A 69,637-nucleotide genomic window follows, 5' to 3' on the forward strand; every position below is an offset into this window, starting at 1 on the left:
TTTTTTTTTCCTTTTTTTTTTTTCAGGAATCCGAGCCGGCCCAGGCCGGGTTTAAGGCCGGGTTTATGGCGGTCAAATTCAAGGCTGGGGCCCGGCAGGAAGCGCCCAAATCCCCGCCTTAAGCCCGGCTTTAAACTCGAAACCCGCCTTCAAACGCCAAGCCCGGCTTTAAAACCCCCAAGCCCGGCTTTAAAATCCACAAACGCGGCTTTAAAACCTCCAAGCCAGGCTTTAAAACCTCCAAGCCAGGCTTTAAAATAGAAAAACCCGGCTTTAAAATCCCCGAACCCGGCCTTAAAATTCCGAACCCGCCTTTAAACCCCAAAGCTCGGCTTTAAAACACAAAATCCGCCCTTCAAACCCCAAATCTCCTCTTTACACCCCAAAAAGCCCCTTGAAAAATTTCAATTCGCCTTTAAACCCACAAACCCGGCTTTAAAATCCCCGAACACGGTTTAAACCCCCAAAACTCAAATTAAATTCCGAACACGGCCTTTAAAACCCCGAAATCCGGATTTATGACCCTGAACCCGACCTTAAATCTCAAAGCCGCCTTTAAATCCCAAAACCCGACTTTAAACCCAAAAGCCGAACTTTAAAACCGCAGGTTCCCGTCCTAAACCCGGCTTTAAAACCCTTAAACTGGGCCTTAAACCCCAAACCCGGCCTTAAACCCCAAATCTGCCTTAAACCCCAAACCCGGCCTTAAACCCCAAACCCGCCTTAAACCCCAAACCCTCCTTTAAAACCCCGAAATCCGGATTTATGACCCCAAACCTCGGCTTTAAAACCCGGCCTTACCCCCAAAGCCAGGCCCAGGCCCGGTTTTAATTCCCTTTCCCTCCTAAAGCTCAACCTCCCAAAGGCCACACTCATTTATTTTTGTTTGTTTTTATTGGGTTTTTTTTGGGGTTTTTTGGAATTTTTGTGGTTTCAGGATTTTAGGACGGGCTCAAATCCCCCCCTCAGCGCCACAAGCCGCGCTCAGCGCTGTCCGGGAGGTCCCAAAATCCCCAAATTGGATTTTAATTCCTTTTTTCCTCTTTCAGGGGGGAAAGATCCCGAGCAGGGAATTCCGGGCCCTCCAAAAATCGAAATTACTCCATAAAAAATCCCCAAAGATCGTTAGTCCCCAGCTCGGGATTAATATCGCCCCATAAAACCGCGCCTAAAGCGGCGCTGACACTTTAATTAAAAGTTTCGTCCCAAAACGCCATAAAAAATAAAATAAAATAATATAAAAAAGCGGATTAAGAGCAGGGAAAAATCCCGGATTTCTGCTCGGAGCCGCGGGGTTTTATTTTGTTTTATTTTGTTTTATTTGGGTTTTATTCCAGTTTTATTCGGGTTTTATTCTAGTTTTATTTTGGTTTATTTTGGGTTTTTATTTGGGTTTTATTAGGGATTTATTTGGGTTTTATTCGGGTTTTATTGGGGTTTTATTCGGGTTTAATTTTGTTTTATTTTGAGTTTTATTCCGGTTTTATTTGGGTTTTATTCGGATTTTATTCAAGTTTTATTTTGTATTATTTGGGTTTTATTTGGGTTTTATTCGGGTTTTATTGGGGTTTTATTCGGGTTTAATTTTGTTTTATTTTGGGTTTTATTCCAGTTTTATTTGGGTTTTATTCGGATTTCATTCAAGTTTTATTTTGTATTATTTGGGTTTTATTTGGTTATTTTTTTCCGGGTTTTATTTGGTCTTTATTTTGATTTTATTTGAGTTTTATTTGGACGTTTATTGGGATATTTCAGGGGGATTAAAAACGCCTCGTCCGCGCTTCCGGGAATGTTTATTTGGATTTTCTGCCCGCCCCGATTTTAAAAGGAATTTTGGATTTTATGGGATCGGGGAGGACAAAGGCGAAGGAGAAGGGAGCGGAAATCCCGGAATCAACGGGGACGGAGCCCGAGAACCCCCAAAGGAACCAAAAATTCCCGGGAAAATTAAAAATCGGATTTGGGCAGCGCCGAAATTCCGGGAGTTTTGTTCCCAGCCCCGGGAGTTTTATTCCCTCGGGAAATTCGGGTTTTTTTCGCTCTTTTCTCCCCAAAAATCAGGTTTTTTTCTCAATTTTCCCCTTGCATGTCGGGATATTTTTCTTTTCCCAGGCAGGATTTTCCCCATTTTTCCCATTTTTCCAGGAATTCGAAAACTCCTGGGAACAAAACCAACTCCGAGAGGGGGCAGTGGAATTATCGGATTTGTTTTTTGGGGTGAAATTCGGGTGTTTTGGGGAGAAATTCCGATTATTTGGGGGTGAAATTTCCGTTATTTGGAGAGAAAATCCGATTATTTGGGTTGGATTTGGAGCTTTTTGTCCATTTTTTATCTCATCGAGGCTTTTCCGGCTCCCGAAATTCCCTTTTCCCCCCTTTTTTCCCTTTCCCCCCCCTTTTTTCCCCCAAATTTCCTGCTGGATTCGGGACAAATCCCTCGGAATTTTTCTCCTCCCTCCCCCTTTTATCGGGAATTTTCACCTCACCCCAAACAAATCCCAGTTCCGGTTAAATTCCACTTTTTTTAAAATTAAAAAACTCAACATTCACTTATTTTTATTCCATTCACAATCGAGGCGAAGATTCCTGACGAACGTCCTGGAGGTAAAAAAGGAAGGGAATAAAATAAAATAAAATAGAAAAAATAAAATAAAATAAAATAGAAGAAAATAAAAATAGAATAGAAGAAAATAGAAGACAATAATGTAGAAGAAAATAGAATGAAATAAATGAAATATAAAATAAAATAAAATAAAATAAAATAAAATAAAATAAAATAAAATAAAATAAAATAAATAAAAATAAAAATAAAATAAATAGACTTTTCCATCCGGGTAAAATTCCCGAATTATTTCCTGAAAGTTTTTTTCCCCCTTTTACATTAAATAAATTTATATTAAATTCGGGCTCCCCCATTCGCGACCGCCCTCCAAAATTTCGATTTTTTGGGATAAATTCCAGCGGGGCGGGTTCCAGGCGCGAGACAAACGACTTTAATCAGAATTCTCCTTTTTCCCTTTTTTTAATTTCCTTTTTTGTGAATAATTCAGGACTGGCCGCGCATTGATTGACAATAAAACCGCGCATGAAAAATTCAACAGCGGGGAAATGAAATTATTCAGGGAGGGTTCGGGGTTGGATCGGATTCCCGAATTTTCCTGAAAAAAAAGGGAATTCTGCAGCGAAATTAATTCCAAATTCGCTTTGTGATTCATTCTAAACCCCACTCAAAAATTAATTCAAAAATTAATTCAAAAATTAATTCAAAAATCCATTCAAATATTCATTTAAAAATAATCTTAAAATAATTAAAAAATATAAATTAAAAATTAATTTAAACCTTCATTTATTTATTCATTCCAAAACTAATTCAAAAATCCACTCCAAAACTCATTCCAAAAGTCATTTATTAATTCATTTTTTAATTGTATTCATTTATTTATTCATTTATCAATTCATTCATTAATTCATTTATTAATAATTTAAAAATTTATTAAACTCGGGCCTGCTCCGCGTTCAAATTCGGGAAACTCCGCGCGCTGCCGAACCGGAATTAATTTGGATTTTTTTCCATAAAAAGCCACGTGGCCGAGCAGTAATTAGCGTTTGTTCGGGGCTCATTAATTACCGCTAATTCCCGAACTGGAGCCTTCCCCGAATTTCCGATTATTGGGGAAAATTCCCCCGAAAATCCCGAATTTTGGCGGAGCTTTTCCTGTGATGGGGATGATTAATCGGGATGATCGGAGTAATTAAAATATTGATTAAAAATCGGATTTTGGAGCTTCTCTGGCGCTCGGTGCGGATCCGAAACCTGCGGGAGGGGAGAGAAAAGGAGAAAAAAAGGGAAAATGTGAAAAATGGAGAGAAAAAGGAAAAAAAGGGACAAAAGGGAGTGGGGAAAGGGGAAAGGGAAAAAAAGGGGGGAAAAAGGAAAAAAGGGATGGGGAAAAAGGAGAGGAAGAAAAGAGGGAGGAGAAAAAAAAAAAGAAGAAAAAAGGGAAGGAAAAAGAAAAAATGAGAGGAAAATTGAAGGAATAAAAAGGAAGGGAAAGAGGAGAAGGAAAAAAGAAAAGGAGAAATGGGGAGGGAAAAAGAAAAAACCAAAAAGATAAAAACAAAAATAAAAATAAATAGAAAAAAGTGAGGGAAAGGATAAAAAGGAGCAGGAAAGGAGAGAAGGAAAAAAGGAAGAAAATGAAGAAGGGGAGGAAAGAAAAAAAAAGTGAAAAGAGGAAAAGAAAAAAGGGGAAGAGAGAAAAAAATGAAAGAAAAAGAAAGAGAAGAGAGGGAGAGAAATTAGAAAAAAAAGCAAGAAAGAGGAACAGGGGAAAAAAAACCAAGGAAAAAAAGGAAAAGAAAAAGAGAGAAGGAGAGAAAGGAGAAGAAAAGGAGCGAGAAAAGAGGGAAAGGTAAAAGCCAAGGAAATAATTGGGGGGAAAAAGAAAAAGAGATAAAAGAGGGAGAGAAAGGGAAAAGTAAATGAGTGAGAAAGGAAGAAAGAGAAAAAAAATGGGAGAAAAAGAAAAAGAGCGAGAAGAGGCAGAGAGGGAAAGAAAAAATAGAGAAGGGAAAGGAGGAAAAATGAGAAGAAAAAGAGCGAGAAGAGAGGAAAAGGAAAAGTAAAAGAGCGAGAAAAGAGGGAAAGGGAAAAAAATTAAAATGGGCAGGAAGGAGAGAGAAGAGGCAGAGAAAAGAACAAAAAAAGGGGAAAGAGAAAAAAACAATAAAAATGGGAAGAAAAAGAAAAAGAGCGAGAAGAGAGGAAAAAGGAAAAGAGAGAGAAAAGGAGGAAAAATATTTTTAAAAAAATTGAAAAGGGGCAGAAGGGAGCGAGAAGCGGCACCGGAGCAACGGGGGGGACCCGAGCGACCCCCCAAGATTTGGGGGCGGCCCCGAGGGGGGGAGGGGAGGGGGGGGGGAGGGGAGGGGGAGCCCCCGGAGCTGCGCGGGATTTTCAGTCCCGGCTCAAGCTCCGGGCTCAAGGCCGCTCTTACCCAAGCGCGGCCGCCCCTCCTGCGGCGAGCGGAATAAATAAATCGCGATTTCGCTCGGGATCACGTGCGGAGCTCCAGCGACTCAGGCCTGGCTCGCGTCATCCTCGCCTCCCAAATCTGGATTTTTTTTTTTTCCCTCCCCACCCCTCGCCGCTTTTTTATTTTTTTTTTCCTTCACCCCCCGGTTTAAAAAAAAAAAAAAAAAAAGAAAAAAAAAGAAAAAAAAAAAAAAGATAAAAAAAAATCCCCGAAGCCCGAGCAGCAGCGGCGCGTTGCTATAAAAAACAAAACCCCCCAAAACCCCAAAGCCGCGATGTTTAACTCGGTGAATCTGGGCAACTTCTGCTCGCAGGCGCGCAAGGAGCGCGGGGCCGGCGGCGACTTCGGCGAGCGCGGGGGCAACCTGTACCTGCCCAGCTGCCCGTACTACGTGCCCGAGTTCCCCCCGGTGCTGCCCGCTCGCCAAATCTCCTACCCCTACTCGCCCGGGCTGCCCCGCGAGGTGGCCCCGTACGCGCTGGAGCCCGCGGGCAAGTGGCGCGGCAATTACGCGGGGTGCTGCGCGGCCGAGGAGCTGCTGCACCCCGAGGTGCTGCTGAAGAACGAGGGGTTCCACCACCACCATCATCATCCTCAGAGCCAGCACCATCCTCCTCCTCCTCCTCCTCCCCCTCCTCCTCCTCCTCCTCCTCCTCCTCCTCCGCCTCCCTCCGCGCCCGCGCCGCCGCCCGCGGGGTTTTACAAAAATTCCGTCCTGCCCCAGGGCTTCGAGAGGTTCTTCGAGAGCTCCGCGCTAAGCGCGGCTCAGGGAGCGCGAGCCCAGCACGGGAAAGGCGCGGAGGGCGACGAGGAGGAGGAGGAGGAGGAGGAAGAAAACAACAACCCCGGCTCGGGCCCCGCGGCCGCGGGCAAGGAGAGCTCCAGGAGCGCCGCTGCGAGTAGGTAGAGCCGGGCTTAGCGCGGGACTAGCGCGGGATTAACGCGGGACAGCCGGGGTTAAGGGGAGCGAGGACTGGGTTTGATGCGGAAAGAGCCGGGTTTAGCGGGGGGCAGGAAAGCCGGGTTTGAGCGAGGGAGAGCCGGGTTTAACGGGGTTAGGAGGGAGGGTTTGAGAGAGGGAGAGCCGGGTTTAACCGGGTTAGGAGGGAGGGTTTGAGGCGAGAAAAGCCGGGTTTAACGCCAGGGAGATCCGGGTTCAAGGTGATGGAGAGTCGGGTTTAACCGGGTTAGGAGGGAGGGTTTGAGGCGAGAAAAGCCGGGTTTAACGCGAGGGAGATCCGGGTTCAAGGTGATGGAGAGCCGGGTTTAACGGGGTTAGGAGCGAGGGTTTGAGCGAGGGAGAGCCGGGTTTAACGGGGTTAGGAGGGAGGGTTTGATGCGAGAAAAGCCGGGTTTAACCGGGTTAGGAGCGAGGGTTTGAGCGAGGGAGAGCCGGGTTTAACGCCAGGGAGATCCGGGTTCAAGGTGATGGAGAGCCGGGTTTAACGCGGGGGGGGAAAGGCGAGTTTAAGGCAAAGAAAGCCGGGTTTAAGGCGAGATTTAAGGCGAGAAGAGCCGCGGTAACGCGGGGTAGAAAAGCCGGGTTAACGCGAGGGAAAGCCGAGTTTAACGCGGGGTAGAAAAGCCGGGTTAAGGCGAGGGAAAGCCGAGTTTAACGCGGGGTAGGAAAGCCGGGTTTCAGGCGAGGGCAGCCGAGTTTAAGGCGAGGGAGATCTGGGTTTTGCCGAGCTGAGCCGCGCTTTTTTTATGTGCAGTTTTATAAGGCGCTGCCGCGGTTTTATTGGGAAGCTCCGAAGCGATTTCTCCTTTCTGCTTTTTTTTTTTTTTTTTTTTTTTACGATGGCGGGACAGGCAGGAAAAAAGAAAAAAAAAAAAAAAGAAAGAGCAGCGGCGTGAGAACAAAAAAAAACCCAAATAAAATAAAATGTAAAGGGGAGAGGTTAAACGCTGGGAGAACACAAAAAAAAAAAAAAAAAAAAAAAGGGAATAAAACGGGGAACGGAAAAATGAATCCGGGATGGAGAGGAAAAAATAAATCGGGAATGGAAACGGAAAAGTAAATCGGGGATGGAGAAGGAAGAATAAATCGGGAATGGAGATGGAAAAATTAAAAAAAAATCGGGGATGGAGAAGGAGAAATAAAAATAAATCGGGAATGGAGAAGGAAACAGAAATCGGGGATGGAGATGGAAAAAAATTCGGGAGATGGAAAAATGAAAATAAATCGGGAATGGAAAAATGAAAATAAGTCGGGAATGGAGAAGGAAAAATTAAAAATAAATCGGGGATGGAGAAGGAAAAGACGGAAAAGCCTCGCGCGTCTCCCTCGCTCCCTCCGAGTGAGAAATTTGGAAAGCGCGGTGACAAAAATGGATTTTGATCGTGTTTGATCGTGTTTGATCGTGTTTGATCGTGTTTGATCGTGTTTGATCTCCTTTGATCGGCTCTGATCGCCTTTGATCGCCTTTGATCCTGAACTTCCAGGCGGGTTTAAGGCTCGGCCTGAGCGGGGCTGGCTCAGAGCGCGCCCGGGCTCTCCCCAGACCTTTTTTAAATTAATTTCGAATTAAAACTCTGCCGCGGGCCGGGAGTGGCGAGGCTCGGGGAGGAATCGCCGCGACTGGGGAAAAAAAGAGAAAAATTCCTGAATTTTCCTCCCTTCCCCAGCTGGGTTTGGGCAGGAGAGAATTTCCTGCCTTGGAAGCGCCGAAAAGGGGAATTCTAAAATTTATTTTATTTTATTTTATTTTATTTTATTTTATTTTATTTTATTTTATTTTATTTTATTTTATTTTATTTTATTTTATTTTATTTTATTTTATTTCATTTCATTTCATTTCATTTCATTTCATTTCATTTCATTTCATTTCTTAGTTTATTATACCTTATTTTATCTTATTGTATTTTACCTTATTTTATCTTAATTTCTCTTATTTTATTTTATCTTATTTTATCTTATTTTGATTTTACTTTAGAAAAAAGATATTTAATTGTATTTAATTCTCTTTTATTTTTTAGTTTTTTATTTATTTTATTTCCCCTCCCGCCGGCGCCGAATCCCGGGGAATTGGGGCCGGTTCTGGGCCGGATTTTGGGATTTGTTGCTGGATTTACTTTTTTGGGATTTGTTTTTTGGGGTTTCTTTTTTGAGGTTTGGTTTTTTGGGGCGATTTTTTGGGGGGATTTGTTCTTTTGGGTTTCTTTTTTAGTTTTTTTTTGTCTCGCGATCCCCCCCTCCCGAATTCCGCTCCCCTCGCGTGTGTGGCGAGGGCTGGACTTAATCAAAACCTCGTGCGGAGCCGAATCTCTGCTGCCTTTAATCCCGGCCTAAGCCGCGCTGATAGCGGCTCTGCCTTTGATCCCCCGCTGCCTTAAACCGCGCTTAAACCCCCCCAAACCCGGCAAAGCCCCAAATCCGCTTTGAACCGAGCTTAAACCCACCCAAACCCCAAAATCCGCTCTAAACCCCGCTTAAACTCCCCCCAAACCCCAAAATCTGCTTTAAACCCCGCTTAAACCCACCCCAAACCCCAAAATCCTCTGCTTTAAACCCCGCTTAAACCCGCCCCGAACCCCAAATCCTCTGCCTTAAACCCCGCTTAAACCCGCCCCGAACCCCAAATCCTCTGCCTTAAACCCCGCTTAAACCCGCCCCGAACCCCAAATCCTCGGCCTTAAACCCCGCTTAAACCCGCCCCAAACCCCAAAATCCACTTTAAACCCCGCTTAAACCCGCCCCAAACCCCAAAATCCACTTTAAACCCCGCTCAAAGTCGGAATCCCGAATCGCCGCCGCTCCCACCAAGAGGGTTTGTGCTGATTTTGGGTTTTTGTTCATTTTTGGGTTTTTGTTCATTTTTGGGGAATTGTTTCTTTCAGGAGATTTATTAATATTGGCGATATTTATTAAATTTTGGGGTTATTTATTAATTTTTTGGGGTGTTTCTTCCTTTTTGGGGCGTTGTTTCCTTCGAGATCTTTATTAATTTTGGGATATTTATTATTTTTTGGGGTATTGATTAATTTTGAGGGGATTTGTTGCTTTTAGGGGATTTGTTCTTTTTGGGGTTAACGATCTCTTGTGGGGTTATTTATTCTTTATTCCTCTTAGGATTATTAATTTTTTTTGGTTCTTCATTCCTTTTTGGGATTATTTATTGCAATTATTTGTTGTAATTATTTGTCGCAATTTTTTTGTTGTAATCATTTATTGAAATAATTTATTGGAATTATTTACTGGAATTATTTATTGGAATTATTTATTGGAATTCTGAGGTCAATTACTCCTTTCAGGACATTAATTCCTTTTGGCATCAATTATTCCTTTTGGAGTTAATTATTCCTTTTGGGGTGTTTAATTCCTTTCGGGGAATTTATTCCTATTGGTGTTTAATTATTCCTTTCGGGATATTTATCATTTTCGGGGTTTTCGATCCCTTTGGGGGTGTTTATTCCTATCGGGGGTTAATTGTTCCTTTTGGGGTGTTTATCCTTTTTGGGACATTTAACATTTTTGGGGAATTTACCCTTTTTTAGGCCATTTACCTTTTTTTGGGGAATTTATCCCTTTTTGTTTAACCCTCCCTTTTGGGGTATTTATCCCTTTTTAGGACATTTACCATTTTTGGGGAATTTACCGTTTTCTAGGCCATTTAACCCTTTTTTTGGAATTTATCCCTTTCTGTTTAACCCTCCCTTTTTGGGGTATTTTTCCTTTTTTGGGGACATTTCCCCTTTTTGGGACATTTCCCCTTTCCACCCCCATCCTTTTCCCCTTCCCCAAACCCCAAATTTTCTCCCCTAAATCCGATTTTTTCCCTTTTCCAGCTGCCCCCAGCATCCCGAAGAAGCTCTACCCTGCCCCAGACCCCAATCCCAAATCCCCCAAACCCCCTAAATCCCATTTTTTAATATTTTCCAACCGCCCCCAGAACTCAGAAGAAGCTCTGTCCCTACTCCAAACCCCCTAAATCCCATTTTTTTCCCCCCTAAATCCCATTTTTTCCCCCTTAATCCCATTATTTTTATATTCCAGACCCCCCCCGCACTCGGAAGAAGCGCTGCCCCTATCCCAAATCACAATCACAAATACCCTAAATAGGATTTTAACCCCCTAAATCCCATTTTTTTAAATTTTCCAGATCCCCCCCGGACGCGGAAGAAGCGCTGCCCCTATTCCAAACCCCAATCACAAATACCCTAAATAGGATTTTAACCCCCTAAACCCCAATTTTTTTCCCCAAATCCCATTTTTTCCCCCTAAATCCCATTATTTTTATATTCCAGATCCCCCCCGGACGCGGAAGAAGCGCTGCCCCTACCCCAAATCACAAACACAAACACACTAAATAGGATTTTAACCCCCTAAATCCCATTTTTTCCCCCTAAATCCCATTTTTTCCCCCTAAATCCCATTTTTTTTATATTCCAGACCCCCCCCGGACGCGGAAGAAGCGCTGCCCCTACTCCAAGTTCCAGATCCGGGAGCTGGAGCGCGAATTCTTTTTCAACGTTTACATCAACAAGGAGAAGCGGCTGCAGCTCTCGCGGCTGCTCAACCTCAGCGACCGCCAGGTGAAAATCTGGTTCCAGAACCGGCGCATGAAGGAGAAGAAGCTGAGCCGGGACCGCCTGCAGTTCTTCTCGGGGAACCCCCTCTTGTGAGCCCCAAAATAACCCAAAATAATCTCAAAATAATCTCAAAATCCGTCTGAAATCCGCCCGGGACCGCCTGCAGTTCTTCTCGGGGAACCCCCTCTTGTGAACCCCAAAATAACCCCAAAATAATCCCAAAATAATCTCAAAATAACCCCAAAATCCACCCGGGACCGCCTGCAGTTCTTCTCGGGGAACCCCTTGTTGTGAACCCCGAAATCCCCGAAAACAACCCGAAAATAACCCCAAAATCAACCCAGAATCCCGCCGGGACCGCCTGCAGTTCTTCTCGGGGAACCCCCTCTTGTGAACCCCGAAATTTAACCCAAAATAATCTCAAAATCAACCCAAAAATCCCCCCAAAATCGGCTCCAGTTCTTCTCGGGGAACCCGCTCTTGTGAACCCCAAAATAATCCCAAAATTAACCCAAAATAATCTCAAAATAATCTCAGAATCAACCCAAAATCCGCCCGGGACCGCCTGCAGTTCTTCTCGGGGAACCCCTCTTGTGAACCCCGAAATCCCCGAAAATAACCCCAAAATAATCTCAAAATAATCTCAAAATAGCCCCAAAATCAACCCAAAAACCCCCCCAAAATCGGCTCCAGTTCTTCTCGGGGAATCCCTTATTGTGAACCCCGAAATAATCCCAAAATAATCTCAAAATCAACCCCAAAATAACCCAAAATCCGCACGGGACCGCCTGCAGATCTTATCGGGGAACCCCCTCTTGTGAACCCCAAAATAATCCCAAAATAATCCCAAAATAACCCCAAAATCAACCCAAAAATCCCCCCAAGATCGGCTCCAGTTCTTCTCGGGGAACCCCCTCTTGTGAACCTCAAATCCCCGAAAATTACCCCAAAATAATCTCAAAATAATCTCAAAATCAACCCAAAATCCACCCGGGACCGCCGGCAGTTCTTCTCGGGGAACCCCCTCTTGTGAACCCCAAAATAACCCCAAAATAACCCCGAAATAACCCAAAAATCTCCCCAAAATCGACTCCAGTCCTTCTCGGGGAACCCCTTGTTGTGAACCCCAAAATCCCCGAAAATTGCCCCAAAATAATCTCAAAATAACCCCGGGACCGCCTGCAGTTCTTGTCGGGGAACCCGCTCCTGTGAACCCCAAAATAATCCCCAAATAACCCCAAAATAACCCCAAAATCCCCCCCCAAATAGGCTCCAGTTCTTCTCGGGGAACCCCCTCTTGTGAACCCCAAAATAGCCCCAAAATCAACCCCAAAATCCTCCCAAGATCGGGGAAACCCCTTGTTGTGAACCCCGAAATCCCCGAAAATAACTCCAAAATAACCCCAAATAACCCCAAAATAACCCCAAAATAACCCCAAAATAACCCCAAAATAACCCCAAAATAACCCCAAAATAACCCCAAAATAACCCCAAATAACCCCGGGGCCGCCTGCAGTTCTTCTCGGGAACCCGCTCTTGTGAGCTCCGAAATAACCCCAAAATACCCAAAAATCCCCCCAAAATCAACCCCAAAATCCCCCCAAAATCGACCCCAGTTCTTCTCCTGGAGACCCCTCTTGTGAACCCCAAAATCCCCCAAAATAATCCCAAAATACCCCAAAATAATCCCAAAATAACCCCCAAATATCCCCAAAATCCCCCCAAAATCAACCCAAAAATCCCCCAAATTCGGCTCCACTTCTGGGGGATCCCCCCCTGTGACCCCAAATCCCCGAACCCCAAATCCCCCCGAGGGGCGGCCTCGAGGTTGAAGAATTTTGAAATTTTTTTGTTGTTTTTTTAGGGATTTTTGGCTTTTTTTTTCCTATTGGGTTTTCCCTTATTTTTCTTTTTTTTTTCCTTCTTTTCTCTTATTTTTCTCCTATTTTTTTCTCTTTTTCTCTTATTTTTCTCTTATTTTCTCTTTTTTTTTTTCGTATTTTTTCTCCTAGTTTTCTCCTAATTTTGTCTTATTTTCTCCTTTTTTTCTTCTTTTCTTCTTCTTTCCTTCTTCTTTTCTTTCTATTTTCTTTCTTATTTTTTCCTAATTTTTCCTAATTTTTCCTTATTTTCTTATTATTTTTTCTTATTTTTTCTTATTTTTTTTCTTATTTTATTCCTTATTTTTTATTATATTTTTCTTTTTTCTTTTGCTGTTATTTTAATTAATTTTGCTTTTTTTCCCCCTCATTTTCACAATTTTCTTTCTTTTTTTTCCCCCCTTTTATTTTATATCATTTTAAAATTATTTTTTCTTCCCCTCCCCGCAACTTTTAAGGACTTGAACTCTGTGGATTTTAATTTAATTTTTTTTCCCTTTTTGATTTTTCTTTTCACCCCCCGGACATCTCGTGATCCCTTTTATATATATATTAATATTATATTATGATAATGTTATTATTATTATTTTAATTTTTTATTCCCATTCAGGGAACGCCCCGCAGCTTTCGACCCCAAAAACCAAAATTTGGGGCCGCCCACAGCCCTAAAAATGAGAATTTCCACCTCAAAATCCCCAATATCTGAATGTGTAAAAATGAGAATTTCCACCCAAAAATCCCAAATATTTGAATGTGTAAAATTCCAGTTCCGGAGCTGGGATTTGGGGCAAAAAAAATCCAATTTCTGTCTGTACGGATTTGTTTTCTATTCCGGTTTATTTGGATTTTTTTTTTCTTTTGGTCGGGAAAATGGAGGCGAAGAAGAAAAAAAGAAGAAAAAAAAAATCCGGAAAAAGTGAAAATAATGTGGGAAAAAAGGTGAAAAATAATGTGAAAAAACCTGGAAAAAAGTGAAAAATAATGTGAAAAAAGTAAAAAATAAGGAGGAAGAAAAACTGGAAAAATGTGAATAATAATGTGAAAAAACACTGGAAAACGGTGAAAAATAATGGGAAAAAACGCTGGAAAAAGGTGAACAATACTGGGAAAAAAAACCTGGAAAAAGGCGAAAAATAATGCGGAAAAAAATCCGGAAAATGGAGAAAAACGATGGGAAAAAAAATTCTGAAAACGGTGAAAAATAACGCGAAAAAAACCTGGAAAAATGTGAATAATGCCGGAAAAAAAACCAGAAAAAATTAAAAATAATGCGGAAAAAAATGGGGAAAAAAAACCCAGAAAAAGGTGAAAAAACTGCAAAAAAATAAAACAAAAAAATAAAGAAAAAAGGGAATTCTCGGTGTGGAATAAAAATCTCGGCAGGCCCGGCTGGCGTCGCTTTCTGGGGTTTATGGGATTTGGGTTTTTATGGGATTTGGGTTTTTTATGGGGATTTTATGGGATTTGGGATTTTTTATGGGATTCGGGGTTTTTGGGGTTTTTATGGGTTTGGGGTTTTTAGGGGGTTTGGGATTTTTAGGGGGTTTGGGGGATTTTTTAATGGGATTTTTAAAATTATTATTATTTTTATGGCTTTTGGGGCTTTTGGGGTTTTTATGGGTTTGGGATTTTTATGGGGTTTGGGGGATTTTTTAATGGGATTTTTAAAAATTATTATTATTTTTATGGGTTTTGGGGTTTTTATGGGTTTGGGGTTTTTATGGGGTTTGGGGTTTTTTTATGAAGTTTTGGGTTTTTTGGTTTTTTTTGGGTTTTTTTTTTGGGTTTTTTTTGTTTTTTTTTGTTTTTTTGGGGGGTTTTTTTTGGGGGTTTTTTTTGGGGTTTATTTTGTTTTTTGGGGTTTTTTTGGGGGTTTTTTTGGATTTTTTTTGAGGTTTTTTTGGGGTTTTTTTGAGGTTTATTTGTGGGTTTTTTTTTTTTTTTCGCTCCTTTAAAGGCTCCTCGCGGTCGCTGCGGCTTCTCCGAGAGGGGGAAAAAAAACCGGAGAAAATCGGGAATTTCCTGGGAAATCCGGCCCCAAAATCGCGGGGATTCGGCCCGAAATCGCTGGGAATTCAACCCCAAAATCACCGAAATTTAACCCCAAAATCACCGGAATTTAACCCCAAAATCCCCGAGAACTGAACCCAAAATCGCGGGGATTGACCCCAAATTTCCGGTATTGTTTTCTATTTTAAAATATTTATTTTATTGTATTTTTGTTCTGTATTTATTTTATTTTATTTTATTTTATTTTATTTTATTTTATTTTATTTTAATTTAATTTAATTTAATTTAATTTTATTTTATTTTATTTTATTTTATTTTATTTTATTTTATTTTATTTTATTTTATTTTATTTTACTTTATTTCTAAAATTTTAAATATATTCACTTGTAGTTAATTTGTATTTTTCTTTGTTTTTTCTGTTCTTATTCTTATTCTTATTCTTATTCTTATTCTTATTCTTATTCTTATTCTTATTCTTATTCTTATTTTTTATTCTTATTCTTATTTTCATTCTTATTTTATTCCTGTTTTCATTCTTATTTTATTCCTATTTTATTCTTATTTAATTTTTATTCTTCTTATTTTTTTTCTTATTTCAATTATTATAATTTCTTATCCTTTTTTTTGTTCTTATTCTTACTTTTATTCTTATTTCAATTTCATTTTTATTTCTAATTTTGACCCTTCCCAGCATCTCACCCTTTAAAAAAAAAAAACAAAACCCCGAAACGGCCCCAAAATTGGCGGAAATTCGGGATTCGGGTCAAGGATGAAACCGCAACGGCAAAGTCAAGGAAAAGTCAAGGAAAAGTCAAGGAAAAGTCAAGGAAAAGTCAAGGAAAAGTCAAGGAAAAGTCAAGGAAAAGTCAAGGAAAAGTCAAGTTTTGGGGAGGAAAAGTCAAGTTTTGGGGGAGGAAAACAAGTTCAACTCCCAGAGCACAAAGGGAAATTTTTTCGCTTTTTTTTGTTGTTTAATTTGATTTATTTTATTGTTTAATTTGATTTTTTTGTTGTTTTATTTGATTTATTTTATTGTTTAATTTGATTTTTTGGTTGTTTTGTTTGAATTTTTGTAGTTTTATTTGGGGTTTTTTATTGTTTTATTTGATTTATTTTATTGTTTAATTTGATTTTTTTGTTGTTTTGTTTGAATTTTTCGTAGTTTTATTTGGGTTTTTTTGTTGTTTTATTTGATTTTTTATTTTGAGGACAAAAGAGCGCCTCGGGTTTGGTGTAAAAAATTCCAATTCCGGGGTTTTATGGGGTCGGGGGGATAAAAGGGGAGGAAAAGCCCAGAAAAAATCCCGACAGAAATCCCGACAAAAATCCCGACAAAAATCCCGACAAAAATCCCGACAGAAATCCCGACAAAAATCCCGACAAAAAGCGATTATCGCGATTATCGCGCTCCCGGCAAATTCCCAGCGCGGCCGCGGAACGAGGAGAAAACAACAAAAAAAATCCAAATACACAAAAAAAAACCCACAAAAAAATTAAAAATAAATAAAATCCTTCGGTGGTGCCTCGGGTTTATGGGATGGAAAAAACGAGAATAAAAAAACAAAAAAATTCCGCGTCCCACGCAATTAAATAGTAATTAAATTGTAATTAAATTGTAATTAAATCGCAATTAAATCCAAATTAAATCCAAATTAAACCCGGGCGGGAGCTCCGAGGGATCGACCCGGGATGGTTCTGATTAAAAGAAATTTTATTTTATTTTTAAAATTTCTGTTTATTTTTATTTCTTGTATTTCCCTTTATTTCTCTTTATTTATATTTTTCTTTTTATTTATGGTATTTCTCTTTATGTATTTTACTTTTTTTTTTTTAATTTTTTATCTTTATTTAGTTTATTTATTTTTATTTCTCTTTATTTCTCTTCATGTATTTTATTTTTATTTATTTATTTTATTTCTATTTATTTTTCTTTAATTCTCTTTGTCTGTTTTCTCTTTATTTTCCTTGATTTTCCTTTATTTATCTTCTAATTTTTTTCTTAATTTTTCTTTCCTTAATTTCTCTTTATTTCTAGTTTTTCCTTTTAATTTTCCTCCTTTTTCTTCCTTTTCCTTTATTTATCTTTTCTAATCTCAATTTTTCTTTATTTCTCTTCATTCCTCTTCATTTATTTTTATTTTTCTTTGTTTTTTCCAATTCCGTTTGGGCCCAAAAGCTGAAAAAATTAATTTTTTGAGGGATAAAAATAAAAAAAAAATAAAAATAAAAGCGGAGACGGGAGGAGGGGAAAAAAAGCCAAAAAAGGCCCGAAAATGCACAAAACAAAATCAAGGTTTAAAAGGTTTAAAAAAGAGATGAAAAAAATTAAAAAGCCGGGAAAAGAAATGAAAATTGAAAGAGAAAAGGCGATGAGAAGCAAAAATAAATAAATTTAAAAGCCAAGAAAAATCAAAATAATGCAAAGAAAGAACAAAAAAAATAACCGAAAAGGCAAAAAAAATCACTAAAAAAAATTTAAATTAAACCCCCGAAAAAAGCCCCAAAAGAGTCAAAAAAGGAGAAAAAATGGAAAAAAAATGAGAAAAAAGAACAAAGCAAAAAAGCCACAAAAAAAATCAAAATAAACTCCAAAAAACCAAAATAAAAAGAACCAAAAAAGGGAAATATTCACAAAAAAAATTCAAAATAAGCCCCAAAAAATCCAAAATAAATCCCCAAACCCCAAACCCGATTTATTTTTTATTTTCTGTTTTGTTCGGGGCTTTAATTCCGGGCCCAGGCGGACAAAGCTCGGTCTAGACACCCTCATTAAACCCTAAAAAAGCGAATTTCTGTCCCAGACCCGTCCGGCAGCGCCGCCGCTTCCGCCCCGAACACAAAAAAAAACCAACACAAAAAACACCAAAAAAATTCCATTTTTGTCACCATTTTTTCCATTTTTTCCTCATTTTTCTTCTGTTTTTTTCACCATTTTTTTTAACCTATTTAAAAATATTTTTATATTTTTAATATTTTTCCGTTCTCCCTTTTTTAAGGGGTTTTAAATTTATTTTTTTACGGTTTTTGTGTGTTTTTTTTTTTTTTTTTTTCCCAGGCAGTAAAAGCGAATTTATGGCGGGGAGAGGGAAAAACAACCCGAGGTTGGGGAAATGTCCCAAAATAACCAAAAAAGTAAAAAAAAACCCTAAAAAAAGGCAAAAAATAAATTTAAAAAAGGAAATTTTGGGTGGGGAGGAACAAAAATCGTAAGGCGGAAAAAAAAACCAAAAAAATGATGAAAAAAATTCAAAATATTTTCTATTTTTTGTCCCGATCGCGGCGGTTTTGGGGGGAAAAATTCGGATTTTGGGTCTTTGAACTTCGGGAGAGTCAAGGGCGGGACTTGAACCCCGGGGCGGGTTCGGGGTTGGGGGAATTTTGGTTTTTTTGGGGTTTTTTTTGTCTTTTTTGGGTTTTTTTGAGCCTGAAGTCGGCCTTGGTTCCTGGGGGAAAATTCCGATTTTATGGCAAAGTTTTACAAGAGAAATAAATTAATTTCTTGTGTTTATTGGGGGGTTTTATTTTTCTTTTATTCAATTTATTTTTAAAATTTTATTTTTAAAATTTTATTTTTATTTTCATTTTCATTTTTATTTTTATTTTTATTTTTATTTTTATTTTTATTTTTATTTTTATTTTTATTTTTATTTTTATTTTTATTTTTATTTCTATTTCTATTTCTATTTCTATTTTTATTTCTATTTCTATTTTTATTTCTATTTTCTTTTTTTTTTTTAATTTTTATTTCCCAAACCCCGCGATTGGAAAATTGGAAAATTCCGATTTTTGCTGCATTTCTGCCCATCCGACAAATAAAAAAAAAAAGGCGTTGAAAGTTTTGCCTTTTTTTATTCTTCCTTTTTATTTTATTTTATTTTATTTTATTTTATTTGGCGTCGCTGTTTTTGTTCTCCGGGTCATAAATCTGAATTATTTCCGGCGCTGGGAAAAATAAAATAAAATAAAATAAAACAAATTTAAGGCGCTCGTTAAACGAGAGGAACAAGTTCCTAAAAAGGGGAAATAAAAAAGGATTTGGGTCGTAAAAATGGGAATAAAACGGGGGGGAAATGGGAATAAAAATGGGAATAAAACGGGGGGAAATGGGAATAAAAATGGGAATAAAACGGGGGAAAATGGGAATAAAAATGGGAATAAAAATGGGAATAAAAATGGGAAATTTGGGGGGAAATGAGGATTTAATGGGATTGTTAAAGGTGGGGAAAAAATGAGATTTTGGGGGTTAAAAATCGGGATAAAAATGCGAAAAAAATAGGGATTTATTTGGGTTATTTAAGGCACACAAATGCCTCCAAGAGGGGGATTTAAAAAAAGGAAATTTGGCATCAAAAAATCGGAATAAAAATGGGAAATTTGGGGGAAAATCGCGGATTTATTTGGATTATTTAAAGCCACACAAAAAATTCCTGGAGGGGAAAAAAATGGAAATTTGCCATAAAAATAAACAGAATAAAAAAGGGAAATTTTGGGGAAAAAAAACCCCAAGAAACTCCCCCGAAATTGGGAAAAAAAATCCGAAATTGCCTCAAAATTCTCCTGCAATTCCTGGGGGGGAGGAAGGGAAAATTCAGATTTTTGTTCAGAATTTAGAGACCAAAAACCGCCCGAAATTGGCCCCAAAAAATCTCAGGAAGGGAAAAATTCGCATTTTTCTGATTTTTCACCCAAATCCGCCTGAACTGCCCCAAAATTCCCCGAGGGGAGGAGAAAGGGGGGAAAAAAATCAGATTTTTTTCTCTTTTTTTAGCCCCCAAACCGCCCCGAATCGCCCCAAAATTGGGAAATTGGAAAATCCCAAACTTTGATTTTCTGGGTACGGAAATTCCCGGGAAATTCGGGGATTTTCCCGCGCGATTTTTGGGTTTTTTTTTGGGATTTATTCTCCCCTCGGGGATCCCAATTAAACGGATGAATTTTAATTATTGGGAATTTGAATCCGCGCAGATTTCTCCTCCTTTTATTCCCTAAAAAATAAAAATTAAAAAAGCGAAACCCGAGCGATTCCCAGCGCGTCGTTCCGGAATAATTTCATTTTTATTTCATTTTATTTCATTTTTATTTCATTTTATTTCATTATATTTCATTTTTATTTCATTTTAATTCAGTTTTATTTCATTTTATTTCATTTTATTTCATTTTATTTCATTTTATTTCATTTTTTCGGCCCTGAGATGCCGAGCAGCGCTTTAAAAGGGATTTAAAATCTTTTAAAAAGGGAAAAAGGGGAAAAAAGGGAAAAAAAGGGGAAAAAATAAATTTAAAAAAATTAATTTAATGTCCAGGCACAGAAAGCGGAGTCAAGTTTGGGAGACCCAAAAATGGGGAAAAATGGGAATAAAAATTAAATAAACGGGGAAAAAAATCAAATTAAGCGGGGAAAAATTGGAAATAAAATAAAACCGGAGGGGGGAAAATTAAAAGGGGAAAAAATGGAAATAAAATCAAAGCAGTGGTAAAAAATAAAATTAAATGGGGAAAAATTGGAAATAAAAATTAAAGCAAAGGGGGAAAAAATCAAATTAAAGAGGTGGAAAATGGAAATAAAATCAAACCGGTGATAAAAAATGAAATAAAGAGTGGGAAATGGAAATAAAAGTTAAACCGGTGTAAAAAAATGAAATTAAAGGGGCAAAAATTGAAATAAAAATCAATCCGGTGATAAAAAATAAAATAAAGGGGGGGAAATGGAAATAAAATCAAACCAGTGTGAAAATAAATAAAATTAAACGGGGAAAATGGAAATAAAAGTCAAACCAGGGGTAAAAAATTCAATGTACAGGGAAATGGAAATAAAATCAAAGCGGGGATAAAAAAATAAAATAAAACAGAGCCGAGAGGGGAGGAAAAAAAAGGGAATAAAACGCGGGCCTGGCTCGATGTTGTTTCTGCTCCTGGAAATCCGAGCCCGGACCCATAAAACAAAAATCAAAATAAAAATCAAAATAAAAAGGAGCCAAAGCCGCGCCCGGGATCCCACGGGCCGGGGCCATAAAATCTTTTTTTTTTTTTTCTTTTTTTTTTTTCTTTTTTTTCCTTTTTTTCTCTTCCCGAGGGCACCAAACGGCGCCGGAATCCCCGGGAAAAAATCCCCGGAAAAGCTCCGAGCTCGCGGCGCTTTTCAGGCGGAAAAATCGGAATTTTGGGGATTTCATGCTCCAGGGATCGGAAATGTTTGGGAAACGTTTGGGAAAAAAAAACTCCGGAACCGCGGGAATTTCTCTCAAGTTCCACTCGGGTTTATTTTTATTCTTATTCTTATTTTTATTTTTATATTTGTATTTTTATTTTATTTTTATTTTTATTTTTATTTTTATTTTTATTTTTATTTTCATTTTCATTTTTATTTTGTATTCTTATTTTTATTTTAATTTTAATTTTTATTTTTATTTTTATTTTATTTTTTATTTTTTATTTTATTTTTTATTTTTATTTTTATTTTTATTCTTATTTTTATTTTATATTTTAATTTTAATTTTATATTTTAATTTTAATTTTATATTTTAAAATTCCTATTCTTATTCTTAATTTTTTACTTTTATTTTCCCTCTCGATCTCTCTCTTTCCTTCTTACCCCTCTTTTTTTTTTTCCCTTTTTATTTTCACTTTAATTTCCTTTTCCCCCCATTTTTTCCCGTTCTCCTCCGTTTTTTATTGTTGTTTTTGTTTTTTTTTTTTAACTCTGCGTTTTCTTTTTGTTTCCCTTGGAAGTGACTCTGAACCCGCAATGATCTTGAAATTCCCGCCCGTTCTCCTTTTGTTTCTTCCCATTTATTCCAAATTTTGGGGATTTTTCCAACCCCTGGACCCCGATTCCGCCGCGAGTTTGGGACAATAAAGAAATAAAGTTGGAGACGACGGCGAAAAATTCAAATTCGGGCACCAAATTTTCGCTGGGAAATTCAAAAACCCCAAAAAACCAAAATTGAGCAGCCCCGGATGGAAATGCGCAGAGAGGGGAAAAAAATTAAAATTAAATTTACTCCTCAATTCGCTCCAGGACAAAAAAAAAAAGAGAATTCGGTAAAAAAACTGCAGGGAAAGAATCAAATAAATTAAATTAAATCCGGAGAGTTCAGCACTAAAGGTTTGGGGTTTTTTTAACGCGAGTAAAGATTTTTTTTCCTGGTAATTTTCTGTTTTTCAATATAAAGATTATTTTTTTCCCCGGGTAATGATAACTTTTTTCCCGAGTAAAGATTTTTTTTTCCGCGTAAAGATATTTTTTTTTTCTCCGATTCCGGGAGAAAAAGAGGCCCCGGACCCCGCGGTTCGCGCTTTCCTGATTCCCTTTTTTTTCCCCCAAATCCTCGGGTTTTTTTCCCTAAATCCGAGGGTTTTTTTCCCCAAATCCGAGGGTTTTTTTCCCCAAATCCGAGGATTTTTCCCCTAAATCCCAGCTCTTTTTTCCCCCAAATCCTCGCTCTTTTTCCCCCAAATCCGAGTTTTTTTCCCTAAAAATCCCAGCTCTTTTCCCCCCCAAATCTGAATTTTTTTTCCCCAAATCCCCGCTTCTTTTTTTTCCCCATTCCCGTCTCCTTTTCCTCCCAAATCCGAGTTTTTTTCCCCCAAATCCCCTCTGGTTTTTTTCCCACCGTCTCCGCCGGGATTTTTTCCCCTTCTCCTCCCCCAAATTCATCCCAGAGATTCTCAAACATTTGGGGAATGAGAGCGGATAATTAAAAAAAGCTGCTGGGACAGGGAGGGGGAGGCGCGGCGGGGGAAGAGAGAGAAAAAAAATCAATAATAAAATATAAAATTAAAAATAAAATTAAAAATAAAATTAAAATTAAACCCCGAACCAGCCCCGCTGAGGAATTTTTGGGGGGGATTCTCCCCTAAATTTCCCCGCCCCGATTTTTGTCCAAACCCGAACCAAAATTCGGAATAAAATCCCAAAATTCGGGACCGGGAGGGGGAGGAAAGAGCGACCGAGGAAGAGGAGGAGAAGGGGGCGATCATTAAAAAAAAATTAATTGTGCGATAATTAAACATTCCCGAACCGCTGAACGCGGATTTCTGACCGAGGCGCGACAAAATTCAGAATGAAATTAAGTACAAAATCAAGAATAAAATTAAGAATAAAATTGATGCTAAAGTTAAGAATAAAATTAAGAATAAAAACCCGACAAATCAAGAACAACGAGAAATTTTTTCATTTTTATTTTTTCTGTTTAATTTTAATTTATTATTAATAACACCACGATAAAATCGCGAATTTGGGATGGGAAATTTTTATTTTTTGGGGTTTTTTTGTGGGGTTTTTTTGTGTTTTTTGCCTCCGCCGGGGCTGGGCGAGCAGGGGCGCGGTGGGCGAGCATCGGGACGGGTTGGGCGAGCAGGGAAGAGCTTTGGGCGAGCAGGGGAGAGCTTTGGGCGAGCAGGGGAGAGCTTTGGGCGAGCGCGGCTTTGTTCGGGGCTCGCTCCCGGCCCGGCGATGTCGCTGTTGCTCCACGGAGCCGCTCCCGGTGGCGACAACTTGACCCCGGTGACGTCGCCGCCGTCTCAATCTCCAAGGCCATTTTCAATCCTCATTGGCCTCGCGTCACGTGGGGGTCGGGGATGGAGGCGAAAAAAAAATTAAAAAAATAATTAAAAATTAAAAAAAAAAAAAGCAAAAATAAAAAGTGCGGGGAGGGGCGGGGGTGCGAGCGGCGCGAGGGTAATTACGCCGCTCGCTTTTTTTTTTTTAATTTTTTCCTCTCTTTTTTTTTTTTTTTTTTTCTCTCTCCTCCTTCCCCCCCTCTCTTTAAAAAAAAAAAAAAAAAAAAAAAAAGATGTCAGCCCCTGGCTGGATTATTCCTCGCTGGGAGCGCAGAAAATGTCATGTCCCGACAGCAGCGACAGCGCCGCGTTCCTGATGGAGAATTTCTCCGCTCCGGGGCTCTTCGCTCCCCCGGGAGACTTCGGGTCCCTCCGCGCTTGCCACAAACGCGACGAGGCCTCGCTGGGCTCCTTCCCTCCGTACCTGGCTCACCTGGAGCCTTGGGCCGAGCCTAAGAGCGCCTTTAGGCTCGACTCGAGCTGCGCCTTCGCGGTGAAGGAGGAGAGCGGAGCGAAAATCTGCGCGGAGCGGAACGCGCTGGGCGAGCCGGGGCTGGGCGAGCCCGGGGCCACCTCGGGTTTCTTCCGCTTCCCCCCGGGCCAGAGCAGCCCCGAGACCCCCCCGGACCCCCCTCAATTCCCCAATTTCCGCCAGCAGCAGCTCCAGGCTCCCCCCGCGCGGCCCCAGCCCCAATTCCGAGCGGATTTCGCCCAAATCCGCAGCGCGGAGCAGCGCGAGGTGAAGGCGGAAAAAGCCAAAAGCGAGGAGGGGAAGGAGAGGAAGAAAAATCCCCAAACCGGCAGCGAGCCCGGCAGCAGCGAGAACTCCGACAGCGAGGCCAAAGGTAGGGCACTTTGTGCATTTTGTTGAATTTTTGCTGAATTTTTGGTGATTTTTTGGTGATTTTTTGGTGATTTTTTGGTGATTTTTTGGTGATTTTTTGGTGATTTTTGTTGAATTTTTGCTGAATTTTGCGGAATTTTCGGTGGTTTCGGAGCGGGAATCATCGCGGAAAATTCAACGCAGCGCTGGCTGCTCCCTCCGCCTCCAAGCGCAGAAATTAATAATAATCATCCGGATGGAGGGAAAAAAAAAAAATGAAATCAATATTCAGCGCGGAACGGCGTTGTTGGAAAAGATAAAAATTGATTTATTGGATTGCTGGAGGCGAGGAAAGGGAGCAGGGAGCGCGGAGGATTCGCTGCGCCGGAAAAAAAGGCGGAAAAAAGGGGAAAAAAAGGGGGAAAAAAAGGGAAAATCGGGATTTTCTGGGGAACCGCGGGGATTTTGGGGTGTTCGGGGACTCGGGGGGGATTTGGGAAGGGGCGAGCCCCGAATTTCGCCGCTTTTTGGGGCCGAGATTTTTCATTTCCGCGCGCGCCTGGCGAGAATTGCTTTCCTCTGGCGCTGGCGCGGGCTCAAAGAAATAGAAAAAAAAATAAATAATTAAAAAAAGAAGAATAAAGGAGGATGAAAATTAAAATAACGTGGTCGGGAAAGGCGCGGAACTCGCGGCTCCAGGCGGGAATTGCGGCTGCGGGGGAGGGAAAATCTTTTTTTCTTTTTTTTTTTTTTTTTAAACTTTGTTCATTTGTTTTGTCTCCTCTGCGGAGGCACAAAAATGTTTCTGTTGTGCCGAGCAGATGTTTCGGGTTTGGGGCTTTCCCCAGGCGCTGGAGAGGCGGAAAATTCGGATTTTTGGGGTTTGTTCCCCTCTTAATCCCAAACCGGATAAATCCAGAGGCGGATTCAGGCGGCGGGAATAAACTGGATTTTCTGGGTGAAAAAAATCCGATTTTTTCAGGAAAATCCCGCTCGGATCTAAACCTGGCTTTGCCCGTGCTGTGGGGATTAAAATATCCCAAAATTTAAATTTTTACCCACAAAAAAAATCCCGGCCCCCAACAAAACCCGCACGGAAATGGGAGCAGAACCCAAAATTCTCTTTTTTCCCCTCTTTATTTTGTTGGATAATTCGCGTTTCTGGTGAAATGATTTTAACAGAGCTGCGATTACACTTGAACAAAAAAATAAAGAACCAAAATACCCCAAAAAACCTCAAAACAAACCGAAAAAAAAAAAAAAGAGCAAAGTCAAGGTTATCAAAACCGCCCAAGTTTGATCTGCACAAAAGCGCCGGGAGAGTTTTTGGTCGAAGATAACCCAAAAAATGAAAAAAAATTGAAAAAGAAAAGAAAAAAAAAAGAAAAAAAGAATTAAAAAAAAGTTATTTTGGGCCAGATTCGCGCTGTGGGCAAAAATAATGGAAATAAAAATTAAAATAAATTAGAGAGAAATATAAAATATTTCATGGCCTCGGGTGCCGCGTTGGAGGCGGATGCGCCGGGAGGAGATTTTGGATTTTGAGATTTTTTTTTTTGGGGTCGTTGTCGGTGAAATTCGGGGTCGGAGCTGTCAGAGATTTGGGGCGAATTCCGGAGATTTTTGTCCCTCAAAGTTGCGTTTGTGTCCAGCCCCAGTTTTGCCGTTTGCTTCGTTGGTTTTTAATATAAAATTCAAAATTCTGGTGGAATTTTGGCTTTTTTGGGGGGGATTTCGGAACTCTGGGCGCGTTCGAGGTTTTGGGGCCGAGCCCCGAATTTCCCCGGAATTTCCCCAGAATTTCCCCAAATTTGGGGCCGAATTTTCCCGGATTTTTCCTCCTCGTGGCCAAATTCAAGGATCCGCCGGGGTTTGTTTTAATTTGGGCCGCGTGAAATTCCCACAATTCCCAAAAATTCCCCCAAATTCCCCCAAATTCTCAAAAATTCCCCCAATTTGTGCTCTGGCCGGGCTGCGAAATTTTATATATTTCCATTTATTTCCATTTTTTCCATTTATTTTCATTTATTTCCATTTTCCCCATTTATTTGCATTTTTTTTTCATTGATTTTTCATTGATTTTCATCGATTTTTTAAAATTTCACCCCAAAATTCCCCCAGACCGCGCCCAATTTCCGCACCCAGAGAAGATTTTGGGTTTTCGGGGCTGCGGCGAACCCCAAAATTCATCTCCGAGCTCGGGATTTTTTAATTAACGGGGTTTAATTAGTGCAGGGGAGGCGCGAGATTTTCGGCCGCGAATTTATTCAATAAAATTTCATTTTTTAAACCTCTCCAAATCCCGATTTCCAACCCCAAAACCCCGATTTGGGTCCCCAAAAACCCGATTTTTGTCCAAAAATCCCGATTTCTGTCCCCAAACCCCAATTTCTCTTCTAAACTCAATTATTTCCCCCAAACCCAATTTCCCTCCTCATCCCCTGATTTGCTCCCTCCAAACTTGACTCTTTTCCCCAAAATCCGGATTTCTCTCCCCAAAATCCCCGATTCATGTCTTTTAAACTCAATTCTTGCCCCAAAATTCCCATTTTTCTCCCCAAAATCCGATTTATCTCCCCAAAATATCTCCCCAAAATCCGATTTATTTTCTCAAACCCCGATTTATCTCTCCAAAATCCAATTTATTTCCCCCAAAATCCGATTTATTTCCCCAAAATCCGATTTATCTCCCCGAACCGCGTCTCTTTTTTTAACCTCTCGAGCACCGCAGCAGCGCCTTCATTTAAACCCGACTTTGGGCCCAAAACGTGATTTAAACCCGATTTTCGGGCCGAGAAAAGCCTTGTTTTAATTGCGATTTTGGGCAGAATAAACTTTGATTTAATCGTGATTTTGGGCCGAATAAACCTTGATTTAATCGCGATTTTGGGGCCGAATAAACCTTGATTTAATCCCGGTTTTGGGGCCGAAAATCTCTTTATTTCAGCCCCATTTTCGAGCCGAACAAACCTCGATTTTCAACCAGGAACAAACTTTAAAATCCCATTTTCGATGGGAATAAATCTTTATTTTAACCCCATTCTGGAGCCAGAGAAATTCCTTTTAAAATCGCGTTTGGGAGCGGAAAAAGCTCCTTTTAAACCAGGTTTAAACTCAATTAAACCTGCACTTAAACCCCATTCTCGGGCCGAATAAATCTTTATTTAAACCCGGTTTTGGACCGGAAAAGATTTTTTATTTAACCCTATCCTCGAAAGGAGAAAACCCCTTTTAAACCCGATTTTCAAGTGGGAAAAAACCCCATTTTGGAGAGAAAAAAAATTGCATTTAATCCCATTTTGGAGAGAAAAAAAAATCTGTATTAATCCCATTGTGGAGCCAGGAAAAACCCGCATTTTACCCCATTCTCGAGCCGAGAAAATCCCTTTTTTGACCCTGTTTTGGATGGGAAAAAAACCCTTTATAAACCCGATTTTTGAACAGAAAAACCCTTTTATTTAACCCGATTTTCGAGTGGAAAAAAACTCTTTATTTAGCCATATTTTAGACGGGAAAAATCACTTTACAAAGGCGATTTTGGAACGGAAAAAAAACCGAATGTAAGCGAATTTCGAATGGGAAAAGCCGTATTTAACCTAATATGGGATGGGAGTAAAATATTGAACTTAATTTTTGACGGGAATTAAAGCCGTATTTAACCTAATTTTGGATAGGAAGAAAAAGCCGTATTGAACTTAATTTTGGATGGGGGGAAATCGTATTTAACCTAATATCCGATGCTAAAAAAAACCGTATTGAACCTAATTTTGGACTCGATAAAACCGCGTTTCACCTAAAAAGAGATGTGAAAAAAACCGTATTTACCCTAATATCAGACGTGAAAAAACCCCATAATTACCCTAATTTCGGACGTGAAAAAATCGTATTTACCCTAATTTTGGACATGAAAACCCGGTATTTATCCTAATATCAGATGTGAAAAAAAACGTATTTACCCTAATATCAGACGTGAAAAAACCCGTAGTTACCCTAATTTCGGACGTGAAAAAAACATATTTAATCTAATTTTGGATTCTGGGAAAACTGTATTTAACCTAAAATGAGATGTGAAAAAACCGTATTTAACCTAATATCAGACGTGAAAAAAACCCCGTATTTAAGCTAATTTTGGACTCGATAAAACCGTATTTAACCTAAAATGAGATGTAAAAAAAAGTCGTATTTACCCTAATATCAGACGTGAAAAAAGCCGTATTTACCCTAATATCAGATGTGAAAAAAACCCGTATTTACCCTAATTTTGGACATGAAAATCCTGTATTTATCCTAATATCAGACGTGAAAAAAACCGTATTTATCCTAATATCCGATGTGCAAAAACCCGTATTTACCCTAATTTCGGACGTGAAAAAAGCCGTATTTACCCTAATATCAGACACGAAAAAACCGTATTTACCCTAATATCAGATGTGGAAAAAAAACCGTATTTACCCTAATTTTGGACATGAAAATCCAGTAATTGCCCTAATATCAGACGTGAAAAAAAGCCGTATTTACCTTGATATTAGATAAGAAAAAAAATCGTATTTACCCTAATATCAGACGTGAAAAAACCATATTTATCCTAATATCAGATGTGGAAAAAAAAAGTATTTACCCTAATATCAGACACGAAAAAAAACCCGTATTTACCCTAATGTCAGACACGAAAAAAACCGTATTTACCCTAATATCAGATGTGAAATAAACCCGTATTTACCCTAATTTTGGACACGAAAAACCCATATTTACCCTAATTTCGGACGCGAAAACCCCATATTTACCCTAATATGAACCACTAACCCCCCTCATTTCCCCCAATTCTGCACCGGCCCCCCCCGCATCTCCCCGAATATCCGCACGGCCGAGCCGTGACCACCCCCAGCTCCCCCCTCCCCATTTCTGACCCCAACCCGCCGCGTTGTGTTTGGCAGAGGAGGCGCAGGCGGGAGGAGGAGGAGGAGGAGGAGGAGGAGGAGGAGGAGGAGGAGGAAGAGCGGAGGAAGAGGAGGGCGCGGGCGGGACGTGGCTGCGGGCGCGCAGCGGGAGGAAGAAGCGCTGCCCCTACACCAAGGCGCAGACGCTGGAGCTGGAGAAGGAATTCCTGTTCAACATGTACCTGAGCCGCGAGCGCCGCCTGGAGATCAGCCGCAGCATCGCGCTCAGCGACCGCCAGGTCAAGATCTGGTTCCAGAACCGCCGCATGAAGCTCAAGAAGATGAACCGGGAGAGCCGCGGTCGAGACATGGGCTCGGGCTTCGGCTTCGCCTGAGCGGGGCTTGGCTGAGCCTGAGCGCGGGTTCAGCTGGGCCTGAGCAGGGCTTGGTTGAGTCTGAGTGGGGCTTGGATGAGCCTGAGCTCGAGTTCAGCTGAGCCTGAGTGGGGTTTGACTGAGCCTGAGCGCGGGTTCAGCTGAGCCTGAGCGGGGCTTGGATGAGCCTGAGCGGGGCTTGGATGAGCCTGAGCGCGGGTTCAGCTGAGCCTGAGTGGGGCTTGGATGAGCCTGAGCGGGGCTTGGATGAGTCTGAGTGGGGCTTGGCTGAGTCTGAGTGGGGTTTGGCTGAGCCTGAGCTCGAGTTCAGCTGAGCCTGAGTGGGGCTTGGCTGAGCCTGAGTTCGAGTTCAGCTGAGCCTGAGTGGGGCTTGGCTGAGCCTGAGTGGGGCTTAGCTGAGCCTGAGTGAGGCTTTAGCTGAGCCTGAGTGAGGCTTTAGCTGAGCCTGAGTGGGGCTTTAACTGCACCTGAGCAGGGCTTAGACTGCACCTGAGTTCGGGTTCAGCTGAGCTTGAGCGGGGCTTTAGCCTCACCTGGGCAGGGCTTTAACTGCACCTGAGCTCGGGTTCAACCTCACCTGAGCGGGGCTTTAACGCCACCTGAGCAAGGTTTTAACTGCACCTGAGCGGGGTTTTAACTGCACCTGAGCGGGGCTTTAGCCTCACCTGAGCTCGAGTTCAGCTGCACCTGAGCTCGGGTTCAGGCTCACCTGAGCGGGGCTTTGGCCTCACCTGGGCTCGGGTTCAGGCTCACCTGAGCTCGGTTCAGCCGCCCCTGAGCTGAGTCTCCGCTCCGCCCCTCCCGCCCTCGAGCCGCCCCGCTATTCCCCGTTATTCCCCGCTATTCCCCGTTATTCTCCATCTTTCCCCCGTTATTCCCTTTTTTTTTTTTTTTTTTAGGATTTTTTTGGTGTTATTTTGGGGTTTTCTTTGTGTTTTTTCGGCGTTGTTATGATTTTTTAATTTTTTTTTGCGGTTTAACCCATATTTTGTTGTTATTTTATTATTTCGTTTCCTTCTTTTATGATTTCGTCTTATTCTTCTATTTCATTATTTTATTCTTTCACTTCATTATTTTATTTTATTATTTTATTTTATTCTTTTGTTTTATTCTTTTATTATTTTGTTTTCTTATCAATCATTTCATTTTATTCTTCTATCCCTTTGTTTTACCCTTTCATTTCATTATTTAATTTTATTTTCATTTCATTTCATCATTTTATTTCATTTCATTCCTTATTTTATTCTTTTACCCTTTTATTCCATCCTTTCATTGTATCCTTCTATCATATTATTTTATTTTATTCTATTATTTTATCCTATTCTATCATTCTATTCTATTATTCTATTCTATTGTTTTATTCTATTATTTTATTTTATTATATTATATTATATTATTCTATTCTTCTATTCTGTTTTATTCTATTCTATCCTTCTACTCCACTCTTCCGATCTTTTATTCCATCCTTACATTTCACCTTTTTATTTTATTAAAAAAAAAATTTATTTAATCCTTTTATTTCTCACCCTTCCATTCTCATCCTTCTAGTCCCTCCTTTCATTTCTCCATCTAATTTAATTTAATTTCATTTTATTTCATTTTTAAATTTCATTTCTCACCCTCCTTTCCCCCCCCGTCCTTTCATTTCCCCCCAGCGCTCCCGCACCCGCAAAAATCCGAAAAACACCGAAAAACGGGGCCGGAAAAACCAAAAAACCCCAAAAAAACACAAAAAAACCCCGAGAAATAAAATAAAATAAAACAAAAGGGACCCTGAGCGGATTTTTGCGCCCTCGGAGGGAAAAGAAAAGGCGGAGACGGCGCCGAAAAAACACAAAAAAATCCCCAAAACCCGACTTTTGCCCGATATTTAAGTTATTTCCGTGCAGCACAAAGGACTTTTCCCCCAGGTGTGGTTTTTGTGTTCGGGGGGAATCCGCGCACCCCAAAGTTTATTTTTTAGGGGTTTTCCCCCCAAAATCCTGGCGTAGCCTGAGTTTGTATAATAAAAACGGCGAGAAAAGCACCCCCAAAAAAAGCGGAAAAAAAGGGAAAAAAAAGCGAAAAAAAAAGCGAAAAAAGGCGAAAAAAAGAGCGAAAAATAAAGCGAATTTCATCTCAGTAAATTCAAATCGCAGCGGGGATTTCTCCCCTCGCGGATGTGCAGGGAGAGCGATCAAATAAAATATGATACAATAAAATAAAATAGAATAAAATATTTGAAGGGAGCAGAGGAGGAAAAAAAAGGGGTGGAAAAAAGGAAAAAAATAATTTAAAAATCAGACAGCATCGGGTGGGGGGGAAAAAAAGGAAAAAAGGGAAAAAAAGGGGAAAAAGGGGGAAAAAAAGGGAAAAAAAGTGAATTTCTCGTGGCTGTGGCATTTCAGTATCTCCTGTGTGTGTTACCCTGTGCATGTATCCGAAATAAATTTCATAGAACCGTGGACGAGTGGGTTCCTTATAGCGAATAATAATAAATATATATATATTTAATATTTCAATTTTTTTTTTTTTTTTGGTGAGAAGGGTGGGGAGGGCTGCGACAAAAAAAAAAAAAAAAATCTTCTTCCCCACCTCCACCAGCGCTGTAGATCCGATTTTTAAATTTTTTTTTTTCCCCCTCAAGATTCATCCTTGTAGAGGTCGGAGCGGCGAGAGGAGAGGGAGATTTTTTAATATTAAATAAAAAAAAAAAAAAAAAAAGGAAAAAAAACCGCGAGGCCATAACGTTGATTTAAATATTATCCAGGTGACCACAATAAGTCAAGGTCATAAAACAGCGGTGTCAGGACAGCCCGGCAGAGCTGGAGGTGGATTTTATGAGGTGCAAATATAAAATGTGCGGCGCGGCCGTAAAAAAGCGGCAGTGAAAGGTGCGGCCGCGCAGCGCGGAGCGCCAGAGCCCGAGCGGCCACCGCGGGCTGCGCAAGTCCCGCGGGCTGAACTGGGGAGGGGGCGCAGGGACCGCGCCCCCCGAACCCCCCGAACCCCAAAATCCAGAATTGGCTGCAAGGTAAGAGCGGGGCTGGAGTCTCCGCACGGATATTTTTAATTTTTGGGGGATTTTATTGCAGCTCCGCGCTCGGATTTTCGCTTTTCTGGCGGATTTATTCCGATTTTTTGGGGATGGATTTGGCGGTTTGAGCATCCCGCGGGTTCGTTTTGAGGTTGGATCAGGTGGAATTTGACGGAATTTGGTGGAATTTGGCGGAATTTGGTGGAAATTTGGGGGGATTTGGGGGATTTCGGGGCGGTTCGGTTCTGCGGAGGATGCTGAGCTCGCACTGCGGATTCATTGCGGATTAATCGCGGTTCAATCGCGGTTTAATCGCGGTTTAATCGCGGTTTAATCGAGATTTAATTACATTTTTTGGGCTGGAGCCGCGCGGTTTCAGCACAGAGGGAGAATCGCGGATTTTGGAGGCGATCCCGGCGCGGATTTTGGGGCAGATCCCCCCAAAATCCACCCCGATAATTCAATTATTTAAACACGGACACCGAGCCAGCGCTGCGGGGGGGATTTTTGGGGTGATTTCCCCTCTTTTCCCCAATCCCCCCAAATCCCAGCCGCGAATTTCGGGCAGAGACGCGAGAGCAGCAACAAAGGGGGCGAATTTTCTCCTCCCTCCTTTTTCCCTTTTTTATTATTTTTTTAAATTTTTTATTTTAATTTTTTCCCCTCCCATCCCTTTTTTCCTCCCTCCCTCCTCCTCCTCCTCTCGCCGTCCGCTCTGCCCGGGTGTGGGGGTTACGATTATTTTTTTTTTTTAATTTTTGGTGGTTTTTTTTGCCCTTTTCCGCCCTTTCTGACAGAAAATCGCGTGGATGGCAGCGCGGCTGAGCTGTGGTTTAGGTAGTTTCATGTTGTTGGGATGAGCTTTTAGCTCGGCAACAAGAAACTGCCTGAGCTACGTCAGCTCGACTTCATCAAGGGCAGCTCCCGCAGCCCTGAAATGAATCAGTGCCCAAAAAATCAAAATAAAAAGTGAAAAATAAAAAAGGACCCCGAAATCCCCGAATTCCGTCCCGAAATCCCCGTCCTGGCGGGATCCCAAAACCGATCCTAAAACGGCAGAGACCCCAAAACCGATCCCAAAACCGATCCTAAAACCGATCCTAAAGCTGCACAGACCCCAAAACCGATCCCAAGACCGATCCTAAAACCGATCCTAAAACCTCAGAGACCCCAAAGCTGCGGCGACCGCAAAACCGACCCCAAAACCGATCCCAAAACCGATCCCAAAACCGATCCCAAAACCGATCCTAAAACGGCAGAGACCCCAAAACCGATCCCAAAAACCGATCCTAAAACCGCAGTGATCCCAAAACCGATCCCAAAACCGACCCTAAAACCGATCCTAAAAGCTCGGAGATCCCAAAACCGATCCCAAAACCGATCCCCAAACCGCAGAGACCTCAAAACTGCAACGATCCCAAAATCGCAGCGATCCCAAAGCTGCCGAGACCCAAAACCGACCCCAAAACCGATCCCAAGACCGATCCTAAAACCGCAGAGACCCCAAAGCTACAGAGACCCCAAAACCGCAGCGATCCCAAAACCCAGCCCAAAACTCGAGACCCCAAACCCGATCCTAAAACCGATCCTAAAACCGATCCTAAAACCGCAGCGATCCCAAAACCGCAGCGACCCTCCCGGGGGCTGCATTGGAAAATTCCATTTTTACCTTTTTTTGTTCCATTTTTTCCCTTTTTTGTTCCATTTTTACCATTTTTTGTTCCATTTTTCCCTTTTTTGTTCCATTTTTCCCCTTTTTCCTTTAATTTTTGTTTGATTCTTACCCCTTTTGGTTTGGTTTTACCGCTTTGGGTTTGGTTTTCCCCCTTTTAAATTTGATTTTTTTACCCCATTTTATTTAATCTTTACCCCTTTTAATTTCATTTTTACCCCTTTCTATTTGATTTTACCCCCTTTTATTTGCTGCTTTTACCCCTTTTTATTTGATTTTTGCACCTACTAATCTGATTTTTAAAACAGTTTTTATTTTATTTTTACCCCCTTTTATTTGATTTATTTACCCCTTTTTATTTTATTTTTACTCCTTTTTATTTAATTTTAATCCCTTTTTATTGGATTTTTAACTTCTTTTTGTTTAATTTTTATCCCTTTTTATTTGGTTTATTTACCACTTTTAATTTGAATTTTCTCCCATTTTAAATTTATTTTCCCCCAATTTTTATTCGATTTTTTTTCCCCATTTTAATTTGATTTTTTTACCCCTTTTTATTTGACTTTTTGGCCCCAATTTCCCCCCTTTTGTTGCTGGAATAATGAGGACAAAGGTAGCGTTTTTTTATAATTATTTTTAAATTTTTTTTACGCTTTTTCACCCCAAATCACCAGCGATGATTGGCAGCGCCCCGGCGAGGGCTGAGGGACCAAAAAAAAAAAGAAAAAAGAAAATTATTATTATTATTATTAATAAAAATAATAATAATGATGATGATAATAATGAAATTTTCAAAATCCGCTTTTCCTCCCTCCGTGTGGTGCCTTTTGAATTCCCGAATTTTGCCAAAATTCCCTTTTTTAATTTATTTTTTGGCTGGGAAGGAGATTTGGGGATTTTTTGGGGTTTTGTTGGGGAGGGGGCGCTGGGGGGAGCTGAGATTTTTGGGGGTTTTGTGTCGATTTTTGAGCGCCCCTCGCCCCCTTTTCTTAAAAACCCCTAAAAAAAAAAATCCCCAAAACTCACAGCGTGAAAAAGGGGGAAAAAAACAAAATTTGGGTATTTTCAGCTCCTCCCACCAGCAATTTAAATTTTTTTCCACGCTTTAATCTGGATTTCCATCGCTCGGGATTGGGAATTTTTCTGGAATAAAAACACAGAAAAAAAAAAAAAATCAGGAATTGGGGATGGAGGAAACTAAAATAAATTTTTTAAAAATTTGATTTTATCCCTTTTTCCCCCCTTAAAACGCACTGGGAATTTTGTGCAAAAAAAAACTAAAAAAAAAAAAAAAAGGGAAAAAAAAGAAAATTGAGGAGTGAAAGGAAGGAAAAATCGGAGCGGGGAAATTCGGGGAGGGAAATTTGGAATTTGGGAGCCGCTCCCGCGGGGTTTCCGCGATTTTGGGGGTTTGGACATCGCAGAAATTCGGAATTTGCGAGCCCGAGAGGCGCGGAGGGAACGGGGCCGAAATTGGGAATTTTGGGGGTTTGGGTGACGCAGGTGGAGGTGAAAACTCGGCTGAAATTCGGATTTTTTTGTGTTGGTTTTGATGTGATTTGAGATTATTTAAAATGTCAATTTTGCTGTGATTTGAGATTTTTTTGGTGTTGGTTTTGTTGCGATTTTCGGTGTCGGTTTTGCTGTGATTTGGGATTTTTTCTGGTGTCGGTTTTGCTGTGATTTGGGATTTTTTGTGTTGGTTTTGCAGAAATTGGAATTTATTTTGTGTCGGATTTGCTGTGAATTGGGATTATTTTGGTGTGGGTTTCGCTGTCATTTGGGATTTTTTTTTGTGCTGTGATTTATGTCTGGTTGAGGTTTTTTTTTTTTGGTGTTTCCCCCAATTTTGGCTTCGCGGAGTTCGGTGCTTGGAGTTGATTCCGGTGACAAAAATCGCGATTTTTTCCCCTCAAACTGGGGCTGGGAGGAGAATAAATTTAATTAATGACTGAAAATCTGCTTTTTATGCTCTGTTTGCTGTTAAAAATGCTCGGTTTGAATGCTCGCTGTTTTTTGGGGGGAATTTCCATCATCCTGGGGACAAAAATCCGGATTTTAAAGTCGCTAAAACGACAAAAAAAAAGCGAAAAAAAAAAAAAAAAAAAAAGAAGAAAAAAGAAGAAGAAGAAAAAGCGCGACCTCACACTGGTTTAAATGAATATTTATTAATATTTCAGCAGGGACGAGCTTGATTACCGGTAGGTTTAACCGTAATTATTTGATATCAGTGCTGTGATAATTGGATGATTTAAAGGTTTCATTATTTTTATGACGAATTTCGCCTGCTCGGGATGAACAATCCGCGGATTTCTCCTTTTTTTTTCCTCCCCTGGAACAGCGTGAACCGGACAAATCCAATTTCTCCTCCGTGCGTATGAAGATTGATTTTTATTTCCGAGCCACCCCTGGAGAGAGAGAGAAAGGAATGAAAATAAAATATATTTATTTAAATAGAGAAAATAAAGCGGCAACATTTAAAACGCGCTCCAGAATCGCCATAAAAAGCGAAAATCTGATTTTTAATTAAGAAATTGGAGCGGGGAGGGGGTCGGTGGCTCCGAGATTTTCCTGGGATGCGCCGATTTTTGATGGATTTTGATGGAAAATCGGGAAAATCGCCGCTCTCCGTGGATTTTGGGTTTTATTTCAGATTTTCGCTTCGCTCTCGGCTCCGTTCTCCGCGTTTATTCCGGGTGAAATGTCGCCGATATCGCTCAAATTTGGATTTGTTTTTAATTTTATTTTTTTGTGTTGGCGGCTTTTCCTGGATCCCGGCAGGTGGAATCCCCAAAAAAAACCCAAAAACAAAACAAACAAACAACAAAAAAATCCTGGAGGTTTCTGTGTGGGCGAGCATCGCCCCGGGCTGGATTTCCAAGGAAAAAAAAAAATCAAAACTGGCAAAAAAACCGAGCCCAAAACGAGGGGAAATCGCTCAGGAACGGGGAGGGGATTTGGGGGAATTTGGTATTTTTGGGGTCGTTTGTGGGGATTGAATCAATTCTGGCGCCGGGGAGGATTTGGGGGAAGAAGATGAAAAAAAAGAGAAAAAAAAAGGTGAAAAAAAAGGAAAAAAAGCCCCCAAAAGAGCGAAAAAAACAGAAAAAAAAGAGAAAAATCCTCAAGGTCTTTGCGGAGAGACGAGAAGGGAAAAAAATAAAATAAAAAAAAAAAAGCTGCAAAAAGGAGTTGGAAAAATTAAAAATACAAAAAAAAAACCCGCGGGAAGCGCCCGAGGCGGCAGCGCAGGTACCGAGCGCACGAAAAAACAACAAAAAAACTAAAAATAAAAATAAAAAATCCGAATTTTGGGGCTTTTTTAGGGGCGGAAAAAGCAACGAGGAGACCGCGGGATCCGGCGCTGCCCCTCCCCCGCCGCTGCCTCGGGGTTTGGGGGTTTTTTGTTTTTTTTTTTTTTTATTTTTTGGGGTTGGTTTGGGGTTGATTTGGGTTTTCTAGGAGGGTTGTTATTGGGGTTTTTTTGGGGGTTGATTCAGGTTTTTTTTCTGAGTTGTTTTAGGTTTTTTGGGATTTTTTATTAATATTTTTGTGGTTGTTTTAGGTTTGTTTTAGTTTATTCGGGGTTTTTTTGGGGGCGTTGATTTTTTTTCGGGATTATTATTGGATTTTTTTATTTTTTAGGGTGTTGTTTCGGGTTTTTTTGGGGGGATAATTTCAGGGTTTTTTTTGAGTTATTTAGGGGCTATTTTTGTTTTTTTTTTCCGAGCTGTTTCAGGTTTTTTTTGTAATTTCGTGGCTGTTTCAGGTTTTTTTTTTTCTATTTCGGGGCTGTTTCGTCTCCTCCCGCCCTGCCCCAACACCTTGGGGCCGGGGCAGACAATGGGGAGGCGCAGACACAACTCGGGCCGCGCTTATCTATGCTAATGAACCCTAATTACGGCCTGTCTGGCACGGTCTAATAAATGAATAAACGCGGCGGCGGAAAAACCAGCCCAAAAAATGTTTCTGCAGGCGCTGCGGCCTCGCCGCGCCCGGGCTTGTTCCTCGCTTGATTCTTTTTTTTTTTCCCTCTTGTAACGCGATTTTTTATTTATTTTATCTCTGCGCTTTCTAATTTTTTTTTTAATTTTAATTTTCTCTGCTTCGCTGAAAAAAAAAAAAACGGCAAAAAAAATTAAAATTCTGAGCGGGTATGTGGGAAAAAAAGCGGATTTTTTTTTTTGTTTTGTTGCGGAAATATAAATATAAAATTTTGGGGGGGGGTAAAAAAAGAGACCTGAAAGAATCGCTCGGGGCTTTAATTGCGGCTCGGAATTTATTGCGCGCCCGCGGAGGCGGCAGCGCCGGAGGGGCCGGAATTCGGAAATTCGGAAATTCGGAAATTCGGAAATTCGGAAATTCGGAAATTCGGAACCGGGGGGGGGTGGAGAGGAACCGAGCAGGTAAAAAACTCCCGGCGGAAAATTCGGGAATTTGGGATCCCCCCGGGGCGTTCCCGGAATTATCCCGGGAGAGATTTTTCCATGGAATAAACCCGATTTTTATTATTTTATTATTTTTTTTCCACTGTTTTTTTTATTTTTTTTCCCCGAAGGGTTTTAGCGCGGAGGGAAAAGGCAGCGCCGTGCCCTGAAATTGGGATTTTTATTCCCGCACATTTTGATTTTTTACTCCATAAAACAATCCCGGAATAATCAAGGAAATGTCCCGCGAACTCTGCCCCCGCTTTGGGCCATTTTCTCTTTTTTCGGGTTTTTTTTATGAAGGAAATGAGGAGGAGGAGGAGGAACAAAAGCGAGCGAGAACTTGGGCAGGAGCAGAGAGGAGGAAAAGGGACAAAGAGAGGCAGGAAAATGGGATTTAATTCGGGTAAAGGTTGGCAAGGCGGCGAAAAGCGAATTTATGGGAATTTATCGGGATTTTATTGGGGATAAAATTCGGGATCGCGGCTCAGGGGGGGCCCCGGGGGCCAAAATTCCGATTTAGGGGAAAATCCGAACTTGACTGTGGGGATTGAACCGGGCCCGGGGCTTCGGGATCGGGAATTTGGGGTTTGGGGTTTGGAGTTTTGGGGTTTAGGGTTTCAGGATTTGGGGATTTTGGAATTTTGGGGTTTGGGAATTCGGGATTTTGGGGATTTTGCCCCCCCCGCCTCCCCCCGGGGATCTCGGGAGATTTTGGGGACCTCGCTCGGGGCCTGGAGCTGCGCTGGGAAAAGAGAAAAAAAAAATTAAAAAGTCCCCAAATCCCAAATCCCAAACGCCGGGAGGCTGCGGCTGCCTCCGAAAAAAAAAAAAAAAATCCCCAAAACAACCAAAAAAAACCAAAAATCGCCCAAAAGCGGCGCCCGCCCGGCCACGAGCGGGTTCATCCTTCGCATTTCCCTGCCCTCCCCCTCCTGCCCTTTCCCTTTTTAAATTATTATTTTTTAAATTTTATTTTAAATTTTTAATATTTGGGGTTATTTTTTCATTTCCTCCTAATCCGGGCAGGATTTGTGGGAGCGGAGGAGGAAAATTTGGGGAGATTTTGGGGGGGTTTGGGTTCCCAAAAGTGCGCGGGGATCTCGGACAAAGGCGGCGATTTCCGCGTCCCCTCTCTGCTCCTTTTCATCATTACCGTTATTATTTATTGTTATTATTTTCTAGTCGGATTTTACGATTTTTTATCTCCACCAGGAAATAATAAATCTCTAAAAACCCCGCGGGCTCAGCTCCGAGTTTTCCCTTTTTATTTTTATTTATTTATTTTTCAATTTCCTCCAAGGGGAACCGAGCAGGGAAGGATCCGGGATTCTCCAAACCCTCAAATTCCCGGATTTTACCCCAAAAAGCAGCCCCGGAGCCTCGGGAAATTCGCGATTCCAGCCGGAAAAAATTCCCCAGAACTTCGCCCCCTCCCGCGGCGATGATTTGGGGGATAAAACCAAATTTTATTGGGGTTTGATGCGGATTTTATAGGGAGCGGAGGAAATTTATTAGGATTTTATTGCGATTTTATAAAGGATTTTATAGCGGTTTTATAAGGATTTTATAAAGGATTTTATATGGATTTTATAAGGATTTTTATAAGGAATTTAAAAAGGAATTTATAAGGATTTTGTATGGATTTTATATCGATTTTATAAAGATTTTATAATGATTCTATATGGACTTTCTAAGGAGCTAACATGGATTTTGTAAGGACATTCATAGGGGTTTTATGAGGATTTTTTGGGGTGAATTTTGGGGGGGTTTCCTCACCCTGATGAATTTTTTGGGATTCCCCATCCTGATGCTGGATTTGGGGGGAAAATCCTCGTTTGGAGCCCTAAATCAAGATTTTTTACCTCGAATTTTGAGCCCCAAACCGAGATTTTTAATCCAAATTTTAAACCCCAAACCGAAATTTTTTACACCGAATTTCGAGTCCCAAACCGAGATTTTGATCTCAAATTTTAAACCCCAAAAAGAGATTTTTTAACCCAAATTTTGGACCCCAAACCGAGATTTTTACCCGAATTTTGGACCCCGACGCCGCCGCTTTCCGCCGCCAGCCCGAGGCTTTAATTCGCTTTTTGAGCTGAATTAAATTCGCTTTTTGCCGCTCCCCCCTCCGCATCCCCACGGGATTTCAACCCGCAAATTAAATTTGAAATTTCCCCTTGCCCACCCCGCAGGAAAAGGCGAAGTTTGGGCTGGAAAATTCCGATTTTTTGGGGTGGAAATGGCCGGAATCGGCGCCTTTGTGCCGTGACCTTGCGGGGCCGAATCCGCCCCGAGCCCCGCGGGCTCCGCTCCTCCCTCGCCTCTTCCCGGCACAATTCCCAAATTTTTCCTTATTTCCCACCCGGAAAATCCATCCAGAGCAAAAACTGGTCCTGCTCCTTTTTCTCTTTTTTCTCCCCCCTTTTTTCCCCTTTTCCCCCCCTTTTTTCCTCTTTTTATTCTTTTTTTTTCCTCATTTTTCCTCCTTTTATTCTTATTTTTCCCCCCTTTTTTCCCCCTTTTTTCCTCCTTTTATTCTTTTTTTTTCTCATTTTTTCCCTCATTTCCCTCCGTTTTTTTCTCTTTTTTTTTTCCTCCTTTTTTTCTCCTTTATTTCCCTTTTTTTCTCCTTCTCCTTCCTCCCCTCTCCCCCTTCCCCTCCTGCTTTTGTCACGATTCCAACCCCAAAAAATTCCCCCCCAAAAACCAAAATCCTGGCGGGTTTCACCCCCCGCTCCTCCCAGACGGAAAATCGGGACAAATAAAAAAAAAATAAAGAGAAAATTTGGGTTTTTTTTAACCCTTTTCAACCCAAAAATCCCCGCGAGCGAAGCCGGGAGAATTCGGGGAAAGGCCAAGGAGGGCGCCGGGACCCTCTGGAATATTTTTTATTTTTATTTTTTTTTATTTTTTAATTTTTAAGGAGCCCCAAAAATCCTCGAGGGAAAATTCTGGAAGGGGAGCAGCGCCGCGAGGATTTTTTGGGTGAAAATTCCCCCGCAGGAATTGCTTTTTAATTTTTTTTTTGGCCGAAAATCTCATTTTTCCCATCCATTCATTGGTTTTTTTGGTGTTTTTTTCCCTCTGGGTTTGCCTGGAGAGGTTTTGGGGGAAATTTCCTCATTTTTGTTTTTTTTTTTTTCCCCTCGGTTTTCCTCCTGCTGCTCGCGGCTCGCGGGGGTGGAAAATGGGTGAAAATCGCCGAGTTTTGGGTCCGTGACTTTGGGGAACCCCCCCCGCTCCTCCCCAAATTTCCCTCCCAGCCTCAGGAACCGCGAGGGGATGGAGAACACACAAAAATCAAATTTATTTTTACTTTTCCAGAGAGATTCTGTCTTTTTAAAAGAATAAAAAATGCAGAGAGATCGTTATTTTAATGGGATTTTTATTTAATTTTTATTTATTTGATTTGATTTTGGCCTGCAAAGAAATCTCCCGAGTCCTTTTTTTTTTTGGGGACTGGGCGGGAGCTCCTCACCTACCTGACTTTCCTCACAAAACCAAGGTTGTCCCCTCCAAAATTCGCAGCCGGGGATTTTTGAACGCTCCAGAATTCTCTCGTTTTGGTGAAAAAAAAAAAAAATTAAAAAAACCCAAACAAAACCAAACCAAAACAAACAAAAAAAACCCGACAAAACTTTCCAGATGTCACTCAGGAAAAAAAAAAAAAATAAAAAAACATTTGAAAAGCCAAAAATAGAAATAGAAATAAAAATAGAACCAGAAATAAAAATAAAACCACAGGCGCTGCTGCTTCCTCCGTGTCCCCCCCCGAGCTCCGTCCTGCTTTTATTTAATGAACGACACATTTATGAACAATCAAATGATCCTCGTAAAAATTTTATTGAAGGACATAAAAAACATCCCCGGCTCCTCCTCGCAGCTCCCGAGCTCCGCTTTCCCTTCCCAGATTTTGAATTTTTTTGGTTTTTTTTCGGAGGGGTGGAGGTCGGTTTATCGTTATTATTATTGTTATTATAATGATACCCCCTCCTCTTATTTAATTTTTAAATTTTTTTATATTTTTATATTTTTTCTGGTATAAAATCCGCCCGGGATTCTCCATAATTTGATTTTCCGGCTGTGCCGAAGCCTCGATCCCCGAGCGGCCCCGGCGCTGCCCGGGGTGACAAAGCCGCTTCTTCCTCCCCGATTTCGCTCCTTCTCCCCCCTCCTCTTCCTCTCCCACCTCCGCCAAATCCGAAATTGGGATTTAATTCCTGCGGGGGGAGCGGACAGAGATGAATTGCGCGGAGAAATAGTTCCTGGGGCACCTTGGAGCTTTTACCTTCCACCTTCGGCGCTCGCAGCCTCGGGGAGAATCTCCCTCCTCCTCCTCCTCATCATCATCATCACCATCAGCATCTCCGCCCCCCTTCCCTTCCTTCCTTCCCTTCCCTTCCCGGCCGCTTCTTTTTTTTTTTTTAATTTTATTTTTTATTTATTTATTTTTTTTTTAAGAAGGGGAAGGAAAAAGCGGGCGGCGTTGTCGCGTTAAAAAAAAAAAAAAAAAGGAAAAAAAAAAGAGAAAAAAAGGGAAAAAAAAGGGGATGGAGAGAGGGGAAAAAAAAAAGATTAAAAAAAAGGAAAAAAAAAAAAAAAAAAAAAAAAGCCCTGCGGATTGATCCCGGCGATATTTTTGGGTAAATACAATCACGTGAGGGCCGGCAGCCAATGGCGCGCTGGGAACGGCTGAAAAAATAATTACCTGCCCTGATTGTTCTATGAGCAGATAAAAAGTACACATACACTTCATACAATAATCCCATGAATGTCAAAGAGGGGGCGAGCGAACCATGTCGGCTTCGGGCCCCATCAGCAACTACTTCGTGGACTCGCTGCTGGGCCCGGACTCCGAGGATCTGCTCGCCCCGCGCTTCGCCGGGCCCGGCTCCGCTCGCCCCGCTCCGCTGCTCCCCGACTGCTCCGACTTCCCCTCGTGCAGCTTCGCCCCCAAACCCGCCGTGTTCGCCGCCTCGTGGGCCCCGGTGCCCCCGCAGCCCTCGGTGGGCTACCCGCACCCTCACGGCGCCGCTCACTACGGGCCGCAGGCGGCCGAGCCCAGGTACGTGCGGACCTGGCTGGAGCCGCTGGCCGGGGCCGTTTCCTTCCCCCCGTTCGGGCCGCGGCCCTACGGCCTCAAGGACGCGTTCGGGGCCCGGCGTGGCGAGTGCGGGCCCGCGGACGGGCGAGCGGGCTACCCCGAGCTGGTGTACGCGGCCCCGGGCGAGCGAGCGGCGAGCGGCGGCGGGGCGGGCTCGCCCGAGCCCGAGGCCATCGGCGGCGGAAAACACAAAGAGGAGAAGCTGGAATTAGACCCCAGTAAGTCCCCCCGAGCCATTCTCGCGTTTACGACCCGCGGCGAGGGCGAGCGGGAGCCCACGCAATAAAACGGAATTGCCGCGGCCAGGGGGGCGAGCGGAGAGCGCCGAGCGCTCGCCAAGGGGCGGCCCGGGGGGCTGGGGCAGCGCCGGGAGCGCCTGGACAGGGGATCCGCACCTTTGGGGTTTTTAATGTTTATTTTGGAGTTTTAACCCGTTGTTATTCTCCGTTTTCCACCCCGGTTTTAAATTTTTAACCCGTTGTTATTCTCCATTTTCCACCCCGGTTTTAAAATTTTCACCCCCTCTATTCTCTATTTTTGCCCCCAGTTTTAAATTTTTAACCTCCTTTATTCTCTATTTTTGCCCCCAGTTTTAAATTTTTAACCCCCTTTAGTCTCTATTTCCCCCCCAGGTTTTAATTTTAAACCTCCTTTATTCTCTATTCCCCCCCCAATTTTAAATTTTTAACCCCCTTTAGTCTCTATTTCCCCCCCAATTTTAAATTTTTAACCCCCTTTATTCTCTATCTCCCCCCAATTTTTAATTTTTAACCCGTTGTTATTCTCTATTCCCCCCCAATTTTAAATTTTTAACCCGTTGTTATTCTCTATTCCCCCCCAACTTTTAATTTTTAACCCCCTTTTATTCTCTATTTCCCCCCTCAATTTTATTATTCTTCCCCCACTTCCCCCCTCAATTCTAAATTTTTCTCTATTTCCCCCCCTTTTAAAAAAAAAGAAAAATTAAAACTTTATCCCGCTGCTTTGGTTCCCTCTCCCCTTTCCATTCCACCGAGGAGGGGCGAATTAAACCAATAATAATAAAAATAATAATTAATAATAATTAATAACAAGAATTCTGCGTGTGCGAGGAGATGAAGCAGAGGGAGAAACCTCCCCAAAAAAATTTAAAAAATAAAAAATCCCAAATTTTCCCCCCCCAAAAAATGAAAATTCCCACTTTCCAGGAACGAGGAAGATTTGGGGATGCCCGGGAGCGAACGCGCGGCTGTGGGGGCGGATTTTGGATTTTGGGGTTGGTTTTTATTTTTATTTTTAGGGAGGGGAAGAGCTCAGGGTGAGGGCAGAACTTCCCCTTTTTATCTCCGGGAAAAATCAAAAAAATAAAAACTCCGCCGGCGATATTTTGGAATTTCGATATTTTTGAATTATTCCCACCCCCCATCAAAAATAAAAAAAATTAAATTAAATTCTCCACGTGGGAATTCAAAGGTGGGAACCTGGAGAGGAGAATTGGGGAGAAAATTCGGGATTTTGGGGCACGGAGCGCGCGGGGCGCAGGAGCTGCTGAGGAGGGGAGGAAAAACTTTAAAAAAAACAAAAAAATTTTAAAAATCAACAAAAAAAAAAATCCCCGAACTCTGGCGGGGAGCGGCCGCTGCTGAACGAACCCAAAATCGCTCGGAATGAGCCCAAAAAGCGCCCGGGGGAATTTTGGGGTCACTTCGGGGGATTTTGGGGGTGACACCCCCGGGGCTGCTCCAGGCGGGGAAAAAAAATCCCAAATTTGGGGAGCTCCAAAAATCTCCAAAAGTGCCCGAAACGCCCCAAAAGAGCAGCGGGGGCAGAGCTGCGCCTTAAAAAAATATCAAAGAGAATCACCCAAAAAATCACCAAAAAATCACCAAAAATCGGATTTTTTCAGCATAGAAAACCCAAAAAACCGCCAAAAAATCCCCAAAAATTCGGATTTTTGCGGCATAAAAAAACTCAAAAAAAACCCCAAAAAACCCCAAAAATTCAGATTTTTTTTTGGCATAAAAAACCCAAAAAAAGGCCAAAAAAAAACCCCAAAACTGGGATTTTTGCGGCATAAAAAAACCCCAAAAAACACCAAAAAAGCCCCAAAAATTGGGATTTTTGCGGCACGTCGGGGATTTGAGAAAAGCCCGAGGCGGCTCCGCAGGTCCGGGGCAGCTTCGGGGAAAGTCTTGGCGAGCCGAGGTTGTAAAAAGAGTTTATGGGCCTATGAAATGGGGGAATTTTGACTTTTTATGACTCCGTTCCTCGATTACCGCCAGCCCTGGGCAGCTTTATTTTTATTATTATTTTTATTTCCAACCCAGCGCGCCGCTTGTGTTTTATTTTTTATGGTTAAGGTCATATCTGTAATTTTTTAAATTTTTTTTTTTAACCGAAAGTTGTGTTTTTTAAAACAAAATAAATAAAATAAAATAAAATAAAAGGCAGCGAAAAGCGGAAAAAGGAAGTGACCCCCTCCAAAATAAACAGATTAAACCCTCGCCAAGGCCGCTTAAAAAAAAATAAATATTTAGGGATGAAAATATTTAGGGATGAAGATATTTAGGGATAAAAATATTTAGGGATAAAAATATTTAGGGATGAAAAAATTTAGGGATGAAAATATTTAGGGATAAATAAAATTAGGGATGAAAATATTTAGGGATGAAAATATTTAGGGATGAAAATATTTAGGGATAAAAATATTTAGGGATAAAAAAATTTAGGGTTGAAGATATTTATGGGTAAAAATATTTAAGGATGAAGATATTTAGGGATAAAATTTTTTAGGGATTAAAAAATTTAGGGATGAAAATATTTAGGGATAAAGATATTTAGGGATGAAAATATTTAGGGAAGAGCTGCTAATTAAACAGGGCGTGGAGGGGGGGGAGGGAAAAATTAATCATTAAAAAAAATTAAATTTCTGCGCGTTTAGTCCCCGCTTAAAAAAAAATAAAATATTAAAAAAAATTAATAAAAAATATATATAAATATTAAAAAAATCTTCTTTCTCAGACAACCCCGTGGCCAATTGGATCCACGCGCGCTCCACGAGGAAGAAACGCTGCCCTTACACAAAATATCAGACCCTGGAACTGGAAAAGGAGTTTTTGTTCAATATGTACCTGACGCGGGACCGCAGGTACGAAGTGGCGCGGGTGCTGAACCTCACCGAGCGCCAGGTCAAAATCTGGTTTCAGAACAGGCGCATGAAAATGAAGAAAATGAATAAAGAGAAAAGCGATAAGGAGCAGCAATGATAGCGGTTAAACGCAGGGGGGAAGGTGGAATAGTTAAAAAAAAAAATTTAAACAAAAAAATGAAAAAGGAAAAAAAAAAAAAAGGAGGAGAAAGAGGAAAAAAGGAGAAAAAAGAAAAAAAAAAGGAGAAAAGAGGAAAAAAAAGGAGAAAAAAAGGAAAGACATGAGTAAAAAAGGAGAAAAAAAAAAAGAACTAAAAGGAGAAAAAAAAAAGAAAAAAAAAAGAGAAAAACCAGAAAATTTTGGCGGTGAGAGAGGAGGAAAAAACCAGCGGAAAAAAAGGGGGAAAAAAAGGGAAATAATAAAAGGAAAAGGGTGAAATGTTGGTGGCTCTGAATGTGCGGATGGATGTTGAGGTTTGGGACTCGAGGTTTTTTCTAAAACGCGACAAAAAAGCGGAAAAAAAACCCAACAAAAAGGAAAAAGCGAAGCCCGGGGGGATTTTTGGGTTTTTTCTTCCTTTTCTTCCGCCTTGCTCTGCCCTCAGCACAGCGGCACGAGAAGTACTTGAATTTTTATTATTTTTGCTCTTTTTTGTAATTATTATTATTATTATAATTATATTTTATTTCCTAAATTAAAGCCTAATCCAGTATTTTGAATATTTTTTTGTTGTTGTTGTTTTCCGATTTTTTTTTTTTTTTTTTTTTTCGGAATCCCGCGAATATTTTGTACTAAAAAAAAACAAAAAAGGAGAAAAAAAAAAAGAGGAAAAAAATGACAAAAAGAGGGAAAAGGAGGAAAAAAAAAATAAAAAGGACTGGAGGGAGCGGACGCGGATGTTCTGTCGCGGTGTTGAACGTTTCTGCTGTAATTTCGTGTATTTTATTCTCGTCTCAGACCCGTTCTGTAATATTTGTTCTGTTCCTATTGTAGAGCAGCTCTGTAAATATTCCTTAAATTCATAAAAACAAAAAAAAAAACCCGCCCGAAAACAACAAAAAACGGCAAAAAAAGAAAGAAAAAAAAAAAAACTCGGCCTTGGAGGTGTCTTTTTCTCTTTTTTTCTTTTTCTTTAAAAGCTGCCCCGGGGCTCGGAGAATCCCCGAGGGGTTTTGAATTTGAATTTTTTTTATATTTTTAATTTTTTTTTTTTTCCCCCCCCTTGCGTTTTCCGTGCCCCCAACGCGGCGGCGAAAAGCGCTGAGGTAAGGGATCCGCGCGCCATCAATTTGGAGATTGCGATAATTAATTGCGCTAATTTATGGCCACGGGCGATGCGAGGATGTGCTCGGGTAAAAAAAAAAAAAAGCAAAAAAAAAAAGGAAAAAAAAAAAAAAAGCTGGGAATGAATGGAGGAGCCCGAGTTGGAAATGAAGGGGGGAAAATTAATTAAAAAATCGAATTAAGTGATTAAAAAATCAAATTAAATATGCGGGGTGATGGCGAGGAGAGGGGGGAAGGGAAAAAAAAGGAGAAATCGGGAAATTTTGGGGTGGAAAATTAAAAATAAAAAAAAAACCGGAGACGCCACCGCCCCTCCTTTTTTTTTTTTTTAATTTTTTTTTGTTCAGGGAGGGGGGAATGATTGAAAAAAAACCCAAAATTTGAGGGGAAAAGGTGAAAAAACCCCGGGGGGAGAAAAATCCGGGGAAAATCCCGACCCCTCCTCCCTCCCCGGGCTGCGGAGGGAAAAGGCAGAAATTAAAATAAAATATAAATAAATTAAATTAAATTTAAAAAAACACGAGCAGCGAGCGACGTTGAATCCCCAAAATCGGATTTATTTATATATATATATTTAGAGGTGCCTTTCTTTAATTAAAGCCGGGCTCAATTAAATCCCTAATGAGGAGCAGACCCCGCTCTGCTCCCCCAGGTTCCCCCTCCCGCTATTCCCAAAAATAAATCTGGAAGCGATTATTGCCCGCTGAAATGGGAAATATCGCTCGTTAATATTTCCCCGCTTCCGAGCTTGGGTTTGGGGTTTTTTTTTGGTTTTTTTTTCCTTCTTCGATTTCTGTCACTTTTTCTGATTTTTTTTTTTTTTTAATTTTTATCACCAAGGTGGGGGACAGGCACACAACAAAACCGTTTTTTTAAAAAATTAAAAATAGTAAAAATCCTTTTTACAGTCCCAGTTTTGTGCCAGAGGAGGAAAAAAAAAACCATAAAAAACCTTAAGTGAGACACTCAGGGTGGAAAAGATTTTTTTTTTTTTAAGCCGAGCTGGAGATTTATGGCCGAAAAAAAAAAATAAATAAAATAAATCAGGAAAGGGGGAAAAAAAAAAGGGGGAAAAAGGGAATCTCTCTACGGAAAGGCGATTTTTTATAGAATTCTGATAATTCTGTTATGATGATTCTGATAATTCTTTTCCGTTCTCCGCCCGGAATAAACAATAAACCCGCGGCCCCCCGGCGTTAATGAGCGGCGTTAATTAACACTGGAGGCCGCGGGGCCGGGGAGGGACGGGAGGGGAGAGACCCGAACCTGGCCCGGGTCTGGCCCGGGTCTGGCCCCAAACCTGTCCTGCTTCTGTCCCCCAACCTGTCCTGGTTCTGTCATCAAATCTGTCCCCAAAACTGTCCTGGTTCTGTCCCCAAATCTGTCCCCAAAACTGTCCCGGTTCTGTCCCGGATTTGTCCCAGATCTGTCTCCAAATCTGTGCTGATTCTGTCCCCACATTTGTCCTGGTTCTGCCCCTGATCTGTCCCCAGCTCTGTCCCCTCTCCTGTCCCCATCCCTGTCCCCAGCTCTGTGTCTGTCCCCATTTCCTCTGTCCCCTCTTGTCCCCATTCCCATCCCTGTCCCCATCCCTGTCCCCATTTTCTCTGTCCTCCTCTCTGTCCCCCTCCTGTCCCCATTCCCATCCCTGTCCCCATTTCCTCTGTCCCCATCTCTGTCCCCCTCTTGTCACCATTCCCATCCCTGTCCCCATTTTCTCTGTCCTCCTCTCTGTCCCCATCCCTGTCCGCGTTCCTCTCCTTTCCACCTCCTGTCCCCATCCCTGTCCCCATTTCCTCTGTCCCCTTCCCCATCCTTGTCCCCCCATTCCCATTCCCATCCCTGTCCCCTCCTGTCCCCATTCTCTCTGTTCTCATTTCCTCTGTCCCTGTCCCTATTCCTGTCCCTCCTGATCCCATCCCTGTCCCCGTTCTCTCTGTCCCCTCCTGTCCCCATCCCCATTTTCTCTCTTCCCATTTTCCCCATCCCCATCCCTGTCCCCATTTTCCTCATTCCCCATTTTCTGTGTCCCATCTCTGTCCTCATTTTCCCCGTCCCTGTCCCCATTTTCTCTGTCCCCTCCTGTCCCCATTTTTCCTGTCCCCATTTCCCTGTCCCCATTTTTCCTGTCCCCATTTCCTCTGTCCCCATCTCTGTCCCCTCTTGTCCTCATTTCCCCGTCCCTGTCCCCATTTCCTCTGTCCCCATCTCTGTCCCCTCTTGTCCTCATTTCCCCGTTCCTGTCCCCATTTTCCCTGTCCCCTCCTGTCCCCATGTTCTCTCTCCCCATTTTCCCCGTTCCTGTCCCCATCCCTGTCCCCATTTTCCCCATCCCTGTCCCCATTTCCTCTGTCCCTGTCCCCTCCTGTCCCCATCTCCATTTTTTCTCCCCCCATTCTCCCCTTCCCCATCCCTGTCCCCTTTTCCTCTCTCCTCATTTTCTGTGTCCCAACTCTGTCCCCATTTTCCCTGTCTCCATTTCCCTGTCCCCTTTCCCGTCCCCATTTTCTCTGTCCCCTGCTGTCCCCATGTCCCCATCCCTGTCCCCATTTTCCCCATTCCTGTCCCCATTTTCCCTGTCTCCATTTCCCTGTCCCCATTCCCGTCCCCATTTTCTCTGTCCCCATCCCTGTCCCCATTTCCCCATCCCTGTCCCCATCCCTGTCCCTGTCCCGGTCCCCTCCCTCTCCCCCCACCCTTTTTGGGGCCGCTTTGTTCTCCCCCGGCCTCTCTTTGGGATTTTCCCTTTGTGGGGCCGCGCTCTTGGTCACGGGCAAGGCCCGCGCTGCGCCCCCCGCCCCCTGCGCGCCCCCTGCGCGCCCCCTGCGCGCCCCCTGCGCGTCCCCTGCGCGTCCCCGACCCGCCTCACCCCGGCCATAAAACCCCTCAGCCCCGGGGGGGAAAAAAAAAAAAAAATCCCAAAACAAACAAACAAAAAAAGGCAAAAATTTAAATAAAACCTCACCGAAAAACCCCCAAATCCGCGCGCGAGCGGGGGCGAATAAATCAAAATAATGAATCAAAATAACGAATCAAAATAATGAATCAAAATAATAAATCAAAATAATAAATCAAAATAATGTTTGAAAAATCGCGGCGGCCCCAAAAGCGGCGATTTGGGGTTTTTCGGAGCCATCTGGCGCGGGTGTGCAGCCGCATACTGATGCAGCCTTTGTGCGAGCGCCGCCGCTGCCCCGGCCCCAAATGTCGGGAATTCCCGGGAAAAGCCGGCGGGGATTGTCCCCAAATCCAGCGGGAATTCTGTCCCAAACCCGGCGGGAATTCTCCCCAAACCCGGTGGGAATTCTGCCCAAAATCCAGCGGGAATTCTGCACAAACCCGGCGGGAATTCTGCTCAAATCCGGCGGGAATTCTGCCCCAAACCCAGCGGGAATTGTCCCTAAAACCCGGTGGGAATTCTGCTCAAATCCAGCGGGGATTATCCCCAAATCCAGCGGGAATTCTGCCCCAAACCCGGTGAGAATTCTGCCCCAAACCCGGCTGGAATTCTTCCCAAATCCATCAGGAATTCTGCCCAAAATCCAGCGGGAATTCTGCCCCAAACCCGGTGGGAATTCTGCCCAAATCCAGCGGGAATTCTGCACAAACCCGGTGGGAATTCTGCACAAATCCGGCCGGAATTCTGCCCCAAATCCATCAGGAATTCTGCCCCAACCCGGCGGGAATTCTGCTCAAATCCGGCCGGAATTATCCCCAAATCCAGTGGGAATTCTGCCCCAAATCCATCAGGAATTCTCCCCAAACCCGCCTGGAATTCTCCCCAAATCCAGCAGGAATTCTGCCCAAATCCAGCGGGAATTCTGCCCCAAACCCGACCGGAATTCTCCCCAAACCCGGCGGGAATTCTGCCCAAAATCCAGCGGGAATTCTGCACAAACCCGGCGGGAATTCTGCTCAAATCCGGCGGGAATTCTGCCCCAAACCCAGCGGGAATTGTCCCTAAAACCCGGTGGGAATTCTGCTCAAATCCAGCGGGGATTATCCCCAAATCCAGCGGGAATTCTGCCCCAAACCCGGTGAGAATTCTGCCCCAAACCCGGCTGGAATTCTTCCCAAATCCATCAGGAATTCTGCCCAAAATCCAGCGGGAATTCTGCCCCAAACCCGGTGGGAATTCTGCCCAAATCCAGCGGGAATTCTGCACAAACCCGGTGGGAATTCTGCACAAATCCGGCCGGAATTCTGCCCCAAATCCATCAGGAATTCTGCCCCAACCCGGCGGGAATTCTGCTCAAATCCGGCCGGAATTATCCCCAAATCCAGTGGGAATTCTGCCCCAAATCCATCAGGAATTCTCCCCAAACCCGCCTGGAATTCTCCCCAAATCCATCAGGAATTCTGCCCAAATCCAGCAGGAATTCTGCCCCAAATCCATCAGGAATTCTGCCCCAAATCCATCAGGAATTCTCCCCAAACCCGCCTGGAATTCTCCCCAAATCCAGCAGGAATTCTGCCCAAATCCAGCGGGAATTCTGCCCCAAACCCGACCGGAATTCTCCCCAAACCCGGCGGGAATTCTGCCCAAAACCCTCCGGGAATTCTCCCAAAACCCTCCGGGAATTCTCCCCAAAACCCTCCGGGAATTCTCCCCAAATCCGCCGGCAGAGCGAGCCCCAAAAAACCCGAAAATTCCTGCCCCGAGCCCGAGGTGAGATTTGAAATTTTGGAGCGGAGAGAGAAGAGGGAAAGGGGGGAAAAACCCGACAACAAAAAAATTAAAAACACAAAGCGGTTTTCAGCGTGCATCACTGCTTTTTTTGGGTTTAAAACCTATAATTACAACCCTATTTTATATTTTTTTTTTTGGTTATGAAGCCACTCTTAATTTATTTTTTTTTTTGGTTATGAAGCCGCTCTTAATTTATATTTTTTTTTTGGTTATGAAGCCGCTCTTAATTTTTTATTTTTTTTGGTTATGAAGCCGCTCTTAATTTTTTTATTTTATTTTTTTTTTTTTTTGTTATGAAGCCGCTCTTAATTTTTATTTTTTTTTTTTTTGGGGTGGCGGCGGCGGTCGTATTTTTTTTTTTTTTTTTTTTTCTTCTCTTTGTGAAAGGACACAAAAAAAAGGGCTGCAGCTGGCCAGAGGTGCATTTCCGCAGCCCCCAAAAAAATGCGATTTTTACAGCTCTGTTTGTCTCCCTGCTATGCGGGGCTGAATAGGGGCGAACAAAACCGGGCCGGCCGTGGCTAGACGTCTGGCCTTAATTGTTTTATGGGGTAAATAAGGTGCGCGCTCGGCCCTTTGAAACCCGATTGTTGGAATGTTTTGTCTACGAGCTACAAACAACAGACCCCCCTCGGGAGGGGAGGGGGAAAAAAAGGGGGAAAAGAGAAAAAAAAGGAAAAAAAAAAAAAGGAAAATACGAAAGTTGGAGGTAAAGTGGGGAGGGGGGAAAGGGGGAGGGTGAGGGGGTGGGGAGGGGGGAAATGGGGGAGAAAAATGAGGGGAAAAAGGGAAAAAAGAGAGGAGAAAAAGGGGGGATTAGAGGGAAAAAAAGGGGGGGAAAAGGGAAAAAAATAGAGGTGGAAAGGGAGGATTGGAGGGAAAAAAAGGGAAATAATAGAGGAGAAAAAGGGGGGATTAAAGGGAAAAAAAAGGGGCGGGAAGGGAAAAAAATTGAGCAGGAAAGGGGGGATTGGAGGGAAAAAAAAGAAAAATAATGGGGAGAAAAAGGGGGATTACAGGGAAAAAAAGGGGGAAAAAGGGGAAAAGAATAGAGGAGGAAAGGGAGGATTGAAGGGGGAAAAGAAGAAAAATAATGGGGAGAAAAAGGGGGAATTGGAGGGAAAAAAAGGAAAAATAATGGGCAGAAAAAGGGGGGATTGGAGGGAAAAAAGGGGGGAAAAAAGGGAAAAATAATAGAGGAGGAAAGGGGGGATTGGAGGAAAAAAAAAGAAAAATATTGGGTAGAAGAAGAGGGGATTAAAGGGAATAAAGGGGGGAAAAAACGGAGGAGGAAGAGAGAAATTGGAGGGAAAAAAGGGAAAAATAATGGGGAGAAAAAAGGAGGGATTGGAGGAAAAAAGAATAGAGAAGGAAAGGAGAAATTGGGGGAATAAAAGGGAAAAGAATCGGGGAGGAAAGGGCGGGTTAGAGGGGAAAAAAAACCAGAGGGGGAAAGGAGGATTTGAGGGAAAAAAGGGAAAAAAAGGGGAAAAAGAACAGGGGCAGTCGGAGCAAAAAAGGGAAAAAAGAATCGGGGAGGAAAAGGGGAATTGGAGGAATTAAAGGGAAAAAGGAAAAGGAACGGGGAGAAATCGGGGAATTGGAGGGGAAAAAGAATAGAGATGGAAAAGGGAATTGGGGAAAAAGGGAGAAATTGGAGGAAAAGGGGAAATGAGGGGAAATGAGAGTGGGGAAAAGAGGAAAGAGGAGAAAAAGGGGAAAGTTAAAAAAGGGAAATGGGGAAAGGAGGAATGGGGAGAAAAAAGGGAAAAGGGAAATGGGGAAAAAGGGAAAAAGGAAAAAAGGGAAAAAAGGAGAAATGAGGGAAAAGGAAATTGGGAGAAAGGAAAAAGGAGAGAAAAGGAGAAAAGGGAAAAAAATGAGAGAAGGAAATGGGGAGAAAAGGACAAATGGGGACAAAATGAAAAGGGGAGGAAAACGACAAAAGGGGAAATGGAAAAAAGGAGCAAGGGGAGAAAAGAAAAAGGAGGAAAAATAAAAAGGGGAAAAAAGGAAAAAGGGGAAAAAATGAGAAAGGGAGAAAGGGAAATAAAGGAGGGGGAAAAAATCACAAAACGAGCCGGGTAAATCTCCAAAATTAGCGATTTCCAACTCAAATCGGGTCCCAGGGCCGGGAGCGGAACCTGCGCGGCCGCGGAGCCCCCAGACCCCCAGAAATCCCCAAAATCCCCCAAAATTCCCCAAAATCCCCCAAAATCCTCCAAGAATCCTCCCAAATCCCCCCGAATCTCCCCGAAATCCCCCAAAAATCTCCTAAAAATCCCCCTATATTCCCCAAACCCCCCAAAAAATCCCCCAAAACCTCCAAAATTCCCCCAAAAATCTCCCTCAATTCCCCCAAACCCCCCCAAAAATCCCCCCAAAAAATCCCCCAAAATTCCCCAAACCCCCAAAATTCCCCCCAAAATTCCCCAAATTTCCCCCAAATCCCCCCCGAACCCCCCGAATTCCCCTCCCCCGCTGCGGGCGCTGCGCGGGCGCGGCCGCGAGGTGGCGCTGTCGGCCCAGGGTTGGCTCGGGCCCCTCCCCCCACCCCTCCCCCACCCCTCCCCCACCCCTCCCCCACCCTCCCAACCCCCCCTTAACCCCCTCCCCAAAATTCCGCACCCGCGGAGCGACCCCGCGACCCCACACCCGCGTTTTTCCCCCCCAAACCTCTCCTCACCTCCCGTTTTAAATTCATTTTTAAATCGCGTTTTAATTATTTTAACAGCTCAAAATCAATTTTTTAAAAAAATTTCCGATAATTCCTAATTTTAAATAATTATTGTTTTAAATTTTCCCTTCTTTTCTCCTCACCGCGGGGCGTGCGAGGGGGTGAAATGTTAAAAAAAATAAATTTTAAATGATGTTTCGAGCGGATTTTTCCCTTTTCTCCTCGTTACCGACGCCCCTCACGTCCCCGGCGCGCTCGGGGGTGGGGAAGCAGAAAATGAAAATTTTCCAGTGAAGGTCAGGGCAAAAAAGGGGAAGGAGGGGGGAGCGGAAAATCCTCAAAAGCCGAGAAATCGCCCCAAAAAAATCCCAACAAAGAAAAAGCGGGTTTGGCTGAAAAAACAAACAAACAAACAACAAAAAAAAAGAGGATTTTGGGGTTTTTTTTTGGCATTTCCAGGAATTTTGGAAAGGGTTGCGGGTGATGATTTAAAAAATAAATCGAGGGGTTTGTCCTCGAGATAAATGAGATTTTTTAAAAGAGGGAAATGTTTTATATAAGGAAAAAAATTTAAAATATAAAAATTAAAAATTTCTTCCCCTCACCCAGCCTGAGGTGAAAAATCCAAATTTCTCGGGGGGTTAAAAATAGAAATTATTGATCAGGGAGGGGAAATTCGGTCCTTGGCTGCTCGTACCTGATTTTTGGTTTTTTTTTTTGGGGGTAAAAAGCGGAATTTCGGGGAAAAGGAAGCGGAGAAAGGGAATTGAGAAAATCGGGATTTTTGGGGGTGTTTTGGGGTGTTTTGGCGGCAGGAAAAGGAGAAAAAAGCGAATTTCGGAGGCGGGGTGGAAAGAATTTCATTGTCTGCTCCGGGGTCTGCTCCAGGGAGGAGAATGGGGCAAAAAAAGCGAAATTTGGGGCAAAAAAAGCGAAATTCGGGGCAAAAAAAAAGGGAAAATCGGCTCAAGGGGAGCTGGGGTCGCTCTTTTTAACCGGGAAAAATTTAAAAAATAATTTAAAATGAAATAAAAATTGGATTTTTGAGCATCTCGAGGTTGGAGCCGCCCCAAAGGTTGAAAAGAATCCCGAAAATGAGAATTTTACGGGGCAGGAAAAGCTCGAGGTTTTGTGGGGAAATGGGGATTTAAATGATTCTGTGAATAATTGAATTTTTAATTTAATTATTAATTTGATTTTTAATTTAATCAGGGAAAATTTCGGGGGGTTCTAAGGGAGTTTTGGGGCGGTTTTGGTGTCTCGACAACACAAAAAAAAAAAATTTGGGAAAAAATAAATGTTCTCCTGCAGCCAAAAATGACAAAAAAAACCCCAAAAAATGGAACAAAACCCGCGGGATTTTGGGGCGATTTCGGGGTTTTTAATGAGGGAAAAAACCGCTCAGAAATGGGGTGGAAAAGGGGGAAAATGGGAAAAAAATCGGAATTTTGGGGTGAAAACGGGGGAAAAAAAAATCGAGATTTTGGGGTGAGAATGGGAAAAAATCGGAATTTTGGGGTGAAATAGAGGAGAAATGGGAAAATAAATCACAGTTTTAGGGTAAAATAGGGGGAAAATTGGGAAAAATTGAGATTTTTTAGGGTGAAAAGGATGGAAAATGGGAAAAAAATCTGGATTTTGGGGTGAAGAAGGGGAAAAGTTGGGGGTTTTGGGGTGAAAAAAGGGGAAAATGGGAAAAATTGGGGGTGAAAAAAAGGGGAAAAAGGGCCCGGGTTGGGTTTTGTGTTTTGTTTTTTTTTCCTGCTCGCACAAAGGGCAGCGGGACTTTGTGTCTAAAGGGAATTTTTTACCAAAAAAAAAAAAAAAATTGGGATTTGTCCCCCCTGAATTCCATCCCTGGGAATGGCAGGGGATGGGAGAGGGGGAGGAGGGCGGGAAAAATGGGAAAAAAGGGGAAAAATGGGTAAAAAAATAGAGAAAAATGAGAATTTTGGGGATTTGGGGATTTATTCGCTGCCAAGGACAGCGAGGGGTGGGCGAACCCCGGAGGGAATTTCGGGAATTTTGGGATTTTTTGGGATTTTTTTGGGTTTTTTTTGTTTGGGGATGGAGAGGAGGAGAGCACAGGGAGAGGGAAAAATGGGGAGAAATTGGGAAAAATGGGGAGAAATTGGGAAAAATTGGGAAAAATGGGGAAAAATGGGAGAAAAAATGAGGGGAAATGGGAGAAAAATGGGAAAAAAATGGGAAAAAAAGGGAAAAAATGGGAAAAAATAGTAAAATAAATGGGGGAAATAGGAAAAAAAAAAGCGGGAAAATAGGGAAAAATAGGAGAAAAGAGGAAAAAAGGGGGGGAAGGGGGAAAATGGGAAATAGGAAAAAAAATAGGAGAAAATAGGGAAAAATGGGGGAAGAGGAAAAGGGGGAAAGAAAGAGAAAAAGGAAAAAAATGAGGGAGAAAAGGAAAAAATGGGGAAAAAAGGGAGAAAATAAAAGGGAAAGGGGAAAATGGGGAAGAAAAAGGGAAAATAAATGAAAGGAAAATAGGAGGGGAATAAAATTAAATAAAATAGGAGGGGGAAAAATGAGGGAAAAAAGGGAAAATGAGGTGGGGGAAAGGGAGGGAAAAGAATGAAAAAAGGAAAAAAATAATAAAAGGGGGAGAAAATGGGAAAAAAGGCCCCAAAAAAGGGAAAAAAAATCCCCAAAATAGGAAAAAAAAGCCACAAAAAAGGAAAAAAAGCCCAGAAAAAGAGAGAAAAAGGCCCAAAAAAAAGGAAAAAAAGGAAATTTGGGCCCAGTCCCTCCCCTGTCCGGGAGGGACCCCCCAGCAATGACAACAAAAATAAAAAATAAAAATAAAAGCAACAAAACCCGCCCGGATTTTGGCTTTTACCTGCTCAGGTGACCCCGAGAAGGGAGGGGTTGGGGTCTGGGATTTGTTTTATTGATTTATTTTAATGTATTTTATTTTATTTTATTGATTGAGTTTCGGTTGTAAATTCGCTGCCTCAAAAAGGAAAAATTTTGGGGTCGTTGGAGGAGAGGGGAAATTGGGGGGAAAAAAGGGGGAAAAGGGGAAAAAAAAGGGAAAAAAGGAGAGAAAAGGAGGAGAAATAAAAGGAGAGAGAAAAAAAGAGGGGAAGAGAAAAGGAGGGGAAGAAAGAGAGAAAAAAAAGGAGAAAAAAGAGAAAAAATGAGGAAAAAGAGGAGGAAAAAAGGAAAAAAATAAGGAGAAAAAGGAGGAAAAAAGAGGAGGGGGAAAAAAAAAGGAGAATAAAAAGGTGAAATAAAATAGGAGGGAAAAGGGGGGAAAAAATAAGGAAAAAAGGAAGAGGAAAAAAGGAGGGAAAAGGGGAGAAATAAAGGAGGAAAAAAGAAGGGAAATAAAATAAGGTGAAAAAAAGAAAGGTTAAAAAAAGGTTAAAAATAAAGAATGTAAAAAAAAGGGAGGAAAAAGAAAAGAAAGGTAAAAAAGGAAGGAAATAAAAAAGGGAGGTAAAAACAAAAGGAGGGGGGAAAAGGGGAGGAAGGAAAAAAGAAAGAAAGTAAAAAAAGGAAGGAAGGAAATGAAGGAGGTAAAAATGGGAGGAAAAAAAGGAAGAAGGGAAAAAAGGAAAAAGGAAAAAAAGGAAGGGGAAAAAAGAATGAAAGTAAAAAAAGGAAGGAAAAAATGGGAAGTAAAAAAAAGGGAGGCTAAAAAAGGAAGGAAAATAAAAAGGGGAGGTAAAAAAAAGGAGGTGAAAAAAGGGACCTAAAAAAAACAGGTGATAAAAAAGGAAGGAAAAAATAGGTTAAAAAAAAGGGGAGCTAAAAAAAATGAAGAAAAAAAAAAAGGATGGTAAAAAAAAAGAACGAAGGCAAAAAAAAAAGAAGGAAAAAAATAAAGAAGGTAATAAAAATAAAGAAGGTAAAAAAATAAAGAAGGTAAAAAAATAAAGAAGGTATAAAAATAAAGAAGATAAAAAATAAAGAAGGTAAAAAAATGAAGAAGGTAAAAAAAAATACAGAAGGTAAAAAAAATGAAGAAGGTAAAAAATGAAGAAGGAAAAAAATAAAGAAGGAAAAAAATAAAGAAGGTAAAAATAAAGGAAGGAGAGGAAAAAGGGAGGTAAAAAACCAGAAGGTGAAAAAAAAGGAAAGGGAAAAAAAAGAGTGAAAAAAGGAAGGTAAAAAAAAATGGTGAAAAAATAAAGGTAAAAAAAAGGTAAAAAAAGGGAGGTAAAAAAAAGGAGGTAAAAAAAAAAAAGGGAGGTAGGAAAAAAAAAAGGAAAGGTAAAAAAAAAAAAAAAGACAGGAAGAAAAAAAAAAAAAAAGACGGGAGGGAAAAAAAAAAAAAAAAAAAAAAAAAAAAGCGGCGGCGGCCGCGGGACTTTGAGGAATTCCGGGCTCGGCGCCGTTAAAGGCGCGCGGAGCTGCAGAGGAGAGGAGCGAGCGGCGGGGCCGGAGCGAGCCCCGAGCCCAAAGCTCAAATTCCTGCGATTCTATCCATTCATTAATTCATTAATTAATTAATTCACTGCTTGAACAGCGGAGCGCCCGCGGAAAAAAAAAAAAAAACAAAAAAAAGCAAAACAAAAAAAAAAAAGAACAACAAAAAAAAAAAGGATAAAAGGGACAAAACAAACAAACCAAAAAAAAAAAAAAAGGAAAAAGGAAAAAGAGGATTGCCACTCTTTAAAAAAAAAAAAGGATTTAAAAAAAAAAAAAAAAAAAAGGATTTCAGCGGTCACAGAGAAGCCTCGCGGGTTTGGTTTTTTTTATTTTTTTTTGGTAATTTTGAGGGTGAGAGCGGAATTTTTGTCGCTTTTTAGGATTAAGGAGCGCTGCTCTCACGGCTAAAGCGGTGGGGGAGTTTTTGCTTTTTTTTTTTTTTTTTTTCAGGATCAAAGCTGCTGCTTCTTTTTTTTTTTTTTTTCACCTTCACACCGGATTTTTTAATATTTTTTTTTTTTCGGTGCTTATTCCAGCAGCAAACCTCTCGCTTATTTATTTATTTAATTTTTTTTTTTTTTTTAAGATTTAAAGCGGGGTTGTTTCAGAGCCCAACCTCGCTTTTTTTTTTTTTTTTTTTTTTTTCCTCAGTTACACCGGAATTTTTCCCCGAGCTGAACCGGAGTTTTTTCCCCGAGTTAAACCCGATTTTTTCCCAGCCTTAAGCCCGGTTTTTGCCGCCACTGAGCCGGAATCTTTTCCAGACCTGAGCCGGACTTTTCCCCAAAAGCACCAAAGCGCTTTTCCCATCACTTTTAACCCTTTCCCCGCGGACTTTTCGCCGTTCTTTCCCTTTTTTCCCCCTTTATTTCTAAATTTTGTCCCCTTTCCTCCCCTCTTTATTTAAAAAAAAAATCGCCCCCGTTATTTTTTAATATTTTGCCATTTCCTTCCATTTCTGCCCCTTTTTAAGATTTTTTTGCCACTTTCCCCCCTTTATTTTAAACCTTTTTGCGATTTCTCCCCTTCCCCCTCCTTTTTAAATTATTTTTGCCCTTTCCCTCCCGTTATTTTTTTTAATATTTTACAATTTCCTCCCCTTATTTTTAAACTTTTTGCCATTTACCCCCCCCGATTTTCCCTCCTTTTCCTCCCTTTCCCCTCATTTAATTTTTTTTTCACAGTGTCTCCCCTCTATTTTTAAATTTTTGGCTTTTCCCCTCTTGTTTTCCCCTTCCCCCTTTTTTCCTCCCATTTTTTCTTCTCTTTTCCCTCCTTTCTTTCTTTCATTTTTCCCAATTTTTCCCCTTTTCTCCCACCTTATTTCCCCTCCTTTCCCCCCTTATTTTTCCACTACCGCACTCCTTAATTTTTACTCTTTTCCCTTCCCCTTTCCCCTTTTTTCTCCCCCATTTTACCCTCTCTTTTCCCACCACCACACTCCTTAATTTTTATTATTTTGCCCCTTTTTTCCTATTATTTCCCATTTTTTCCTCCCCTTTTTTCCCCTATTCCCCCCATTTTTTTATCCTTTTCACCCCCTTCCCCAATTTTTTCTCCCCTTTTTTCTTCCTTTTCCCCCTTATTTTTCACCGCTTTTTCCCCTTTTTGTGCCCAATTTTTCACCGGTTTTTCCCCCTTATTTTTCACCGTTTTGTCCCGTAATCCCCCCCGTTTTTCCCCCTTTTTAACCGTTTTTTCACCAGTTTTTCACCTATTTTTCACCACTTTTTCACCTACTTTTCACCGGTTTTTCACCTATTTTTCACCGGTTTTTCACCGGTTTTTTTCCTATTTTTCCCCGCTTTTCCCTCCCTCCCCCCGCCATTTTTCCCCACTTTCTCTCCTTCTCCCCCCCCCACCGCACTCCCCCACCCCGCAACCACCCCTCACCTCATCCCCCCTTTCCCCCCCACATTTTCCCCCCGCTTCCCCGCGTTTTATGCCGCGGTGATGAGCTCGTACTTCGTGAACCCGCTCTTCCCCAAGTACAAAAGCTCCGAGTCCCTCGAGCCCGGCTACTACGAGTGCCGCTTCCCGGGGGCCGTGGGGCGCAGCCCGGCCGTGCTGTACCCGCCAGGAGCCGCTCCGAGCTTCCAGCCCCCATCTCACCACGTCCAGGATTTCTTCCACCACCCTTCCGCCTCCATCTCCAACTCGGGCTACCAGAACAACGCCCCGTGTGCCCTCGCTTGCCACGGTGGCGACGCCTCCAAGTTCTACGGCTACGAGGCGCTGCCGCGGCAGGCGCTGTACGGGGCGCAGCAGGACGCGGGGCACTACGCGGATTGCAAATCGTCCTCCCAATCATCCTCATCCTCCGCGGCCGCGCTCGGAGCGGCCCCCGGGGGCGCCGAGGGGCAGGGGCACCTCGGGCAGAGCGCGTCCCCCAGCTTGATGTTCCCGTGGATGAGGCCGCACGGTGAGAGAATTGGAAATAATGTTATTTTTTGGGGTTTTTTTTTGGGTTTTTTTAATGGGGTTTTAAGGGATTATTGAGGGTTTTTTTGTGTTTTATTTGAGGATTTTGTTGAGGTTTTATTGGGGTTTATTCGGATTTTTTTTGGGGTATTTTTGGGGTATTTTTTGAGAATTTTATTGAGGTTTATTCGGATTTTTTGGGGTATTTTTTGGGTATTTTTTTAGGAATTTATTGAGGTTTATTTGGGTTTTTTGGGGTGTTCTATTTGAGGAATTTATTGAGGTTTCATTGAGGTTTATTTGGGTTTTTTGGGGTTTTTTTGGGGTGTTCTATTTGAGGAATTTATTGAGGTTTTATTGAGGTTTATTCGGAATTTTTTGGGTTTTTTTTTGAGGATTTTATTGAGGTTTTATTGGGGTTTATAAGGATTTTTTGGGTTTTTTTTTGGTTTTTTTTTTTAGGATTTTATTGAGGTTTATTTGGGTTTTTTTTGGTTTTTTGGGGTGTTCTATTTGAGGAATTTATTGAGGTTTTATTGGGGTTTATACGGATTTTTGAGGTTTTTTTTGAGGAATTTACTGAGGTTTATTCAGTTTTTTGGGGGGTTTTTTTAATGGGGTTGAGAGGGTTTTTTTTTGGGTTTTTTTGTGATTTATTTGAGGGTTTTATTGAGGTTTTATTGAGGTTTATTCAGATTTTTGGGTTTTTTTTTTGAGGAATCTATTGAGGTTATATTGGGGTTTATTCGGATTTTTTTGGGGATTTTTTTGGGTATTTTTTGAGGATTTTATGGAGGTTTATTCGGATTTTGGGGAGTTTTATAGTGAGGAATTTGTTGAGGTTTATTGGGAATATTTTTTTAGTTTTTTTGGGTTTTTTTGGTGGTTTTTTGAGGGATTTATTGAGGTTTCATCGAGGAATTCATTGAAGTTTATTGAGATTTTTTTGGAGGGATTTATTGAGGTTTTATTGAGGTTAATTGGGATTTTTTTGGGTTTTCTTCAGGGTTTTTTTTTAGGGGGTTTTTTAAGGTTTTTTGGTTTTTTTTGGGGGGGGTTTATTTGGGTTTTTTTGAGGAATTTGTAGAGGGTTTATTGAGGTTTAATTCGGGTTTATTTGAGGTGGGTTTTTTAAAGTTTTTTTAGGGGATTAAGGGAGGGGGTTGGGTATTTTTGGGTTTTTTATTGAGGAATTTATTGAGTTTTCATTGGGGTTTATTCGGGAATTTTTGGGGCGTTTATTGAGGTTTTCAGGGGGTTTTATTGGGATTTATTCAGGTTTTTTTGGGGGGTTTATTAGGGGTTTTTTTAGGGGTTTAGTGGGGACTTTTAGGGGTTTATTGGGTTGTTTTTTGAGGCTTGGTCGAGTTTTTCTTGCAGAGCCTTTTGTTTAATTTTTAATAACATTTTTTACCTTTCTTTTGGATTTTTTGGGGATTTTTTTGGGGTATTTTTGGAGGTAGGACTTGGAGGCCGCGCAAAAATTCCCTTTTGTTCCATTCCTGGGCATTTTCGGGGCTCCCCCTGCGGGTTTCTGTAATTAATCCCTAATTAATTATTGTTTTGGGGGGTTTTAATCAACTCCAGCTTTGTTTCTGGTTTTGGTTTTGGGGTTTTTATTTTTTAATTTTTATTATTTACTTAGTCTAGGGTTTATTTTTAATCCTCCCCCCACTCCTTGTTTTGTGGTGTTTGGGTTGGGGTTGGAGGTTTTGGGTTGAGTTCGGTGAATTTTGGGTTTTTTTGGTGATTTTTGGGTTGAGTTTGGAGATTTTTGGGTTTTTTTGGTGGTTTTTTGGGTTGAGTTTGGAGATTTTTGGGTTTTTTTGGTGGTTTTTGGGTTGAGTTTGGACGATCTTGGGTTGAGTTTGGAGGTTTTTGGGTCGAGTTTGATGGATTTTGGGTTGGGTTTGTCTTCTTTGGGTCAAGCTTGGCGGTATTTGGGATTTTTTCCGGTATTTGAGTTGGTTCTGGTGTTTTTTGGGTGTTTTTTGGGGTGTTTTTGGTGTTTTTTGGGCTTTTTTTTTGTGTTCTTTGCGTTGCTTTTGGTGCCATTTTGGGTTTTATTGTGATTTTTTTTGGGTTGGTTTCGGTGGCTTTTGGGTTCCCGTTGAGTTATTGGAAATAAGTTTGGGTTTGGGGCGATTTTGGGGCGATTTTGGGGCGATTTTGGTGATTTTGGGGCGGTTTTGGGGCGATTTTGGTGTTTTTGGGGCGGTTTTGAGGCAGTTTGGGGTCACTCGGCCGCCGCGAGAGGCGACGCAGAGAGAAGAGAATTGGGGGGAAAAAAGGAAAAAAGAGGGAAAAAGGAAAAGAAAGAAAAGGAGAGAAAAGAAAAGAAAAAAAGTTTGGGATTTTTGGGTTGGGGTTGAGTTGGGTTTGGTGGTTTTGGGTCATTTTTTGGTGTTTTTTGGGTCATTTTTGGTGTTTTTTGGTGGATTTTGGTGCTGTTTGGGTTGTTCTGGTGGTTTTTGGGTTCTTTTGGTGACATTTTGGTGTTTTTCGGGGTTGGGTTTGGTGGTTTTGGGTTGTTTTGGTGGAATTTGGGGATTTTGGGGCCGTCTTGGCGGGTGGAGACGTCGGAGTCGCGCGCGGAGCTCAACCCCAACCTTGCATCCCAAAACTCCAACTTCTAATCCCAAAATCCCAATTTTTAACCCCAAAATCCCAACTTTTCATCCCAAAATTCCAACCTTTAATCCCAAAATTCCAACCTTTAACCCCAAAATTCCAATTTATCCCCAAATTCCGGCCTTTTAGTCCCAAAATTCCGGCATTTAACCCCAAAATTCCGGCCTTTCATCCCCAAAATTCCACCTTTTATCCCCAAATTCCGGCCTTCTAGCCCCAAAATCGAAGTTTTCAGCTCAAAATCCGGACCTTTAATCCCCAAATTCCGGGCTCTTGGCTTCAAATTCGGATTTTATCCCAAAATTCCGGCCTCATATCCCGAAATCCGGATCTTTTATCTCAATATCGGGACTTTGTATCCCAAAATTCCGGCCTTTCACCCCAAAATCCAGAGCTTGTATTTCCAAATTCTGACTTTTTATCCCCAAATTCTGAGTTTTATCCCCAAATCCAGACTTTCTGTCTCAAAATTCCGGCCTTTCACCCCAAAATTCTGGTTTTTTAACCCCAAAATCCCGTCACGCCCATCCCCACCTCTGCACAAATAAATTTCTATTTCTATTAAAAATAATAATTAAAAGAATCATCTCAGCCCTGACCCACCCCCAGTCAGAACATTTTATTCCAATATTTTATTTTATTTTATTTTATTTTATTTTATTTTATTTTATTTTATTTTATTTTATTTTATTTTATTCGAATATTTACTATTTTTAAATTCTAATATTTTATATTTTTTATTCCCTTTTTTTTTCCCCACCAAACCAAACCGAGGGGATTCCCTGAAAAAACAAAATAATAAAAAAAAGACTGAAATGGAGCTAAAAATAAAAATAACACTCGAGAGTGGTTTTAAAGTTGTTTTTTCTCTTTTTTTTATTTTTATGGCTCGCCTCAGGATTGGCAATTCCGGCTCCCCCGAGGCGGGGAAGAGCAGCGCTCTTAAAAATGTCAAAAATGTCAAAAATGCCAAAAATTTTCTTTTTTTTCACCGCTGGGAGACGCGGCCTGAGGGGCGGGACCCGGCCCGGGGGATTTATGATATCGATAGAAATTTATCTTTATTTTTTATTATTATTATTGTTATTATTGTCGTTATTTCCTTCAGGGAAAAGTCTTAAAAAATGGGAAAAAAAATTAAAAAATAAATTAAAAAGCTCAACCTGGGGCTGCGAGGTTGGGATTAAAAACTTTAAAAAAATATAAGAGTGGGAAATTCAAAATAATTCAAAATAATTCAAAACAATTCGGTTTTTAAGCTGGGAAATGAGAGGGAAAGGAAATAATTTAAATTTCAAGGCTCGGGGTAATTCAAACCATGTGAGGAGCGCTGGGAGGTAAATAAAAATATTTAATTATTTTATTTTATTTTATTTTATTTTATTTTATTTTATTTTATTTTATTTTATTTTATTTTTTGGTTTTTTTTTTCTCCCCAGCTTTGCCTGAACCCGCTCCAAAAAAAAAAAAAAACCGAGAAAAAATTCAAAGTATCCAAAATAACCCAAAAAAAAAAAAAAGAAAAGAAGAATTGTGGCTGAGGCGGCCCCGGGGCTGCGCTGAGGAAAACTCGTAATTTATTTTTATTTTTCCGAGCTTTGACCCGGGCCGGATCCGAGCTTTTTTTACCCCAAAATAAATTGATTTTCTCATTAGTGCCGGAGCTGCAGCTTCGCTGATTTAATAAATTTTATTTATTTATTTTATTTAAATTTTTATCCTCGTTTATTTCGATTTTTTTCCTCATTTTTTTCCCATTTTTTATCACTCCCGAGTTTGGATTTTTGGGGTTTTGGAGGAAAAATTAAAAAAAAAAATTGAGATTTTGAAAGAATTTGGGGAAAAAAGGAGCCCCCGACCCCTCCCCCATCCCCGCGTGTTTTGGGGGGAATGTTTGGGAAAAAGGGAAAAAAGGAAAAAAAGAGAAAAAATGGGAAAAAAGGAAAAAATAAGGGAACAAATAATGGAAATAAAAGAGGGAAAAAAAGGAAATAAGGGAGAAAAATGGGAATAAAGGGAAATAAAATGGAAAAGGGGAAAGAAAATGGGAAAAAAAGAAAATAAAATTGAAATAAATGGGAAAAATAATTTAAAAAAAAGGAATAAAAGGGGAAGAATGAGGGGGAAAAAGGGGAAAAAAAGAGAAAAATGGGAAAAAAGGGAAAAGGAGAAGGAGAGAAAGAATGAAAGAAAGAGAGAAAAAAAGAGAGAAAAGATAAAAAAGATAAAAAAGATTAAAAAGGGGGGAGAAGAGAAAAAAGGAAAAAAGAGAAAAAAGAAAAAGGGAAAAGGAGAAAAAGAAGGAAAGGAAGAAAGGAAGGAGAAATAAAATAAAATAAAATAAAACAAAATATAAAATAAAATAAAATAAAATGAAATGAAATAAAATAAAATAAAATAAAATAAAATAAAATGAAATAAAATAAAATATAAAATAAAATAAAATAAAATAAAATAAAATATAAAATTTAAAGGGGTCGAGGGTTTTTTCTCCTCCTTTCCGGAAAAAATCGGAATTTTTGGGATAAAGGATCCGGGATTTTCCCCCCGGACGGAAATGGGGGAGAAAAGGGAAAAATCGGGAAAATGAGGAGAAATGGGAGGAAAAAACGGAAAAAATGGGGAAAAAAACGGGGAGAAAATGGGGTGAAAATGGGACAAAAAATGGGGTGAAAAATGGGAAAAGAGGGGTGAAAAAAGGGGAAAAATGGGGTCAAAAATGAGGAAAAAAGGACAAAAAATGGGGTAAAAAAAGGGGAAAAAATGGGGTGAGAAATGGGGTGAAAAATGTGAAAAATGGATGAGAAAGGAGTGAAAAATGGGGTGAAAAATGGGGCGAGAAGGGGATAAAAACGGGGAAAAAATGAGAGAAAGGGACAAAAGTGGAAAAAGAGAAAAAGGGGGAAAAAGAGGAAAAAAGGGAATAAAAATGGGAATTAAAAATGGGAATAAAAAAGTGAAAAGGGAATAAAAATGGGAATAAAAAAGGGGAATATTGGAATATAAAAGGGAATAAAAAAGGGGAAAAAGGGGAATAAAAATGGGAATAAAAAAGGAAAAGGGGAATAAAAATGGGAATAAAAAATGGGAATAAAAAAGGAAAAAGGGGAATAAAAATGGGAATAAAAAAGGAAAAAGAGGAATAAAAATGGGAATAAAAAATGGGAATAAAAAAGTGAAAAGGGGAATAAAAATGGGAATAAAAAATGGGAATAAAAAAGTGAAAAGGGAATAAAAATGGGAATAAAAAAGGGGAAAATTGGAATATAAAAGGGAATAAAAAAGCGACTTTTGGGGTTTTTTCCCTCCCCGGGCTGGGGTAAAATGAGAATTTTGGGGTTTGGGTTTTTTTGTTTGTTTGTTTTTTTGGGGATGGGCGAGTTTGGGTTTGGGGTTTTTGGGGTTTTTGGGGTTTGATTTGTTTATTTACGTGGGGTTTTTATGGGGTGGTTGGGTTCGGTTTGGGGTTTTTTTTGGTTGATTTTGTTTGTGGGGTTTTTTTGGGATGGGATTTTGGGGTTTGGGGTTTTTTGGTTTTGGGGTTTTTGGGGTGTTTGGGTTTTTTTTTTCTCAGATCTGTTTTTATTTGGATTTTTCTTTGGGATCTTTGGGGTTTGTTCTGGGGTTTGGGTTCAGGTTTTGGGTTCAGGTTTTGGTTTTTTGTGGGGTTTGGGTTCAGTTTTTTGGGGGTTTTGGGTTCTTTGGGGTTTTTTTGCCTTTTTTGATTTGGGTTTTTTCTGTAGTGTTGGGATTTTTATGTCTTTGGGGGTTTTGGGGTTTTTTGTTTTTATTTTTGTTCGGGGTTTTTTAAAGGTCAATTTTATTCATTTATTGACTTTCCCACGGTGGTTTTTGTTTATTTGTTCATTGCTGGGCCAGATTTGAATTTTTTAAAGAATTATTTTTCCCCATTTTTCTCCGTTTTCCCCTTTTTTATAAATTTTCAAAATTTCCTTATATATATATATTGTTTTTTACTTCCCACCCTAAATTCCCTTTTTTCCTGTTTGTTTGTTTGTTTTATAAATTTATTTCAAATTCCCCTTCCTATTTCTTTCCCCTCCCCCTATCCCATTATTGTTTATTTTCAGCCCCGGGCCAGCACAGCCAGACGTACCCTAAACCCCCATTAATTATTATTATTAATTATTATTAATTATTATTATTATTAATAATAATAATAATAATTATTATTATTATTTTTCCCCCAGCCACAGGCCAACGCAGCGGCCACCAGACTCTAAAATCCCATTATTTATTAATTTATTATTAATTTATTATTAAATATTAATTATTTATTATAATTATTTATTATTTATTCATTATTTATTTATTATTTATTTATTCCCCAGCCCCAGGCAGACACTGCGGCCCTAAAATCCCATTTATTGCTATTATTACCATTATTACTATTAATGCTATTATTAATTAATGTTTGTTTATAATTTCCCGGCTCCCAGCAGACGCAGCGGACGCCAGACCCTGGAGCTGGAGAAGGAGTTCCTGTTTATTATTGAATTAATATTTATTTATTATTTATTTATTATTTATTGTGGATTTATTAATGATTAATTAATGATTATTATTAATTATTTCCCAGCCCCGGGCAGACGCAGCGACCGCCAGACCCTGGATCTGGAGAAGGAATTCCTGTTTATTTATTATTTAATTAATATTTATTTATTATTTAAAATTTATTTACCATTTATTAATGATTAATAAATAATTATTATTAATTATTTCCAGCCCCAGGCAGACGCAGCGGCCGCCAGACGTACAGCCGGTACCAGACCCTGGAGCTGGAGAAGGAATTCCTGTTTATTTATTATTTAATTATAATTTATCATCTATTATTGATTAATTATTGATTTATTAATGATTAATTAATCATTATTATTATTTATTTCGCAGCCCCGGGCAGACGCAGCGGCCGCCAGACGTACAGCCGCTACCAGACCCTGGAACTCGAGAAGGAATTCCTGTTTATTTATTATTTAATTACTATTGATAATTTATAATTTATTATTTATTTATTAATTAATTATTAATTATTAATTATTGATTATTTGCAGCC

The 69,637-nt window shown here is 41.1% G+C and overlaps 4 protein-coding genes across 4 annotated transcripts in view; all 4 read left to right on the top strand.

The window, feature by feature from the left end:
- The first annotated feature begins 5,310 nt into the window (after nt 1-5,310).
- HOXC11 (homeobox C11) lies at nt 5,311-10,661 on the top strand. Its single transcript, XM_033083299.1, has 2 exons — nt 5,311-5,935; nt 10,429-10,661. Exons 1-2 carry the CDS (start codon nt 5,311-5,313, stop codon nt 10,659-10,661), a joined length of 858 nt encoding a protein of 285 aa, XP_032939190.1.
- A 12,636-nt stretch (nt 10,662-23,297) lies between these two features.
- Nucleotides 23,298-29,115, top strand: HOXC10 (homeobox C10). The gene is given in 3 exon segments (XM_042780072.1): nt 23,298-23,759; nt 23,829-23,877; nt 28,850-29,115. Coding segments are annotated over 3 exon segments (777 nt in total).
- Nucleotides 29,116-43,000: 13,885 nt separating this feature from the next.
- HOXC9 (homeobox C9) lies at nt 43,001-46,582 on the top strand. The gene is made up of 2 exons (XM_033083302.1): nt 43,001-43,555; nt 46,338-46,582. The coding sequence occupies exons 1-2, from the start codon at nt 43,030-43,032 to the stop codon at nt 46,580-46,582; spliced, it is 771 nt and encodes a 256-aa protein (XP_032939193.1). The 5' UTR covers nt 43,001-43,029.
- A 14,882-nt stretch (nt 46,583-61,464) lies between these two features.
- HOXC8 (homeobox C8) overlaps nt 61,465-69,637 on the top strand; it is an 8,467-nt gene continuing 294 nt past the window's right edge. Inside the window, exons 1-2 of the mRNA XM_033083303.1 lie at nt 61,465-61,933; nt 69,636-69,637. The exon at nt 69,636-69,637 is cut by the window's right edge and continues 294 nt beyond it. Of these exons, the coding sequence (XP_032939194.1) occupies nt 61,465-61,933; nt 69,636-69,637 (471 nt within the window). The remainder of the gene's footprint in view (nt 61,934-69,635) is intronic.

This window comes from Catharus ustulatus, chromosome 31 (genome assembly GCF_009819885.2).
Source record: "Catharus ustulatus isolate bCatUst1 chromosome 31, bCatUst1.pri.v2, whole genome shotgun sequence".
NCBI lineage: Eukaryota > Metazoa > Chordata > Aves > Passeriformes > Turdidae > Catharus > Catharus ustulatus.

Coding starts and splice junctions, on each gene's coding strand:
- HOXC11 (XM_033083299.1), top strand. CDS start 5,311: ATGTTTAACTCGGTGAATCTGGGCAACTTCTGCTCGCAGGCGCGCAAG. Junction 5,936..10,428: donor CTCCAGGAGCGCCGCTGCGA/GTAGGTAGAGCC, acceptor TTTATATTCCAG/ACCCCCCCCGGACGCGGAAG.
- HOXC9 (XM_033083302.1), top strand. CDS start 43,030: ATGTCGGCTTCGGGCCCCATCAGCAACTACTTCGTGGACTCGCTGCTG. Junction 43,556..46,337: donor GAAGCTGGAATTAGACCCCA/GTAAGTCCCCCC, acceptor CTTCTTTCTCAG/ACAACCCCGTGGCCAATTGG.